General features: G+C 44.8%; 4 protein-coding genes and 1 long non-coding RNA gene across 8 annotated transcripts; 3 read left to right on the top strand and 2 right to left on the bottom strand.

Annotated features, from left to right (window-relative positions):
* Positions 1–15,421: 15,421 nt before the first annotated feature.
* LOC136521757 (uncharacterized) lies at positions 15,422–18,846 on the top strand. 4 transcript variants are annotated; one of them, XR_010775660.1, is made up of 6 exons: positions 15,422–15,827; positions 16,340–16,535; positions 16,922–16,952; positions 17,567–17,666; positions 17,872–18,072; positions 18,240–18,846. It is a non-coding gene; the product is annotated as an uncharacterized lncRNA (long non-coding RNA). The 4 variants fall into 4 exon arrangements; XR_010775662.1 differs by having other exon boundaries at positions 16,424–16,535; positions 17,872–17,979; positions 18,240–18,635; XR_010775659.1 differs by having other exon boundaries at positions 17,872–17,979; positions 18,240–18,634.
* A 625-nt stretch (positions 18,847–19,471) lies between these two features.
* LOC136522597 (pentatricopeptide repeat-containing protein At1g62260, mitochondrial-like) lies at positions 19,472–21,806 on the top strand. The gene has a single exon (XM_066516401.1). The coding sequence runs from the start codon at positions 19,627–19,629 to the stop codon at positions 21,676–21,678; it is 2,052 nt and encodes a 683-aa protein (XP_066372498.1). The 5' UTR covers positions 19,472–19,626; the 3' UTR covers positions 21,679–21,806.
* A 3,349-nt stretch (positions 21,807–25,155) lies between these two features.
* LOC136520718 (ATP-dependent zinc metalloprotease FTSH 6, chloroplastic-like) lies at positions 25,156–27,638 on the bottom strand. The gene is made up of 2 exons (XM_066514363.1): positions 25,970–27,638; positions 25,156–25,886 (listed from the first exon to the last, which is right to left on the bottom strand). Exons 1-2 carry the CDS (start codon positions 27,454–27,456, stop codon positions 25,304–25,306), a joined length of 2,070 nt encoding a protein of 689 aa, XP_066370460.1. The 5' UTR covers positions 27,457–27,638; the 3' UTR covers positions 25,156–25,303.
* A 5,959-nt stretch (positions 27,639–33,597) lies between these two features.
* LOC136520103 (beta-1,3-galactosyltransferase GALT1-like) lies at positions 33,598–45,841 on the top strand. The gene is made up of 8 exons (XM_066513504.1): positions 33,598–34,281; positions 35,582–36,593; positions 36,941–37,176; positions 37,398–37,679; positions 38,141–38,269; positions 38,358–38,537; positions 44,829–44,936; positions 45,180–45,841. The coding sequence occupies exons 2-8, from the start codon at positions 35,828–35,830 to the stop codon at positions 45,387–45,389; spliced, it is 1,911 nt and encodes a 636-aa protein (XP_066369601.1). The 5' UTR covers positions 33,598–34,281; positions 35,582–35,827; the 3' UTR covers positions 45,390–45,841.
* Positions 45,842–46,060: 219 nt separating this feature from the next.
* On the bottom strand, positions 46,061–49,755 carry LOC136522036 (protein DMP8-like). Its single transcript, XM_066515817.1, has 2 exons — positions 49,608–49,755; positions 46,061–47,790 (listed from the first exon to the last, which is right to left on the bottom strand). The coding sequence occupies exon 2, from the start codon at positions 46,802–46,804 to the stop codon at positions 46,181–46,183; it is 624 nt and encodes a 207-aa protein (XP_066371914.1). The 5' UTR covers positions 46,805–47,790; positions 49,608–49,755; the 3' UTR covers positions 46,061–46,180.
* Positions 49,756–71,404: the final 21,649 nt, after the last annotated feature.

Here is a 71,404-nt window from a genome sequence, read left to right as displayed (position 1 = left end):
GACCGGACTCACCGGCTCATCGGATCATGCATGACCTAATGCCTTCGATCGAGAAAAATCGGCTCTGGATGCTTACTAGAAGTGACCGGACTCCAGGCGAGGTGCGTCCGATCATCTCTAGAGTGTGTCCGATCATAACTTAAACCACGAGGGCACTGTGAATTGACCATTGATATCACATAGTGGAAAATCAAAGGAGGGGACACATGGTAGACATCTAGACATTGGGTCCTACGTCCGGTCAATCCAACCGGCGCGTTCGGTCACCCTGATTTTTAGGGAACAGAGGAGACAATGACTCTATTCATGGGGGCTCTCTATTTAAGCCACATGGCCGGCTCAAGCTCACTCTCTTGGCCATTTGCATTGATATGGCAACCTTATGAGCTTAGCCAAAGCCCTCCCACTCATCTCCATCATTGATTCATCATCTTTGTGAGATTGGGAGAGAATCCAAGTGCATTGCTTGAGTGTTTGCATCTAGAGGCACTTGGTGTTTGTGTTTTGTTATGAGATTCGCTTGTTACTCTTGGTGGTTGCTGCCACCTAGACGGCTTGGAGCAGCGAGGATAATCACGCGGAGGTTAGTGATTGTCTCCAGCTCCGATCGTGGTGATTGTTAGGGGTTCTTGACCTTTCCCTGGCGGAGAGCCAAAAGGTACTCTAGTGGATTGCTCGTGGCTTGTGTGATCTTCATCTTGTATTGGCTGTGCGTCACCCTATTGAGGGTTTGGTGTGTGATGCTAATTAGCACGTGAACCTCTAAGTGAGTGAATCGCCACAACGAGGACTAGCTTGCCGACAAGCAAGTGAACCTTGGTAAAAAATCATTGTGTCATTATTTGATTCTAAGGTGATTGGTCTTCATTGGTATTCATTCTTGTGATTGATTGGTTCATTCCTCGACTCGGTGGTATAATCATCTTGCTCTCTCTCTCTCTCTCTTTACATTACTGCAAACTAGTTGTCAAGCTCTTTAGTGTAGCTAGTTGTGAGAGCTTGTTAGTTTGGTTAGTGTGGCTCTTTAGTTAGCCTTTGAGAGCACACTAACTTAGTGTAGTGGCATAGCCATTGTGTAGATATAGACTATAGAAACTAGAATTGTGGTAGGTGGTTTGCATTTTTAGTAGGATAGCGCAACACTCGCTTTGCCTCATATTTATCTAACCGGTTTGCTAAGTGTTGTTGTAGAAATTTTTAATAGGCTATTCACCCCCCCCCTCTAGCCATTAGGACCCTTCAAGTGGTATCAGAGCCGTGATCACCATGATTTGAGGCTTAACAACCTTCGGTGTAAAAATGGCTCAAATCAACAACACCAAGAAGCCACCCCAATTTGATGGCTCAAACTATCCCTATTGGAAGGCTAAGATGACAACATATATCAAGTTAATCAATAGAAAAGTTTGGAAGGTGATGAAGACCAAGATTAAGATAGAGGATCCGGAGAACCCCACTGCCATCGAAGTGCTTCTCCAAACAATGACATTGCTCTTAGTGTCATTTATGATGCTATTGATAAGAGAACATTCGAGCAAATCAAGAACATTGAGATGGCTCATGAAGCATGGAAGAAGTTGAAGGAATCATTTGAGGGCACTCAAGCCGTGAAGGGTGCCAAGGCATATATCCTCAAGGAGAAGTTTACTAGTTTCAAGATGAAGGAGGATGAGAGTGTGCTAGAGATGTTCCATAGGTTACATGTTCTTGTCAATGATCTCAAAACACTTGGTGAGAAGGTGGATGATAAGGACTTCTCCCATAAGTTCTTGAGATGCTTACACTCAAGATTTGGCACATTGGTCACTATTCTAGTGAGGAGTGGTTTGGACACCATGACACCAAACCAAGTATTGGGAGATATAATGACTGATGATACATATAGAGATGATGATGAGAAGGAAGAAAAGAAGGAGAAGAAAGATGAGAAGAAGGATGAGAAGAAGAAGAGTGTGGCGTTCAATGCCACATCATCAAAGGGCAAGGCAAAGCAAGAATCATCAAGTGAAGATGAAGACTTGAGCTTTGATGAGATGGATGATGAGAAGATGGCTCTCTTTGTCAATAGATTTGGCAAGTTCATGATGAAGAAGGGCTACCGTGCTAGAAGAAAGAAATCTTCATCCAAGAACAAGGAAGAGTCAAGAATGTGCTTCAATTATGGAAGCATGGATCATCTTATTGCTCAATGCCCATATAATAGTAACAATAATGATGACAACAAGAATAACAAGAAGGACAAGATGATCTTTAAGAAGAAGAAGAAGGGTGGTTCATATGTGGTCACTTGGGATAGTGATGCTTCCTCAAGTGATGATGATGATAGTGATGATGACAAGACCACCAAAAAAGGCACTTGCAAGCATTGCTATCAATGAGAAGTCTTCTCTCTTCAACACTCCATCATGCTTCATGGCTAAGGCCACTAAGGTATAAACTTGTGATGATGGAAGTGATGAGGAACATGATAATGAAAATGAAAATGAAAATGAAAGTGAAAGTGATAGTGAAAGTGATAGTGATGATGATGAACCAACTAAGGATGAACTACTTGACATGCTAGATGATGCTAAAGAACACTTTGATATTAAGAGAAGGGAATGCAAAAGCTTGCATAAGGAACTAAAAGCCCTTAAGCAAGCCTTTGATGAGCTCAATGCATCTCATGAGAGGCTAGAGGAAGCCCATGAGAAGCTTGGCAAGGCTCACAAGAAGCTTGAAAAAGCTCATTCCTCTTTGCTTGATGAGCAAAATAAGAAGAAACATGTTGAGACATGTAATGTAGGCTTAACTTTGACTTAATTGATGAATCATTGTATAAGCTTATCATTGTTGCTCCCACTAACCTTTCTTGTAGCACTTCTACTTCCACCTCATCTAGTAGTGATGGTTTCACTTGTGATGCCTCACTAATATTTGAGAATGAGACCCTCAAGAAGGAGGTCAATCAGTTCATTCACACCTTAGCTAAGGCCTATGGTGGTGAGGACCGCTTGCTTATATGCTTGGGTAGCCAAAGAGCTTCTCTCTACAAAGAGGGATTGTGCTATATCCCCAAGAAAGGTAAGGTGGCCTTTGCTCCTCACAAGACTAGCTTTGTGAAGAATAATGGTTGGTTTTGCACTAGTTGCAAGCAAGTTGGTCATGTAGAGCAAAAGTGCATGAACAAGAAGTCATGTATCCTCAATTAAGATTAATTCTTTCTATGTGTTTACTAAGGGTACAAATGGTGTGAAAGCTAAGTTCAATGGTACATCATGGATGGGCCCAAAGAAGAAAGCTATTTGGGTGCTAAAGAGCTTGGTCACTAACTTTCAAGGACCCAAGCAAGTTTGGGTACCTAAAAAGAATTGATCTTTTTTTTGTAGGTCAATTATAAAACCAGGGGAAGACATTGGGTTCTTGATAGTGGGTGCACTCAACATATGACCGGTGATGCAAGAATGTTCAACTCAATCAACATCAATGGAAATGATGGTTATGATAGTATAACATTTGGTGATAATGACAAAGGCAAGGTCAAGGGGCTTGGTAAGATTACAATATCCAAGGATGAGCATTTTCAATGTGTTGCTTGTTGAGATCTTGAACTTCAATTTGCTATCCGTGGCTCAGTTGTGTGATCTTGGATTCAAATACATATTTATGGTAGATGATGTAGAGATCATAAGTATAGATGGCTCTAACTTGATCTTCAAAGGCTTTAGATATGAGAATCTATACTTGGTTGATTTCAATGCTAGTGAAGCTCAATTATCTACATATTTGTTCACTAAGTCTAGCATGGATAGGTTATGGCATAGAAGGCTTGGTCATGTTGGAATAAAACAATTGAATAGATTGGTTAAGCATGACTTGGTTAGAGGCTTGAAAGATGTTGTGTTTGAGAAGGATAAGCTTTGTAACTCTTGTCAAGCCAGCAAACAAGTTGGAAATACCCATCCTAAGAAAAGCACGATGAGCACTAGTAAAGCATTTGAGTTATTGCACATGGATTTATTTGGACCAACACAAGACACTAGCATTGGTAGAAATAAATATGGCTTTGTGATAGTAGATGATTATACTAGATACACTTGGGTATTCTTTCTAGTGGACAAAAGTGATGTGTTTGCAATATTCAATTCATTTATCAAGGGCATTCACAATGAGTTTGAAACAACCATCAAGAGAGTTAGAAGTGACAATTGTAGTGAGTTCAAGAACACTAGATGTCGATAGAATATGCTCGGTAGTCTACCGAGGGGTATCCCGTGATGGTAGATTTGTTGGTGGGGATGCGCGTAATCAGGAACCGGATGGTGACATAAGGCGCAGAGACAGCGATTTAGATAGGTTCGGGCCGTCTGATCAACGTAATACCCTATGTCCTGTGTCTTTGGTGTATTATATTGAATACATGATGTCGAGTAGAGGACCCCTGCCTCTCCTTATATACTCTGGAGGGGCAGGGTTACAAGTAAAGTATCCTATTTGGTACTATACAATGTCTTGTGGTGCACGCCGAGCAGCGCCGTGCACGCCTTGATCTTGTGGACCGGGCCACCTCTGATGGTGCGGCCCACGTCTTGGGGGCCATACCCCCACACTAGAATTGATGAGTTGTGTGATGAATTTGGAATTAGACATCAATTCTTGACCAAGTACACTCCATAATCAAATGGCCTTAATGAGAGTAAGAATAGAACACTCATTGATATGTCAAGGTCTATGCTTAGTGAGTACAATGTGAGTCAATCTTTTTGGGCTTTTTGGGCCAAAGCTATCAACACGGCTTGCTATTGTAGCAACCGCCTCTATTGTCACCCATTGAAAGAGAAGACACCATATGAGCTCTTTAATGGTAGAAAGCCCAACATTATATATTTTTAGATCTTTAGTTGTAAATGCTATATCTTGAAGAAAGGTACTAGATTGGGCAAATTTGATAAGAAATGTGATAAAGGATTCCTACTTGGATACTCAACTACTAGCAAAGCATATAGAGTTTGGAATTTAGAGTGGTACTCTTGAGGAAGTTCATGATGTTGAATTTGATGAAACCAAGGGTTCCCAAGATGAGAATGAGAACTTAGAAGATGTTAGAGGCATTCAACTTTCAAATGCCATGAAGAACATGGATGTTGGTTAATTGAGGCCCAGACAAGTGAACGATGATGAAGATGATCAAGTGCAAGTGCAAGTACTCTCTAACACAAATTTGCAAGATGATACAAATCAAGCTATTACAAATGGCTCTCATGATAATGAACAAGATCAAGTGGCTAGTGCATCATCTCAACCCAATGATTAAGTAAGTGCAAGCAATCAAGTTTCAATACTCCAACCAACCAATATTGTAAGGGATCATCCATTGGACACTATCATTGGTGATATTTCAAGAGGTGTACAAACAAGATCAAGATTGGCTTCATTTTGTGAGTATTTCCCATTTGTGTCATCCATTGAACCCAAAGAATATAAATGAAGCATTGAAGGATGTTGATTGGGTGAATATTATGCATAAAGAATTGAATAACTTCACAAGAAATCAAATATGTGAATTGGTAGAGATACCAAAGGGGCACAATGTGATTGGAACCAAATGGGCCTTTAGAAACAAGCAAGATTAAGATGTGATAGTAGTAAGGAACAAAGCAAGATTGGTAGCAAAAGGCTATACACAAGTTGAAGATCTTGACTTTGGAGAAACATATGCCTCAGTTGCTAGATTGGAAGCAATTAGAATCTTATTAACCTATGCTTGTGCCCACAACATCAAGCTCTATCAAATGGATGTCAAAAGTGCATTTCTCAATGGTTACATAAATGAAGAAGTCTATGTTGAGCAACCTTCCAGTTTTGAAGATGACAAGAAGCCCGACCATGTGTACAAGTTGAAGAAGGCATTATATGGCTTGAAGGAAGCACCTAGCACATGGTATGAGAGATTGAGGGATTTCCTACTCTCTAAGGGGTTCATGATGGGCAAGATTGACACCACTCTTTTCACCAAGAAGATTGGCAAAGGCTTATTTGTGTTGTAAATCTATGTTGATGATATCATATTTGGATCAACCAATCAAGATTTTTGTGAAGAGTTTGGAAAGATGATGGCTAATGAGTTTGAAATATCCATGATTGGAGAGTTAAGTTACTTCTTTGGTCTTCAAATCAAGCAATTGAAGAATGGTACATTTGTGAGTCAAGGCAAGTACATCAAAGACATGCTCAAGAAACTTGGCATGAGTGATAGCAAAGCCATTAGCACACCAATGGAGATAAATGATAACTTGGATAGTGATGCAAGTGACAATATGGTAGATCAAAAATTGTATCGGTCTATGATTGGAAGCCTACTCTATATGACCGCATCAAGGCCAGATGTCATGTTTAGTGTATGTATGTGTGCAAGATTTCAAGCCTCACCAAGAGAAAGTCATTTGAAGACTACAAAGAGAATATTGAGATACATAAAGCATACACAAAATATTGGTTTATGGTATCCCAAAGGAGCAAAGTTTGAGCTTGTTGGTTACTCCGACTCGGATTATGTGGGATACAAGGTTGAAAGGAAGAGCACCTCAGGCACATGTCAATTGTTGGGAAGATCACTTGTTTCATGGTCATCAACGAAGAAAATTAGTGTTGCATTATCAACCGCCGAAGCCGAATACATATTCGCTGGTAGTTGTTGTGCACAAATACTTTGGATGAAGGCCACCTTGAATGACTTTAGAATCAAGTTCAAGAAACTGCCATTGCTATGTGACAATAAGAGTGTAATCAAGTTAACCAACAACCCGATTTAACATGCAAGAACAAAGCACATTGATGTCCGCCATTATTTCATAAGAGATCACCAACAAAAAGGGAACACTTGCATTGAGAGTGTGGGCACCAAAGATCAACTTGTCGATATATTCACCAAGCCATTAGATGAGAAAAGGTTTTGCAAGCTAAGGAATGAGTTGAACATATTGGATTTCTCAAATATGTGTTGATGCACCCCCCCCCACTTATATGACATGCCTCTCCTTCGAGCAATCTAAGGTAAAAGTTGATTGGCATGGCATACATCCTTGCTAAGGACATATTTAGTGCATCTAGTCGTCTTTCACATTTAATAGGCTCATTCATGAAAATCAAATGATTTTGATGTTTGTATGGTACCACTATTACTTCTTTGCTTAATTTGGTCTAGTGGTAGCATATGACATGTTTGTGGGCTTGTAAACCTAGTGTTTGATCTAGAAAATGTGTTGTAAGTATTTAACTCAACATGGTACAAGATAACCCTTATTTGAAGGTGTGAAGAAGCTTGTCCTTGGCTCAAACCGAGTTAAATATCTTTGGCAAATGTTCTAGATTGAACCAAATTTGGGAAAATAGTCCTCACCCTATTGATTGACATTGATAATCTCAACCTATCTACATTTTGAACCTTTATGGTCATTAATGACAAAGGGGAGAAATAGTGAACAAAGATAGTGAAAAGACAACAAAGGGGGAGAGAAACAAAGATGTAAGTGATAGGGGAAGAATTTGACATAGGGGGAGAGATATGACAAAGGAAGGGGATCAATTAAAAATTTAAGCACACAAGTAGGGGGAGCAAGCTCATGAACTTGTATGGTGCATTTGAATGTGCATTTCATATATTTGCTTGTATGGCACAAGTTTTAAATTTCAATATCCATGCTTATGTGGTGTATGCTAATTGTAGGTTTGATTGATGAAATGAAAAACTAGCATGCATAGGTTAAGAAACTAGACTTATGTTCATTTTATGGAAACTAGACCCTTGCTTCTAATGTTGATCTCATGGGGTATTCTAATTTTTATGTATATCTAGTTACTAATGGTGCTAAGGATGGTATATTGGTGCACTCCGATTGGTATCATGCTTCAAATGTCCATATTTTATACCTTAGCATAATTTGGTAGACATTGTCTCATATATTTCCTATCTAAGCATATGTGCAAGCCATAATCCAAACTCTTAGAACATATGTAGGGGAGCAATTGCTACCATATGGGGTTTATGAAACTTATCCATATCCTTTTACATAGGGTAAATATGCTTGAACAAGCAACATGGATTCAATTAAATTTCAATTCATATCTTTGTGTAAGGGTTGTCATCAATTACCAAAAAGGGAGAGATTGAAAGCTCTAGTTTGGTTTTGGTAAATTGATGAAACCTTAAGTGCTAACCTAGTACATCTAAGTGATCATGAGATAGATAGCATTATTCCAAGTGGTAAAGCAACGGTGAAGATCATGATGATGATGATGCCATGGTGATGATCAAGTGCTTGGACTTGGAAAAGAAGAAGAGAAAAACAAAAAGCTCAAGGCAAAGGTGAAATTAATAGAAGCTTTTCAGTTTAGTGATCGAGACACTTAGCGAGTGTGATCATATTTAGGATCGATAGCCATACTATTAAGAGAGATGAAACTCGTATCGAAATGTGGTTATCAAAGTGCCACTAGATGCTCTAACTAATTGCATATGCATTTAGGATCTAGTGGAGTGCTAACATCCTTGAAAATATTTGTGAAAATATGCTAACATATGTACACAAGGTGACACACTTGGTGGTTGGCATATTTGAGCAAGGGTGGACAAGTTGGTGAAGTGAAGTAGGTTATAGTCATTGAAAAACAGTGATCGGACGCCGGTCATGTGATGACCGAACTCGAGGCAGCAGCATCCGGTCAATTATAAACTTGTTGGCGCGCTCGGCCGCTGTCTGGTGCTTGACCGGACGCTGAGAAGAAAGAGGGATAGGACGACGTCCGGCCAGGCTATGATGAACATTGACGCAAGCAATAGAGCAAGGCACAAGTGACCGGACTCACCGGCTCATCTGAACATGCGTGACCTGACGCGTCCGATCGAGAAAAATCGGCTCTAGATGCTTACTGAAAGTGACCGGACTCTAGGCGGGGTGCGTCTGGTCATCTCTGGAGTGTATCCGGTCATCACTTAAACTACAAGGGCACTATGAATTGACCGTTGAGATGATCACGCAGTGGAAAATCAAAGGAGGGGACATGTGGTAGACATCCACGGACTGGACACTGGGGTCCTACGTCCGCTCAATCCGACCAGCGCGTCCGATCAATCCGACCGGCACGTCCGATCGCCCTGATTTTTCAGGGAACAGAGGAAACAATGGCTCTATTCATGTGGGCTCTCTATTTAAGCCCCATGGCCAACTCAAGCTCACTCTCTTGACTATTTGCATTGATATAGCAACCTTGTGAGCTTAGCCAAAGCCCTCCTACTCATCTCCATCATTGATTCATCATCTTTGTGAGATTGGGAGAGAATCCAAGTACATTGCTTGAGTATTTGCATCTAGAGGCACTTGGTGTTTGTGTTTCACTGCGGGATTCACTTATTACTCTTGGTGGTTGCCACCACTTAGATGGCTTGGAGCAGCGAGGATCGTCGAGCGGAGGTTGGTGATTGTCTCCGGCTCCGATCGTGGTGATTGTGAGGGTTTCTTGACCTTTTCCCGACGGAGAGCAAAAAGGTACTCTAGTGGATTGCTTGTGGCTTGTGTGATTCTCATCTTGTGTTGGTTGTGTGGCACCGTATTGAGGGTTTGACATGTGATGCCAATTAGCGCGTGAACCTCCAAGTGAGTGAATCGCCACAATAAGGACTAACTTTGATTCCAAGGTGATTGGTCTTCATTGGTATTCATTTTTGTGATTGATTGGTTCATTCCTCGACTCGACGGTATAATCATCTTGCTCCCTCTCTTTATATTACCGCAAACTAGTTGTCAAGCTCTTTAGTGTAGCTAGTCGTGAGAGCTTATTAGTTTAGTTAGTGTGGCTCTTTAGTTAGCCTTTAAAAGCACACTTAGTGTAGTGACATAGCCATTGTATGGATAGAGACTATAAAAACTAGAATTGTGTTAGGTGGCTTGTATTTTTAGTAGGCTAGCACAACACTCGCTTCGCCTTATATTTGTCTAACCGGTTTGCTAAGTGTTGTTGTAGAATTTTTAATAGGCTATTCACCCCCCTCTAGCAATTTGGACCTTTCAGCGGGGCATGTGTTTCGGGGTACCCAGCTGGGCACATTGATTCGTGAATCGTCGGGTAATCCGGTGCAACTTGTCTATAATCTAGCGCCATAGTAAGAACTGACATATGAAAGATGATAAAACTGGTTCTGATTGCTTACCACCTGCTTGAAAGTAGCACAGGTGCTTACATAGAATTGTTAGTTAATGAATTAATGATTACTGCTAATGAAATTGAATATAAGGACGCACGCTTAGTAATGCTTCGTGTAGATACAATAACCCACAAGCCAGATAGCCTTGCATACCCTTGAAGTCTTTTCTTTTCTTCTGACGGGTAAGCCTTACAGAGTACAATTAAGTACTCAGGGTTTGTTCTACCCTGTTGCAGGTGACAGAAACATGTGGAGCTGACACTTGTGTGTGGAAATCTCCTGGTGGGCTCAGCGAGGATTTTCTTAACGTCGTGGACATAGAGTTTATTTGAAACTTTCATCCAAAATGTTTTACAATGAAAAACTTATAATCTGTTATGATGTATATAACGGATCATCATGTTATTGTTTAACTTATCGTTAAATGATTTTATTTCCATTGAAACTCTGATAGCATGGTTATATTTCGCTGTTATAAATAATAAATATTATATTCTGATGTTGTATGGAAAGTGATATAAGAAATGACTTAAGAATATTGTAAGCTTTATTCTCTTATTTGTGATCTTGATGGAAAAATATGGATTTTCGGGTTCTCTCTTGGGGTGTGCTCGACGGAATTGCATAATTTAGTGTCCTCCCTTGAGTACATAGTGTCTAATGAAAGATAAGTACTCCTAAGAGGCATTAGATTATACGGTTCTGCCACACCATCCTAAGAAGATACTGTAGCAAATGAATCATAGACAAGACGATCCTGTAATATGGAATTAGCTTCGAATAGTTTGCCCACATACACCTTGTATAACTAGTGCCGAAGGTAAAGATTCACCGGGCATTCATATCAATCAACATCCAAGTATTCAGCTCTGACCGTTCCAATGAACCTAGTATTTCCTGCTACCAATTCATATGGCAAATATAGGCCAATCCAGATTTGTCCTATTATTCAATTTTATCTTAATTTAACCATTAATATCGTGCAGTGCAGCGCGCACTGGTCAGGGAGTCCTGGAATTTTGGTCAGTCGTCATGGTCGTATTCTACGCCGGGTTCGTGCTTCTCCTGATTTGCTTCGTCTTTGTTTGCCACTTTGCATAATTCCCTGGCACTGCTAATCTGGTGGGTGGTGACACCCGCAACTTTTGCCTTTTTTTGTTATAAAAAAACTTGTCCAGCAGCCCCACTTTGTTTTATTTCTATGGTTATCAGTTAGATAGTGTGGTATTAGGCTATTAGCTACAGGGAACCGGCGCCAGTCTGGTTCTCAGTCTTCAACTAAATTGTGGGAATCCTTTTTCTTTTTTATTAAAGAATAGCCCTAAAATGTGGGTAGAATATCATATTGATTTAAAAGAACAGCAAATATTACTGAAATGAAATAATTGGCAATTTTTCTTTTTGTTGCTACTACTGGGTTATGTTCTTTTACAGACGCGGGCACTAGATTATGCCCCCTTCGACTTGTCAAAAAAGTAATTGTGCTCTCTTAAAGAAAAGGGAAATGAAAAGAGAAGTTCGTCATATTCGATCGCTGGTTGGTTTCTGGGCTGATAAGCACGACTAATGCTGGTTTGTTGTAAGAGAAAAACACTGTTGGCCAGCTAATAAGCCCTGGCTGAGACCCACATGTGAACGGTTAGTGCTGGACTGTACATTGCAACTGGGGTTCTTGATGTAAAATTCTTGTCAGGCCCAGCAAGAATCCTAGGCAGTAAAACAAGAGTTGTGGGACTAGTCAAATATTTCATCATAATTTTTTTTTACTGGCTTACCAATTCTTGCTGAGTAGTGAGTACTGTGTATTCTTCAATGGTTCTGTTCACATTGACTTCGCTCTCTCGGTGCCCTCTGGAGTCTGGATCATGTTACATAATTCACAGGCATTGTTCGTGACTGGTGAATGGCATTGACTGGTGAGGGTCTGCACTAGTGGATCTATTCGTCGCACAATTCACTGCCAAACTGTTGTAGTTATGCACGATGTGGGTGTGCTTCAGTATATATGCTTATAGTGGATTTCACAGTCCAGAGCATAATAATAATCTAGTTCTTCATCTATTTGCACTTCGCTTTTCTCCGGTGCGTCCTAGAGAGTAACATATGCAGTACTAGCCAACACGGGCATTAACCTAGCTATTTCCTGGAATAGTGCTCATAAGTACTCTTGAATATTTAGGCATAGTGTATCTTAATTATTGATGTTTGAGGGAGTTTGGGGAAAATTCTGGAAGAGTAAAATTATACTATAGCATCGAATACAACGCAACACTCCTCGAGATAGATGATAGATCTACCTCTAAAAACTCTTGTAACTTTAGATCCACTTAGGGGGTGTTTGGGACTGCTCCACAAACTCTGCTCTATAAACTTCACCGTGGAGCAGCTCTACAAAAAAACCAGAGTTTGTGGAGCATCTCTTTAGGTGCTCTCACAACTCCACCCTTTTTTCCTCGAACGGAGTGCGTAGAGCTGAAACCGTTTGACTAAAAAACGTAGAGCGAAGCTGAAAAACGTGGAGCGGAACAGACCCAAACATCCCCTAAATTATGCTCAAAGTGCCTTTTAATGGAAAAAAAAAACTCGGGTAAGACAACCCTCGTACATTGCATTAAAAAGAAGACCTTCTCACGTAAGTCGAGAAAAAACATCCGACTCTTGCTATAGCCATATACTGCGTTACTATAGCCCATGTAAAAAATGACCGTGATAGGAGCCTTTCAACTTACTTTAGTGTGACATAGACGAGAAGATTTTTTTGACTTTAACCTGAAAATTCGCTTCAGGAAGTTGAACGCATGACCTAAAAAGTGTTGTCTAAATATCATTATGCTAGAGTGAATAAAAATAGAGTAAAATGCATTGAAATATTTCTTTACAATTTGTGTCAAATATATCTTGGAAGCAAGGGAGCTACCAATGCTTAGTATGATTGAGAAGATTAGGTGTGAATTGATGAACAGGATATACACAAAGCAAAAGGAAGCACAAGAGAAGTGGAATGGCACCATATGTCCAAAGATAAAGAAAAAGGTTGCAGAAAAATACAGATTTATTGCCAATAAGTACTTTGAGATACTACGTGCTGGGAGAAGAATTTTCAGTGTTGGTGACAGGGAGGGAACAGACATACATTGTGGACATCAATGGAAGGATGTGTGGCTGTAGGCGATGGCAGCTATCTGGAATTCTTTGCGGTCACGCCATAGCTTGCTTTAGATCAGAGAGGATCCAACCTGAGTCAATGGTTGCCTCATGTTATCACCGTAACACATTTTTGGAGGCATATGGCAGCAATGTGATGCCTGTTAGGGACAAGACAAGATGAGAACCAGTACCTCGAGTTACCATATATATTGCCTCCTAAATATGAAAAAAAAAGGTGGGCAGACCACCAACAAGGAAAAGAAAGAAAGCATCTAATTGTGCTTGAAGGGGGGATCAAAGCTAAACAAACATGGCGTAACCATGCACTGTACGTATTGTGGTGGTCCAGATTACACTAAAAAGAGTTGCATTAGACAAAAGCTAGCTTGGAATCCCACCATCAGCTATGAAGAAAAGAAAAGGATCTGCTTTAGAACCTGAAGACGATGCCCACTACAGTGATCAGGATATTCTTAGGGTACTTACTTTTACTTACTCTTGTTCCTCCTCTTTGTAGATGTTAGTATTATTAATCTTGCTCTTATACGACTGTATTATTCTGTAGAAAATAATGCTAGAGGTACAACTATACAAGGATACAGTGATCCTACAAAAGATACTGAAAACCTGGTGAACATTGTGATGCAACAAACTTGCTAACTTTTCAAAGCCAACTGGTACTTGAAATAAGAACACAATATTTTTATTTTGTTTATTGATGTATTTGATTTTTTTAAGGAAATGGAGCACCAAGCTTATGTTTAGGAGAATATGCCATTACCAGATGAATCCGCATTTGTTGTTGCCCATTGAAAGGACATACCACCTCCCACAATGCATACAGCTGCAACTAGAGTTGGAAGGGCCACAACTAGAGGCAACAGGGGGAGAAAAGGCAGTAGAGGGCACGGTCGAGAGAACCAGGGATCAGGCTTTCCTTCCAATGCAGGGAGAAGGAAGGCAAGGTCAAGAGGAAGAGGTAGGAGAGGATGTGGAAGATCAAGGGGACTAGGTGGGCAGAGTGCATGAGGACCACATTAATTGATCTCAATTTAGTTCCTGACCAGATTAGTCTTACACAGACTGCACCAGAGGATAGCCAACAACATTACATTTAACTAGATATTTAAGCTATGCACATTCTTGTATAGCTTCTATTTTTTCCACAATTGTGTTCACAGGCAGCTATAAAAACTCACGCAGATTTGACCGGGAAGATAATTTCATTGCTTTCATAACATAGTATATTACATAGGCAATGTCGTATTACTGAACGTGTGGCCAATAAAATCAGTGTCAGTTCATTGATCATTCATATGCAAACAAATTTTACATGCGTCGCATTCCAAAACGGTCGACTGCACATAATTTAGGGAGTACTAAATTGCAAGATGTGAATGGAAATTTTCAAATAACGGCCCTGTTTGTTTCGTTGAAATTTTTGTTTGCTGCTGATATTAATTTATTGGGAGAGAAAAACAATATTCCCTCGCTAAAAAATAGTGCGTTAAAAAAACAAAGCAAACACCAAAATATGCCGCATCACACTAACCAGCATGGTGTTTTTTTTTTTTGGTCCATGTGTCACGTTTGTGAGCAGTTATGCATTGAATTTATCTATCTATGCCCGTGTGTAGTTCGTGAAATTTGGGATTTTGGGCTAGCATTTTCGTTTTTATTTGGCAATTAGTGTTCAATCATGGACTAATTAGACTCAAAACGTTCGTCTCGTGATTTCCAACCAAATTGTATAATTAGTTTTTTTTCGTTTATATTTAATGCTCCATGCACATATCGTAAGATTCGATGTAATGGATCCTGTAGCACTTTTTGGAAAAATTTTCAGGAACGGCTATATATGTATACGCAGAGATCTTTAATCCTGGCGATTGATACTGTTGATCAATAGTGTCCTACCGAGTTCTCCTCACATATCCTGTTCATTCCACAGTGCCTTCCCCCTGTCCGTCCGATCTCGGCTCCAGGCAACGGATGCCCGCCACGCACGCATCCGCACCGCACGGGCCCTGCTCCCACCTCTGCGCTCTATCCGCTCCTGCCCCCCACGGACTCACGGACATCGCGCACCACGCCTGGAGAAAAGAAAAAAAAAACGCGTCGGTCTCAGCCGCCGCCGATCCGCACGGCGCCGCCTACAGCCCGCCCCCGTCGGAGCGCCGCCCCGCCGACGCCCTCGCCGGACGCGCGGCGCGGCCGCCCCACCCCGCCGCCGGCCGGCTCCTCGGCAGCGCGCGCCCGCCTCCGCCCTTCTCGCCCGCTCCGCCCGTCTCGGCCGCGGCGGCGAGGCCCCGCGGCCCCGGCCCCTTCGTCCTCACGCGCTCCTGCAGCATCAGCCGCCGAGGCGCGGCGGCGCGGCGCGCCCACGCAGCAGCGCCGGCCCGCATCAGCCCATCTCGGTCGCCACGACACGGCCCCACAACAGCAGCGTTCCGGCACGGCGCTTCGCCCTAGCTCACTCCTGCAGCGGCGGTTTCACACGGTGTCCCCTTTTTCCCTGCCTATTCTCATTTTCCTATATTATGTGCAGATGCCAATTTAAAGGTTCATCATCTATTAGTAAGTGTCCTATTTTCATTACCAGTGAAGCAACATTATTTTTAATGCTCTTAACAAAATCCAAGAAGTAAGACCGTACGAACCTCTAACAGATATTTAGTGCAAACGATTCATGAATCTCAGTTTACAAATAATCAGGGCTCCTCTCCATGTTTTGATCTGCTAGATTATTTTGCTCTTACCTGTACAGTGCTAAGATCTGGGATCATTTCCTTTTATATATGTGGACATCGACTCTTCTTTTCTCCGGTCATATTGGAACAAAAAAATGTTCGGCAGCCATGGCCATAACATAGTAACAAGTCAACTCTACTTGATAATTTTATATGAGACGATTATATTTCCATATTTCTTATGGAATATTACATGCTCTGTTGTTTTCCTAACCTTCTGGAGAGTGGCTAACCTCCCACCTCAATTACATTGGGGTTTCAGGAATTTGCTGGATTATGTGTTGTCTTACAGGCAGCCCCTACCTATTGAATATTGATTGTTTGGTTCAAAAAATCATCATGGCAGTGGTTCCAAAACTCTCTAGCTGGTGTTTGGATTTTGTGACCTGCAGAGCCGCTGCATGCTCATAGACTGCAAGAGCTGAACAAGGAGTTACCTGATCTCTGAAAGAGCCAAGGTATTGTTGGTGTCAAATCATACACATAGTGTAGTTCACCCTATAATTGTATGATTGTTTTCTCAAGTCGGTTTCTTTATTACTAGACATAAGATTATGCTCCAAAATATTTTGTATTTTTTTTCCAAAAAGATTCAGTGTACTTCACCCTATTATTACTTCTATAAGTTATCCCGTTGGAATGCTTTTGCTATACAATTCCCACTATATCTATAAATTTTAAGGGTAATGATATCAAGACTTTTTTTAGAGGAATTCATATTGTGATTCACTTAACATGCCGCTTTTCAATGTGCCTGCGCACTTCTAGGTGATGAATGTTTTCTTCTTCCTCTAACAAATCATCTTTTCATGATCATGCTCATTCTGGTGGAACACATTCCCAGGCTTGGCAACTCCGAACATGTAATCCCCAAGGTAATTCTTTCTACTTCAGGTTTGATGCATGCTGTACAAAGCCCACATGTTCCTGTGCTCCATGCTCTATAATACACAGGATATCAGGATACACAATTTTTGTCATTGTATTTTCCTCATGAGAATTACACCCCATCTGCTCCTATTTGTAGAGGAAAAATCAGTGCAGACTCATGCCTTAAGCTTTCCTATCGTCCCCTAGCAACCACTGATAGTATTGTGCATACTTCTTTTTACATGTTATCTACAGTATCATTTCTATTGGGCCATGTAACCTCATGCAGACTCATGTACAATGGTTTTACATGAGCTGGCACCGTTTCCTTTTTTTTAAAAAAAATTCCCAGCTTCTGCTCATTCTACATGCTTAGTTTTACACCAACAACACCTGTTGTTCCTTGCACTATTGTATTTTAGTGGTTCGCGCCTGCTCATCACATCTCCAATTATGTTTGTTCATCTATTGTACCGTTGTTCCTTGGTCTGTATGTGTGTGGATATAAACAATAGGATTATCTTCCAGCAGCGGAGATCAGCTCCTGGTGTCCTCATTTTTTCTCTTTTCAGATTTCATCAGCTCCAATTCGATTTATTTTAGATTCTTTGAATTGCAGAATTCAACATGAAATTGATAGTGTGCTGCAAGTGAGCCATCCTGCCTACAATGCAATCCTTCCAGATATTATTGTATTACTGTATATTCCAAGCAAAAAGGTACCAAAGATTCCCCTATACTTTTAGGATTCTGATCTTTCCCTAAATTTTTCGAGTTTTTATTATTTTGCCAATTATTGCAGCAATACCACTCTCAATAGTGTACCTATTTAAGCATGTTTGTATAGCCAAATTCTTCATCTTTTATAAACAATGTTTCCATTCTCCATCTGCAAAGACCTATAATCCCAGCACATTTATGCAGATCAGTACGTGACTGACAACTTATTGGCTGGCACCGCACTACCCCAAACCTCCGGCCCAGCCGCTCTTCTCCACAGAACCATCTATCTTCATAGGCGCTGCTCGCAAGGTACCGCTCGCAAGGAAATAAATGAATCTCAGTTTACCTTGCTCGCAAGGAAATAAATGAATCTCAGTTTACAGATAATTACGGCTCCTCAAGGTACAGTGCTATGATGTGGGATCATTTCCATTTATATATATGCACACACATTCTTTTCTTCGGTCATATTGCAACGACAAAAATGTTCCACAGCCATAACCATAACATAATAACATGTCCACTCCCTACTTTGACCATCCTGTTTAAAACCTCCAATGTGTACACAGGTATCAGCTGCTTCAACCACAGAGACAACACACCTCTGGGCTTTTTCTCAACACATATGCAAGATCAGCATCTCTCCGCCACCACCAACTGCCATTGAAGCACAAAAACTTCTAACTTTCATAGTCCTGTTCTCCCTGTATAGAATATGCCATTACTTTAATCTGCTTATACATGCTACAATACTATGTCTGTTGAACACATCGTGCTCTGTTGCCCGCGCGAAGCGTGGGGTAACTTTCTAGTTCATATGTACGTTTAGAGAGATGATGTACCCAAGCGCACCCACGTGCCAAGTTTATGTACTAATTGTGCATTTTACTCATAAAAAAACCAAACACCAACAAGCATAATACAATATAGCATAATTTCTAGTACGGTAATGTTACGACATGACGTGGGCGTCCGTCCCATTCGGATGTCGCGCGCCCACTACGTGCCACATTCTGCGCTGCTTGCTCGCTCTTGTTTGTCACGCGTTGCTCGCTCAGCTGAGCCAAACCTAGTGTCGGTGGCGATGGTGGTGGTGGTGCTAGCGTGCCACCGCTGGTGTTGGTGATGGTGCTCGCGCACCGTCGCTTGCCACCGGCTTCCACCCCGACGCCTGGCATCGGCCGGCACCGACCTCCCGTATGTTGCAAAACGCATGTTTAAGTGTTTCAGATGTTTCATATATATGTTGTAAGTGTTTTATATGGATGTTGTAAAAGTAGATTGGGATATTGCATATATTGCAATGGTTGTACGTGTATGTTGCAAGCTTCTGTTTTCAATGCTTCATCTGTTTTTTTAGCCATATGTAAGTGTGTTTATCTGGATGTTACATATGTTTCACACGTATGTTGCAAGTGTTTTATCTAGATGTTTACGTATGTTTGCAATGGTTTTAAGTGTTTTTCAAGTGTTTCAGACACATGTTTCAAGTGTTTCATCTGTCTTGACGTATATTACAAGTGTTGCATCTAGATGTTTCAAAATTAGATTGGGCGTTGCAACTTCCTCCTCGTCTTTTACTGCCTCGCCTCGGTGTCTCCTCTTCCCGATGCCGGCTGGGCATCCGATACGACGCTGCGGCCGGGGCACACCGCAGGTCCTTCCGAACCAGAGCGAAGGCAGGCGCCGCCCCCTCCCACACCACGGCGCCCCCCACCCCAACACCCACCCACCCCCCTTCTCGATGTTGGTGACGTTCCGGAGGCACGCCCCCGCGTGAGGCGCGTGAAATAGAATGCAGGCACTGGCGTTCGTCCTTACCTCTACGCGCTAGCCCTGCAGTTTCTAGTATGATCGGTGAAACGAAAGAAAAGACAAAAATATCTCAGCATATGTGGGCCGCTTGGGCCGAAGTGTGGTTGCCGCGTTGCGCCACACCCGAACGGTCTATACCTGATGCGAAGATGGCCGCCGCGGCTCCCGGCGGCCGTCGCTCACCGCCATGCCGGCGCCCCGGCCACACCGGAAGTAACCGTGGCAATGGACCACGGCGACGGCCTTGTCCGCCAGCACAACCGCTCTCTTGTGGGGCTCCTCCGCAGCGGCCGCTTCTCTGCCGCCCGCCGCCTTTTCGACGCGCTTCCTGCCCGCTCCGTGGTCACATGGAACTCGCTCCTCGCGGCGCTCTCGCGCCGCAGCGACGTGAGAGCTGCGCGGTCCTTCTTCGACGCCATGCCGGTGCGAGACATCATCTCTTGGAACACGCTCCTTGCTGCGTACGCTCGATCGCTGCAACCCGATCACCTCGCCGCCGCGCGCCGTCTGTTCGACGAGATGCCTCAGCGCGATGCCGTCTCGTGGAGCACACTTCTCAGCGCCTACACGCGCCGCGGGCTCATGGAGGAAGCCCAGAGGCTCTTTGATGAGATTCCACATAGGAATCCGGCTTCTTGGAATACCATGGTCACGGGGTTCTTTGCTATTGGCCAAATGAGGAAGGCACTCAATGTGTTCGAGGCAATGCCTGACAAGGACTCTGCGTCACTCTCTGCAATGGTCTCTGGTTTTATCAGGAACGGTTGGTTGCACGAGGCTGATGAGCTGCTTACAAAGCGCTTGAGGGCGATGGACATGGACAAGGCTGTTGATGCTTTCAACACCCTTATTGCTGCATATGGACAATCTGGGAGGGTAACTGATGCAAGGAGGTTATTTTCTATGATTCCAAAAACACAGAGCCAGCACAAGGGGCATAAGAGGAGGGTGTTTGAGAGGAATGTTGTGTCATGGAACTCAATGATGATGTGCTATATCAGAACTGGAGATGTTTGCTCAGCTAGGACATTGTTTGATGAGATGCCATATAAGGACTTGGTGTCATGGAACACTATGATAGCAGGGTACACTCAAGTCTCAGACATGGAGGAGGCAGAGAAGCTGTTTTGGGAAGTGCCAGACCCTGATGCAGTGACCTGGAATTTGATGATACGAGGGTTTACACAAAAAGGGGATGTGGAACATGCTCGGGGATTCTTTGATAGGATGCCAGAGCGGAGCACCATCACGTGGAATACAATGATATCGGGTTATGAGCTAAATGAGGATTATGATGGTACAATCAAGCTATTCCAAAGGATGCTAGAAGTTGGTGAGAGGCCTGATCATCACACTTTCTCTTCAGTTCTAGCAGCATGTGCGTCACTTGCCATGTTGTGCCTTGGGGCTCAGCTCCACCAACTTATTGAAAAATCATTTCTGCCAGATACGGCAACCAACAATGCACTTATGACAATGTACTCCAGATGTGGTGAACTAACCAGTGCAAAGGCCATCTTCAGCCAAATGCATACACAAAAAGATTTAGTTTCTTGGAATGCACTGATAGGAGGTTACGAGCACCATGGTAGTGCTACAGAAGCGTTGCGCCTGTTTGAGGAGATGAGGAGTGCCAAGGTTATGCCAACTCACATAACTTTTATTTCTCTCCTGAGTGCATGTGGAAATGCTGGCCTTGTCTCCGAAGGCCGGGTGGTTTTTCATACCATGGTTCATGAGTACGGCCTTGCTCCTAGGGTTGAGCACTATGCTGCGCTTGTCAATCTCATAGGGCGACATGGCCAGCTTGAGGACGCATTGGAGGTGATCAAGAGCATGCCAATTGCTCCAGACCGAGCTGTGTGGGGGGCATTCCTGGGAGCCTGCACTGCTAAAAAGAATGAAGCGCTGGCTGAGGTGGCTGCCAATGCATTATCCAAGATTGATCCAGAGAGTTCTGCTCCATATGTTTTGATGCATAACTTACATGCCCATGAGGGGAGGTGGGGAAGTGCATCTGTGGTTAGAGAAGACATGGAACGGCTAGGGATTCACAAGCATCCAGGCTACAGTTGGATTGATCTGCACGACAAGGTGCATGTCTTCATCTCAGGGGATACCTCGCATCCCCTTACCCAGGAGATTTTTTCAGTGCTAGAATGTTTTTATAGGTCATGTAGAGATTGGAGCTAGACGGCTATGTGAAATTGTTGTATTTGGGGAAGAGAAGAGGTTTTGCGGTGTAGAAACAAGCTCTTTCTTCCGTTCTTCTTGGCCTGTACATGTGCTCTCTTGTGATGTTTGTACCTTTCTTTGGTAATGAAAACACAAATATTTTATTATTATATTTGATAAAAATTGAAGATCTATGAGGGCACTGCTGATTGTGCGAAAAACTAAAGTAAACTCATACAGATTTCCATAATAGTGATGTGGCTGTCAAGTATTTGCCTACAATTTGAAGAATTTAAAATCCAACGGATGAAATTACATGGAGATGAGGCCAGTCTCAGTGGAGAGTTTCATAGCATTGTTTCCAAGAATGCCCACATCAGATAGAATGCAATGAAACTTAAATGAAACAATCACTCTCAATGCATAGTTTCATTCTATAATTTATTGACATTTAATTCCATGACTCATTGCGAGTTGGTAACTGTGTCAGGAGAGTTTCATCCCTATGAAACTCATTTCTTCTCTTCCTTCATAAGAGCAAGTATAATAGCAGGCTGTAAGCAGGCTGAATGCTGATGTGGAGGAGATAGGAGAGGAGAAAGAGGAGAAGCGGGTTGTAAGCTTACAGCCGACTTAGACACAAGAACCGAGAGACTCTGTGAGAGAAACAAGAGGGCCATGTATTAATGCTGAAGAGCTAACTATTATATGGGTGGGCTAAGAGGTAGGTTGTAAGGATTCTTGGATCCAGCAGCTGGCTATATTATTAGCCTTGCTCTAAATAAGGTGACATATTATCAAAAATGCCTACATGGTAGCTCATTAAATACAAATGAAACTTCCACTAATACTGGCGTAAGCCAATTCAACTGCTCAACTAATCTCTCACCCCCTGCCTCTTGAATGGATACATAATTGCCTATGCTATGCATGATAATTATTGCTGTAATGGTCAGTTCATAAATTTATGACCAAAGTAAAAACCTTAGCCTCAACCCAAATCATATATGACATCGACGTCCAAAAAAGTAGGAGTAGCATTTTAATTGAGTAGCACTAATCCTTTGAAATTTGTAAAAGAAAAGTTCTATAATATTATTAGCTCAGGCAAAGAGTATAATGCTAGAACGGACGTGTTTGGTTGAACACCCTGGCTCTACTTTGCCTGGGCTGCAGGTCGCCTGGATGTTGCCTGGTACTCATTTGGTTACGAACCTGGACACATGCTTGTACCAGGCAACAACGCCAGGCCCAGGCGAGCAAAAACGAGCGCCTGGATGATCGTGAGGTTGCCTGAGCATTAATGATGTACTGTGCCGCTTTTGTTCTATTATTAACTATTGTTGTCCTATTCTTTTATTATTCACAAATGATACACAGGTTTGCTAAAAAAATTACATCCACATTATTATCAGAGGCATGGAAAGGATCTTTTACTGTTCATAACCATTAAAATTTTCCAGATCCTGATTATGATTTCTTATATTGATTACTTTTTTTATTTTTCCTCACATTATTTAATCAAAAGTGTTAGATCATATATATTATACTAAAAGATATAATTTATCCATATACTTCCTATTTAATCTTATTAAACGTGATTCTCTAATATTAAACACGTGACAATAATTTACTAAATTATATATTCTGGTCAATTAGATTATAAAAATACATGTTAATTATACAAAGATAAATAAAAAACACATTAATTTAAGCATAGTATAAATTAAGAAAAATCACTTATCTGTTTTTATTTTGTCACCGTATGTTTATTTGTGTATATTTGAGGTATTATTAATTAAGAAAATGAATTAATTACCTCTCCGGCGCAGAAGAAAACACATGATCTCTATTCATTAACTTTCTCAGGCCAGGCTTCTAACCAAATAACTCTCAACTTGACTGGCCAGGCAGATTCTCTCAGAATTCCAGACAACTCTCGGACAATACTTTTCTTCAAACAAGTTATCCAGGCTTTCAACAAAACAGGCCTGAAATTTCCCATTGAGTCACTACTCCATGCTACTTCTACTTCCCAACAAAAAAAATGCCATGGATAGATGGCTAGTAGCACTCCTACATTCCTTGGTGCAAGTAGAAACAAATCTTGAACTGATCGAATCTAGCCGAAAGGCTTTGACTGACCACTATGCATGCTCTCTAGTGCACGAGCCCCAATGGCATGCTCGGCAATTACCAAGAGCTAATTATATCTGTAACTCCCGATCCATTAGCCACCCTTTGCATTAATTCCTCGCGTGGTTTTTAATGGCCGTTTCCATTAACCCAATGATCCCAGGGGTTTAAAAGAGCCGCATTTGCCTTCCATCTTCTCCACTCCCTATATTGCTGGCCTCAACTCCGTTCCAGCATCTCCCGGAACCATGGAGGCCAAGATTGAAGAGAGGTAAACCGTAAACTCGTTGCTTCTTCGTACTCCTCAATTTTTTGCACAGAATGTCAGTGCGCTAATAGCAATTTTTTTCTTGTTTGCATTGGCAGCAGCTTGTGGCCTTACTGGACAGGTGCTTGGCCTGATAGCCACCTGCTTGAAGAGGAAGCGCTCCTCTCCGGCCTCTCCTTACCAAGCTTGCACTTCCACCCATCGTGCTCGACCATTACATCCAGCAACATTCTGCAAGGTATGCTTCTTTTTCCATGTATGGGATTCGGATTCAGGTGCAAGATGAGACCTTCTTACGAACTCGATGTCTTGTTCTTTGAGACGCATGCAGGTGAGCTCGACGCCATCTTTGAGGATGATGTGCTGAGGCATTGGGATGACATGGAGCAGCAGTCTGACAACAAGGTACAGATTGAAGGCAACGAGAGGCTGCCGCTGCTTTGCTACGCCGAGGAGGAGAAGGAAGTGTCCTCGAACACCAAGGTCGTCAGAGCAGCAGGCCAGCAAGTGAGGGCAGAGGAGCCGGTCCTCACGTTCGAGCTCGTGTCGCAGTACTTCTACATGCCGATCATGCAGGCGGCGCGGGAGCTCAACGTTGGCCTCACCCTCCTCAAGAAGAGGTGCAGGGAACTGGGCATCCCTAGGTGGCCACATCGCAAGATGAAGAGCCTGCAGTCCCTCATCAAGAATGTCCAGGTTTCCCTTCCCTATGTCTCTCCATCCCCCCAGTTTCACATTCACAATGCTCTGCGTCAGATAAATTCAACCAATCCGTGAGGGGAATTTGTGAGACTGGTCCGCTGCGGTGCAGGTCCTGCGGGAGGCGGGCAAGGCGACCGATGAGGAGCAGCTGAGGGCGGTGGTGGAGATGCTGCAGCAGGAGAAGCAGATCCTGGAGCAGAGGCCGTATGTGCAGCTGGATGAGAAGACCAAGAGGCTCAGGCAGGCCTGCTTCAAGGCCAACTACAAGAAGAGACGGCTCTTGTCTCTCAAAGGAGGGGAGGCAGCACCAAGAATCCACGAGTAGTGATGTGATCCAAATCAAGTTATCTCCTTTTATGCTCGATCGATTATGTAATCCGCGGTCCCTTTGGAACGCGAGAACCTCTTCCCGAATCATGCGGAAACTCATGTGTTTCGTTCTTGTTGCGTGAAAAGAGTTTACCATGTACAGTACTGATACTATTGCATATTTGCACCTATTTCGATAACCACAGTGTACAGTAGTCTTGTCAAGCTTCAAGCGGTGACCACCTCTGTCCGGGCCGCTGTTTCCCTCTGCTCCTTGCCAATGTCCACGTGCTCCGACAAGATGGCCCTGAACTCGTCGCCGGTGAGCGTCTCCTTCTCCATGAGCACGTCCACCAGCTGGTCGATGGCCGCGCGGTTTTTTCTGACATGCTCCTTGGCGACCTCGTACGCCTGGTCGATGATGTGCTTCACGGCGCTGTCGATGTCCGCGGCGAGCTTCTCGGACATGGAGTTCCGGGCCAGCATCCGCAGCACGACGTCGCCGCTCTGAGCGGCCGGCTCCATGAGCGCCCACGGCCCGATCTCCGACATCCCGAACGTGGTCACCATCTGCCGCGCCACCTGCGTCACCTGCTGCAGGTCGCCCGCCGCGCCCGTCGTCACCTCGGCCTCCCCGAAGATCACCTCCTCGGCGGCGCGCCCGCCGAGCCCGCCCACGATGCGCGCGAAGATCTGCTGCTTGGACACCATCGTCGGGTCCTCGCCCGGCAGGAACCACGTCAGCCCACGCACCTGCCCCCGTGGGATCAGCGTCACCTTCTGCACCGCGTCGTGCCCCGGCGTCAGCGTCCTGCATCAATCAGACGAAGGAAATGGAACATTAGCTTGGAACAAATTAAAGAGGAAGTAAGGTCGATTAGTAATAATACTTACGCGCAGATGGCGTGGCCGATCTCGTGGTAGGCGACAAGCAGCTTGCTCTTGCCGTCGGTCATGGTGGTGCCCTCAAGGCCGGCGACGATGCGGTCGATGGAGTCGTCGATCTCCTTGACACTGATGCGGTCCTTGCCGCGGCGGCCGGCAAGGATGGCAGCCTCATTCATAAGGTTGGCAAGGTCGGCGCCGCTGAACCCGGGCGTGCGCATGGCCACGACGCTGAGCGACACGTCGGGGTCCAGCTTCTTGTTGGAGCTGTGCACCCTGAGGATCTCCTCCCGCCCGCGGACGTCGGGCAGCCCGACGCTGACCTGTCGGTCGAAGCGGCCCGGGCGGAGCAGCGCGGCGTCGAGGATCTCCGGCCGGTTCGTGGCCGCGATGACGATGACACCGCTGTGTCCGCTGAAGCCGTCCATCTCCGTCAGCAGCTGGTTCAGCGTCTGCTCCCGCTCGTCGTTCCCGCCGCCGATGCCCGTGCCGCGCTGGCGGCCCACGGCGTTGATCTCGTCGATGAAGACGAGGCACGGCGCGTTGGCCTTGGCCTTGTGGAAGAGGTCCCGCACCCGCGACGCGCCCACGCCGACGAACATCTCGATGAACTCGGAGCCGGACAGCGAGAAGAAAGGCACCCCGGCCTCCCCCGCGATGGCCTTGGCCAGCAGCGTCTTCCCCGTGCCCGGCGGGCCCACCAGCAGCACGCCCTTGGGGATCCTGGCCCCCACCGCCGTGAACTTCTCCGGCGACTTGAGGAACTGCACGATCTCCTGGAAGTCCTGCTTGGCCTCGTCCACGCCGGCGACGTCGTCGAACGTGATCCCGGTGTTGGGCTCCATCTGGAACTTGGCCTTGGACCTGCCGAGCCCGAACGGGAGGCTGGGCCCCCCGCCGCCGGCGCCGGGGTTGTTCATGGTGACCGACCTCCAGATCAGCGAGGCGATGAAGAGGAGCGGGAAGCCAAAATTGAGGAGGAGGTCGAGGAACATGAGCCCGAGGTTGGGCTCCACGGGGTGCGCCGCGAAGTCGACGCCCCTGTCCCGCAGCTTACGCACCAGCTCGGCGGGGAGGCCCGGGAGCTGCACCCGCACCCGATGCACCCTCGACGCCGACGCCGAGTCGTCCAGCTCGACGATGGCTACCGTGCCGTTCTCGAAGAAGTCCACCTTCCGCACCGCGCCGGCGTTGAGGTAGTCCAGGAACCGCGAGTAGGACATCCGGTTCGACGTCACGTCCTCCGGCGTCGGCGCCGGCTCGGCACGCGCCCGCGCTGGGTCTCTCACGGCGAGACCGAGCCCGAGACCCAGCCCCGCGAACTGCAGCAGCCTCCTCCTGCTGAAACCGGCGGTGTCTGATGACGACGAAGAAGGAGGCGTGGCCTTGGCAGCTGGAGGCGCACGCTTCTGTACAGGCGCCTGCTTGGACACGTCCTGCGCCCGGCAGATGGGCAGGCGGGTCGTCGTGGTCAGGGACATGGTCGCCGGCGACATCGGCAACTAATCGGACTAGATCGACTAGTTACTGAGCGATGCAAAATTGCAATGCGCAGCGTCGTACGCGGATGCCGTGTCAAGTTTCAATCGTCCTTGCGGTTTTGGAGGGAACACGGGGGCAGCGAGCCCTGGTTTAAATAGCTTCATTCACGTCACGGCGATGGTCGAGCGGATGTTGTTGAGTTTGCTCGTGTATGATTGGCAGCGATTTGAGATGGTTTTCTCCCGTAGTTTCGTGAGTTGGTGGATGGGCTTGTCCGGTTGCGCTTCGCGTAACATCTAGAACCCGTCGGTGGATAATCCCTGTCGTCCCGTGGTGAAATCCAGGCAGCCAATTATTTCGTGTGGATCGCGTCCGCCGGCTCCACCGAACAGGCGAACAGTAGTAAGCTCTAGCGGCGTCCGGTGTTTTTCGTGTCGCCGCGGCCCGCGCAGCGCACGGCCGCACACCTGGGTTCGCCGCGCCCGCACGCGTAGCGGCGCCTGGCTCCCTGCTGTCGGCGTGTCCGGCTACCTCACGTGCAGAAGAGTTAGACCGTCGTGCTGTTTTTCTATCTATTATTTTCAGATTTCTCAAAATTATTGGAAACATGACAAGAAACAGGATGGAAATGTATAGGAACGAAATGGAAAACAGGGAGATGCTTTTTTATGGAATCTCATTTTCATATTTCTGTATTCTTCCTTTTTTTTAAAAAAAGGGTGCACAATAAGAATCCATTATGCATGAGGCCCGCTGTCCCAATGACCCATAGCCGTAATCGTAACCCTCACACACCGGAACGATCATCCGATGTCGTAGGCTCAGATGGGCCACCGTAACCCCACCCGTATGGCCTGCTATATGGGTTTTGCAAGCTTCACCGTGGGATTGTAACGGACGGCACATATACGGTGACCGCAGAGAAGAGTCGCTGTGCACGACTACAGAGGATCTCGTTCCCACACACCACGGTGGCACTTGGACATAGGAAGAGTCCTACGCCCGCAGAAAACCACAAGCGCATGACGCTATCAGCCTACGTGCAGCTTCCCCTATTGTCTACAGTGCCATCAACGGGAGATGCAACATGATGGTATTTGATTAGTTTATTATATAATAATACCCAAGTTAACACATGCAAGGTATGAGTGAGATCCTTGCAGGAACTAGCTTATAGTGCTCTATGCTAGGTCATACCGGATGTATACGGGACTAGTTCGATATGAGCAGAGGTTTAAGATTAGTTTGATCGTCTCATGGGTGTTTTAACTGAGCCTGTCAGGACCTGTATGGCCCCGTTCGCTTGTCTTAAAAATGGCTTGTTCGGCTTCTTTTTTCAGCCGGAACAGTGTTTTTCTCTCACAACAATTCAGCCAGAACAGTGTTTTTCAGCCAGTTTCAGACCAGCGAACGGGGCCTATGTGTTGACTCAACCCAAGTGCTAGTTTTTCTGTTCCAATGGCTAGTTCTTCAGAAGTTTCGATGATTTCTTCGGATGTTCTTCTAATAGCAGCTAGTTAACATCTAGTTTTTGTATTGGGGGTATTTAATGATGTTGTTCGGGAATAAATGGATTACCCATTATCCATATCCAAAAATTATCCACCCCAATTTATCCATCCCAAAACGAGTGGAAAATATCTCGGGCATGGATTACCCAATAGGTAGGCTCGGCGATCGCTGTCATCCCACGCTAACGAGAAAGAAGGTGGCTTGGAAAGACCCACCGACGGACTGCATCATCTACATTGCTTCGAAAGACCCATCGGCGGACTGCATCATCTACGGTTAGTGGATTAACGGGCAACGTGGTGGTGGCGTTATCGAGTGCCCTTGCTTGGACTCTGGATTCAAAAGGAAGAGATTAACAAGTATATTGACAACATTTTAATTATATTCTCCTTCTTACTACAAATAAAATTATAAATTTATACTAGTAAAAAAATTGTTGTGATATGTTAGGGGGGGGGGGGGGGGGGGGGGGCTATGGCCCCTGCCAGCCCCCTACCTCCGCGTTGCGGGAAGGTTGATCAAAGAAATTCAAGATGGTGCCTGTCTAAACTTCGCTTCATTTGAAATTAGCGTTGTTTGTAGATCATGTAATAGGACTGCCCATGTACTAGCAGCGTTGGGGTGTGAGTGTAGGGAGGACGACAATCCCGTAGTGGATCTTCTTCGTTCCAGTTTGTATTCGGACGATTGTGACTATCGATAGTGTGGCGTCTAAGTAATGGAGTCCATTTCTATTTTTTAAAAAAGAACCCGACGAAACTGTTGGCCTTTTATTTTGGCGTTTTAGATTACACATACAAGAAATCAATTCTATTTATTCTCACAATGACAACCTATAGCAGCTGCTATCAATTTTTAAAAAATAAAAAATAAAAACAGCGGACCAGATCGTTGCTGTGCACCAGGCCTACATCAGCCACCAAGCGTTAGCTGCGGCCCAAGCCCAGCCGCACCCACGCCAAGGTCACACACGCGTGCGTCCTCAATGTTGACGACACCTTCGACTTCAACCGCTCGTTGAGCTTCCCTTTCGAGCCTGCCATGCCACGCGTTCCATTCCATGCCTTCCACAGTCCGTGCTCGATGACGAGAGACGCTGCCATGGGCTTGCCGTCAAGGTCGGACTTGACGGGAATCGGTTTATCGAGAACGCGTTGCCATGGAATTGCTGTCCAGAATTTAGGAGTTTAGGTTACTTTGAAGAAAAAAAAATTCTGACATATTTTCACATTTTAAATATCCAAAATGAAAATCATGATCCTGCCACTGCACCTAGACAAGTGTAGGTAGAGCCGTAGAGGTGGAGGGAGAGGATCCCTGATGCGAGCTGCGGAAAAAACAGAGAAGACACGTGCAGTGAAGACTAGAACCTCGCGTTTCATGTATTGTAAATTTGTAAAAAAATTTAAATAGGAGAGAATTGAGAACTTGTGGTCTGTTACTTATTGGCTAATAACTTATCATTTATGATTATGCATATATATTGTTAATGTTAATTGTGTCGTGTGCTAGCCACAACATGGACTGCAGTGTAAGATTATTGTGAACTGCTTGCTAATGACACTTTTACTAAATTAATTCTTGATTAAACATATGATTTTATATGTATGTATATATTACTGACTATTTAAACCAGTCTTCGATCCGATTCCACTTCATCTCTATACTATTTCCAGCATTAAAAAAATCGAATCTACACCCGCTTCAATCCGAATCTGACAAAAAAGCAAATAAGGATATGAAAAAGACATTATCTGGTCGTTTTCATCTCTAATCTTATGCTAACAATTAGTCATTAGACTGTTTGAAAAATAGGGGAGATCACTAAATCCAGTTCTACAAAATCAACCCTCGTGATCCATTTACCAGTTGCCACGTACCCCTATTTTCGCCGCCCTGTTGCGTCAAAAACTGCTACGTGTAGGCACGTGTCCCTTCGCTTTGGCATTAGTACGTAATTTGGCAAAGGCGAAAAAGGCCTTGTGGAACGCCGTACAGTTGTACAGAAAACTTGCGCGGCGGACGCACAGGTTTTGGTACCATAGGCAGATGACCGTGACACCTGGCCGCCGGAGTCGTTAATCCACGTGGAGCCACGGGAGCACGGGACCTGCTGGTTGACAGAGCACGCACGGAGGTGTTAATCCCGGCCCGCGATCGATCGCTCTTCCATAACTAACGCCAGTGGCTCCGTGCTCTCCCGTGTACCGGCGGTACGATGGAAATGCGTGGACCGCGCTGCATGCGTCGTGTTGTGTTGTGTCCCTTTCGGGCTTGCCAAACTGACTGGGAAACAGAGAGCGAGATGCTGACGGTTCCAGCTTCCAGGTCCAGCAAGGCACCGCCGTGTAAACCTCGGCTCGGCGGCTCTGGTGTGCTGTGAGCAGCCGCTGGTCCATGCTAGATCACCGGACGTCCGGGCCGAACACATGCTCCCCAACCCCGACCAAATTAAGCGACGCTTGTTTTCCTTCTATAAAAAGTACATACATTTTATTTTATGAAGAAATATTCCTCGTTCTTTCTAACGAAGACAGCCCAACAGCATTTGGGCTCCTCAAGGGAAAGCACGCTTTCGGTTGTAACCTGAACATCAAATATGTACTCAATCCATTCCAAATTATAAGACGTTTGACTTTTTTGACACTAAGTTTGACCACTCGTCTTATTCAAATATTTGTGTAAAATATCATTTCTTTCGTCGTGGTTTGGTTTATTAATAAAAATTCTTCAAGAATAACTTAAATTTGACTATATTTGCACAAATTTTTTGAATAAGACGAGTGGTCAAACTTGAGATCAAAAAGTCAAACATCTTACAATTTGGGATTGAGGTAGTATTGCTGAAATCATTCCGCACTCAGTTAGTTATGCATGTTAGGCAGCCAGACTATTCAATCAGCGCCCATGTAAACAACCAAATCTTCAAACTTCAGCACGCAACAATCACATCACAAAATCAGGGTTTTTAACGAACTTTTCTTTACTATGGATTGTTTTGTTTTTAGTCTAAGGAAAGAAAATATTGGATATTCTATTTTAAACATAGGAAAATCCATATAATTTTTCTCTCGATAATTCATATATATTGAATTTTACTAATTCCATATCCTATATCTTGAATCTATACACAATAAAATTTGGAATGTCCGTATCTGCATGAATATTAAAAGCTCTTCTCGTATCTCGAATTCGGTTTCATATTGGAAGAATTACCCACGTCACTTTCACCTATACTCCTACATATATAACATGGTGACATGAGCTTATTATGGTTCTTGTCATCGAACATATATATGTTTAAGTTTGAGTTCCCAACATAGCACATGCAATGCTTGTCTTTATTTATGCTCATAGCATGAGCCCCTCTTGAGAGCATGTATTTTGCCTTAAGGTGACACGTCCACATGACCTGCAAGTTCAGAGTGCCACCGCTGAATACAAAAGGCAATAATTTATTAGGTTATTTTGATAGTTCTAATAAAAATCACAATGGCATTTATGTTTCTTGTCGTTAAACATACCTATTTTAGTTTGACTCCTCGGCGTAACACAGATAAGTAGTATTTACATCGTGTTTGGATCCACTAAATTAACAACGAGTTGACTAATTCTTAGTCCACAAGAATCCAAATAGGTAGTAAGTTAATGGGTGGACTAAACATTAGCTAAGGTCCCAACTAATTGTTTTTTTAACTAGGTCCCAACTAATTGCTAGCCCACTAGTTGACAAAACCCACCTAACTAGAACTAAATTGTAAAAAAAAAAACCTCTGTGGTCTCTGCAGAACAACAAGTAGGTAAAAGGTATAAAGGTCTTTGCATAGCAATAGTACTATCTATTACTTCTAGGATCTGAACAGCACATGACTAATTTTAAACCAGCTAACTATTAGCCAACTAACAACTAGTTTTATTCATAGTCCAGACTAACAACTAGTATTAGTCCACCCAAACATACCCTTATTTACGAACATAACCTGAGTGTCTTTATTTAGAGAGCTAAAACTTAGGTTATGTTTGGTTTAAATTCTAAAAAAATGTTTGTGCAACTAAAAAGCATAACACCCACTAGATGAATAATTTGAAGCCTTTTTCGAAGCCACTGCTTTTCACGCAATACAAGCAAACGTCTTAGACCATGTTGTTAGCTTTCTGTTTCTAAATGAGTGAAAATAAAGAGATGTTTTCTAGCTGTTTTAAGTGAGATAGAGAGGGGAACGATTTCATTGTTGTTTCAACTAACATCTTACCCGTCTTTCTACATGGTATAGATGACAATAATTTTTTTTACAAATATAGCTCATAGTAGCTTTTTTACGGTTCACAGCTAAATCAAACAGTATTTTAAATTTTTTAGTAAAATATTATAAGGAGGTTTTGGTGCTCATCGGACAAGCTCCCTCTAGTTCGCATGACTTTTTTTTTTTTGAGCGACACTGTGATTGCACATTTGTACACACCTCCCTACGGCAAAATCCGCATCGTTGGCAGCAAATCCGCCTGGCCGGGAGAGTAGGAACCGGATAGGAGGCTCTAGGACCATCGTAAAAAAAGAGCAGAGCGAGGCACGCGACGCGACAAAAAGCCACAGGTCCGGGACCTCGCACAGATGACTGCAGAAGGAGGCCTCGGTCCCGTAACCGCGTGTCTGTCCACCGGTGTGTGTGCTCGCACAAAGCCGCTCCTCTCCTCTCCTCTCCTCTCCTCTCCTCCGGCGCTGCTCCCCGACCGAGAAAGAGGCCAAGAACCCGCTCGTCGAGCCGCGCCGCGTCGACCGCCGAAGCAAGCGTGGCAACTGGCAAACGAGTGAGATCCCAGTCCGCATCGCGCGGCCGCAGCCTGGCCCCGGCCGACCCAACGGCACGCACCCACCCACCTACCCAGTACACCCATCCTCGCGCAGGCGCATCGCCGCCCGACCGCGACTCCTCTTCTCTTCTCCGCCACGGCAGGGCAAAGAGACTGACCGAGCGAGCCCCGCCGGCCCCGCGACACGCGACGGCGCTTATTCGCCCGCTCGCGGTCGGTCGGTCCGTGGCGTGGACCTGAAGCAGCCTCCTCACAGTCAAAGGCTCCCTCCCTCTGACACCGCCGTCGACTTCTCTTCTCCTGCGCTCTCCTGTCCTGCCTTCACCTGACTTGTTCGTCGCTCGCTCCCGGTCTCGGTGGCTTCCTCAGGAGGCCTTGCTGCTCGCTAGCTCCGTCGCTCAGGCGGCGCCTGCGCCAGCGGGGTTAGGCAGGACTCAGGAGTGCCCCGCCGAGCGCGCGCGAGGCTCTTCGGAGCGGCCCAGCGGCCGGGCGGCGGCGGCGGCGGAGGATTCCTGGTGAGTGATTCTGGCATTGGGCTTGTGCTTTGCGGGCTTGGAGCTACACATTGCGAGATGGGGGGGCGGTCGTGTGGAGGAGGATGACGCTGTCGTGTGGCGATTTTCCTCCGAAATTTGGGGTTCGCGTGCTCCGTGCTCGTGTGCTTTGAAGCCTGCTTGCTTCATTTCTGATTTCGCGTGTTGGCGTGCGCCAGATTTCGTTGGGACTCTGGTGATCTGCGTCCCCATTTCTAAAGGTGCAAGAGTATCTGAGTGATGCTCTTTCATTTTTTAAAAAAAAAATCTTCGAAAAGAAAATTGTCGGTGCGGTTTATGCGGTGACGCTAGATTCGCGCTGTCCATTTTATGACCTTTTTGTTCGAAGTAAAAAAAATTACTATGCTGCTCGTTTTTTTTCCCTCCTCTTACAAATATTTTGTAATTGGAATTTTTCGGTTATTAGTAGCCGCGATCCCGCCTTAGGATTTTGTGATAGTTTTGCTACTCTTGATTTTTTTTTCCCAAACAGTTTATCTGTTGTTTCTTGATGTGATTCGTAGCCAACCCTAACTCTTCCCCATTTAAAGCGAGAATTGGATTCGGCATGTATTGCCACAAGAGTTAGTGACGTTTGTTCTTAGTCGAATTGAAGTGCATGATTGCTGAGTGATGAGTCCCTAGCCGTGGGGTTTGAGAGTTCGTCGTTAGGCCAGTCTCAATAGGGATTTCATAGAGTTTTATGGGCATTAAATATGCTGACATGACACTGTCTTGATGAAGAGAGAAGATAAAAGTTTCACGAGAGTAGAGAGAGTTTCATAGAGACGAAACTCTTTTACACTGTTTTCAAAATATGGATGTGTTAAAAACTGAGAGATGAAACCCTGCTGAGACTGGCTGTTACAGATCGTGATATGCACAAAAGGCACAAAAGCAAGGCCGTGTTTAGTTGCACCGAAGCGCCGCCGAGGTCAATGTAGCTATAGTGACCTCTTGTTTTTATTTGGTAATAATTGTCCAATGACCTCTTGTAAGTACAACCAAATTGTGCAATTAGTTTTTGATTTCGTCAACATTGAGTACTCCATGCATGTACCACAAGTTTGATGTGACGGAGAATCTTCTTTTTATATAGTATCAAAGTTGGGAATTTGGTGGAACTAAACATGGATGCGTACAGGAGTATGTGACTGGAGCCTAACCTTTTGCCTTGTATACCCGAATTAATGCTTTTATGCAACCAACATCTCAAATGTGCAGTGTGAGAAAACATTAGGATAAAGTTGATTCTTGTCTGCTGTTTTCTTCTGGTTGGTAGGGCACTCCAACCTGACTCAAGCTTCGTTGGTACGCTTCCTTGTGGTTATAAAAGCTTTCTGGATACACCTGGGAATGTTTGGTTACGTTGAGGGAGTTGTTGAATACACCACATGAGGGTGACAGTTCAGCAGGAATTTGTTCAACTTTTCTGATTGGATGGTTTGGTTCTGAATTTATGTGATGCTTTAGATTGAAGATATAGTGAATGCAAACTCCGGACCAACTTGTCACAAGGTTTTGAGTGATGAAGAAATGGCATGGCGTTGTCATTGTATCTTTGTTCGTCATCTTGGTGTTAAGATATGTGATATTGGATAGCCCACTTGCAGACAAATCGCTTCAGTATGTTTTCCAGCAAAACAGGACGGCAGAATTACATTGGTTAGATGTTCCAAACCCACGTGCAATCCAGAATCCACAGAATTCTTCTGAAGTAATATCAACCAGACTCTTGGCATCCAACCTTTCCATTACCAGAAATCTCTCTGATAGAGAACTTCAATCTTTACATTCTTGGAATCATTTGAGACACCTATTATCTCATGCCCACATTCTACCAGATGGAGTAGAGGCAATCAAGGAAGCTGGAGTTGCATGGAGGGAACTCAATACAGCCCTTGCATATGACGATTCAGTTGTTTCTGTTAATGGCAGCATTCAGCAGAAGGACAAAGGAAAGCAATGCCCTTATTCTATCCGAAGGATGAATGCCACAAGATTAGGGGATAGGTTTGCTTTAAAACTTCCCTGTGGATTGATTCAGGGCTCTTCAATAACTATTATTGGCACTCCTGGTGGTCTTCTGGGCAATTTTAAGATAGAGTTAACTGGAGCTGCAGTTCCTGGTGAACCAGACCCTCCAATTGTTCTTCATTATAATGTCCGTCTTCTTGGTGATAAACTCACAGAAGATCCTGTAATAGTCCAAAATACATGGACAATAGCTGATGATTGGGGTTCTGAAAACCGTTGCCCATCTCCTGATTCAGATGCTAAGGACAGTGCAAAAGGTACTTTTCTTTCAGTGGTCCATATCTTATGCAGGCCATGCAAGAACCATGATATTTTGAGTAAATCTTTCTGTAATCTGGCTACTTTATCCACTTGTTAAAGTATTGAAGCTAGCCATGCACATACAAAATATAATGAAAAACTTTTTCAGTTGATGTTGCTGACATATATCTCCATAACTATGCACTTTACTAAGACAATGGAGCTGAAATGTGTTGATTGATCTAGATATGCATTTTGTTTGTTTGTTTTTATTTCTTATATGCTGTTAAACAAAATGATATGTCTTGGCGACAATCTTCTTCATAGGGTTGACATTGGTTCTTTGCTTTCTCTTGTTTCACAGTGGATGATCTAGAAAAATGTAGTAGCATGGTAGGTGAGGACCAGAAAGAAATCCTTCCCTCTAGGTTGCGTTCAAATGTTTCGACCATGACAGCTGCAAGGAAGAAGAAAGCGGAACCTAGAAAGTATTTTCCATTCAGACAGGGATATCTTGCTGTAACAATTCTTCGTATTGGAGCACATGGGATACATATGACTGTAGATGGCAAACATATCACTTCATTTGCATTCCGAGAGGTAAGTCTTGCATAAGTATAAATAACCCATCATTCCTTTGCATCCTACAGCAATTTATAGGCAAAATGATTTCCCCCTATGTGCTAAAGTATTTGTCATTTCATACATGCTAACATGAAACTATTTTCTTTAGTTATGCACTCTTTTTAGTGATATCACAGTATGTTATGTGCTGCTTTATTTTATTGTTATATTTACACTTTATATATTGATCTCTCCAGGATTTGGAACCAGGGTTTGTTGGTGAAGTAAGAATTGCAGGAGATATTAAATTGCTATCTGTGATAGCAAGTGGCCTGCCTACAACAGAGGACTTCGAGCATGTCACCGACTTAGAAACATTGAAGGCTCCACCTGTGCCCATGAATAAATCTGTTGATCTTTTCATTGGAGTCTTCTCTACAGCTAATAATTTCAAACGCCGAATGGCAGTTCGCAGAACTTGGATGCAGTATGATGATGTGCGCTCAGGAAAAGTTGCAGTTCGTTTCTTTGTTGGCCTGGTAAGAATAAAACTTTGAAAGTGGACAGCTATATTATGGTAATTTGACAATATAGTTGCTTTGGCTTTTAGTTTTTAGTATGGTTCTATGCTTAGAAGTATGTACAAGATAAATTATGACGTAGAAGGACAATAGCATACTAGAAGGCAGCGCTCATCTTAATTGATCCTAAACAATATGTCGAGTGCACTATTGTGGTCAATCGGATACAAATTATGCATGCAACTACCACTCCATTGAGGGTATTTCTGTCTCTGTTGATTGCTTTCTCTACATAACTGCTTGCAATTGCAACGTATCACACCATTTTTTTTGTTTATCAATACTATTGTTTGAACAGCCATTAAACATAATGGTTTTACCAGTCACTTTTCTATATGTTATAATTTTCTACCCTTACTAGTTTGAATTAAATCTCAATTTAGAGTCTATACTCATCTGGCCCTACCTTCCATTGTTAGCACAAAAATGAGGTGGTCAATGAGGAACTCTGGAATGAAGCGCGAACATATGGAGACATCCAGTTGATGCCATTTGTGGATTACTATAGCCTGATTCTTTGGAAGACCATAGCGATCTGCATCTATGGGGTATATCTGATTTATTGCATTATTTTTTATTTTATTTATACGGCACTTGATATTATGTTTGCATTTTCTAAGCAAGTATTCTTTGCAGACAAATGTCCTGTCAGCCAAGTATGTGATGAAAACTGATGACGATGCTTTTGTTCGAGTAGATGAAATACTTTCTTCCCTCGACCGAACCAATATCAGCCATGGACTGTTGTATGGTCGTGTCAATTCTGATTCCCAGCCTCATCGAGATCCATATAGCAAGTGGTACATAACCCCTGAGGTAACTTGTGTTAAATTATATATACTTGAGTAAAATACACCAATTGTCCTTAAACATGCTCTGTGGTGTCCTAAACTCTTAAATTGCACATATGGGTCCCTAAAATTGCTAAATGTGCTACTTGAGGTCCAAATCACTCCAATCAGCACAAGCTTAGTCTATGTGGCATATCAAATGGTACATGGTAATTTTATATGCACAATACATGGTAGTTGTGAGAGAGATAAACTCTGAATAGTATATATTGATTGATCACAGATTACAAGGGATTACAATATATAGGCAGGAGAACTCAAGGGTTCAAGGTGTGAACACAATCTAGGAACCTAATTAACTCATGCTAAATAGCACAAGTGCCTAGCCTGGCGCATGGCTGTATCTAGAGTCCAAGGCGCAGGCACAATAGACTAGGAGGCAAACATAACTTGCTAACATCCCCCCGCAGTCTGAGCATCAGTGCAGCAGACATTCAGACTGGTTCTAAACTCTGTGAAGAGCGAAGATGGCAATCCTTTGGTGAAGATGTCGGCATACTGAGAGGTGGTTGGAACATGAAGAACTCGAACAGCACCAAGAGCAACATGTTCCCGAACAAAATGGAGATCAATCTTGATGTGTTTAGTCCGCTGTTGCTGGACTGGGTTGGCGGACATGTAGACGGCGCTAATGTTATCACAGTAGACCAATGTAGCACGCTGCAAGGGGGACTGTAATTCACTGAGAAGTTGGCGCAGCCAGGAAGCTTCTGCAACAGTGTTGGCAACGGCGCGATATTCAGCTTCGGCACTGGATCGGGACACGGTGTTTTGGCGTTTGGAGGACCAGGAAATGAGGTTATCACCAAGGAAGACCACATATCCAGAAGTGGACTTGCGAGTATCCGGGCAGCCGGCCCAGTCAGCATCAGAGTAGGCGACCAGCTCATGTTGGGATGAGGGGCGGAGCACCAACCCCAAATGTAGAGTCCCGCGAACATACCGAAGGATCCGCTTGAGGGCAGCCAAGTGAGGTTCCCGTGGATCATGCATGTGGAGACACACTTGCTGAACAGCATAAGCAATGTCCGGACGAGTGAAAGTGAGGTACTGAAGAGCACCGGCTAGGCTGCGAAAATCAGAGGGATCCTGAACTGGGTCACCACTTACTGCAGATAGCTTTGGATTGGTGTCAACTGGAGTAGAGCAGGGTTTGCATTCAGTCATACCAGCCCGGTCAAGAATCTCCATCATGTATTGTTGCTGAGACAAAAGCAGACATCCATCCCGGTGCTGAACTTGCATTCCAAGAAAATGGTGTAACTTGCCAAGGTCCTTCATGTTGAACTCACGCTGTAGGGCAGATATGATGCGACGGAGGACAGCTGTGGAGGAGGCAGTGAGGATGATGTCATCTACGTACAGCAGCAAGTATGCTGTGTCGGCACCATGATGGTAGATAAATAGGGAGGTGTCTGTCTTGGCATTCACAAATCCAAGGGAGAGAATAAATGTAGCAAAGCGACTGTACCATGCCCGAGGAGCTTGCTTGAGACCATAGAGAGACTTGTTGAGTCGACAGACATCCGGGATGAGTGGGATCCTCAAAACCAGCAGGCTGTGCAGCAAAAACAGTTTCAGACAGGGTCCCGTGTAGAAAGGCATTCTTTACATCGAGCTGGTGAACTGGCCATTCGCGGGAGAGGGCGAGGGAGAGCACTGTCCGAACTGTGGCGGGCTTGACAACAGGACTGAATGTCTCGTCAAAGTCGATCCCCGGGCGCTGAGTAAAGCCTCGAAGGACCCAACGAGCCTTGTAGCGCTCTAGGGACCCGTCAGCCCTGAATTTGTGCTTGAAAATCCATTTACCAGTGACAATGTTGCCTTGAGACGGGCGAGGAACAAGCTCCCATGTGTTGTTCTGAAGGAGAGCAGAGAACTCTTCTTCCATGGCAGCCCTCCAATTGGGATCAGTAAGGGCAATACGGAAGCTGCGGGGCACCGGTGACAGTGTTGTGCTGTTGTAGACACTAGGAAGCTGGTGACCAGCTTTGGCGCGTGTTGTCATGCTGTGATTGTTGACGGTGGGCTGCACAGACACGGCGCCCTTGGGCAGAGCCGGCGGGCTGGAGGCAGCCGGTTGCGGAGGAGGAGCGACTGCCTGGCGCCGTGAATACACCAGCAGTGGTCGAGGCCTGACGGGGGCTGCTGCAGGAACGGAGGGACCTGGGGCGCTGGGGGCTGCAGCAGCGCCTGGAGCTGCAGCAGCAGCAGGCGTAGATGGAGCGGCTTGCCGGGCTGCAGCAGCGCCTGGAGCTGCAGCAGCAGCAGGTGTAGAGGGAGTGGCCTGTCGGGCGCCTGATATTGGTGAAAGAACCTTGCCCGGCACCGGAGTGGCAGCTGCTGTCTCGACGGCTGCACCGTCACTGAATGCCACACGAGGACAGTCCGTGCAGGGTGCTGATGGCGTGCCGACAGGGGGTGCTGCACGTGGCCGTGCAGGAACACCAACGGAGGTACCTGTAGGAAATAAAGGTAGTGGTGCACTGGGCATGGGATCAGCATCATCAGTTAGAAAATCGAAGTCCGCTGGATTGGGAGGAGTGGGCTGCTGGGAAAGGGGGAACGAGTTCTCATCAAACACGACATGTCGAGAGATGAGAACACGATTGGTTTGAAGGTCGAGGCAGCGGTATCCTTTATGGTTGGAGGAATAGCCAAGAAAGCTGCACAAGGAGGATCGAGGGGCAAGTTTGTGGGTGGCTGTGGCAGAAAGGTTAGGATAGCAAGCGCAGCCAAAGACGCGAAGATGGTCGTATTGGGGCTGAACACCAAACAGGACAGAGTGAGGTGTGGAGGAGTGAAGGGTTTTGGTGGGTAGGATGTTGAGAACATGTGTGGCGACGTGTAATGCTTCAACCCAGTATGAAGGAGGCATGCAAGCTTGAATAAGAAGGGAGCGAACCGCATTATTGATGGTGCGGATCATGCGCTCAGCCCGCCCATTCTGAGATGAAGTATATGGACAGGACATGCGAAGGTGGATGCCGTTGGTGAGGAAGAAGGAGCGGGAGATAGAGTTATCGAACTCCCGGCCATTGTCACACTGGATAGCTTTTACAGCAGTGCCATACTGAGTGCGAACATAGGCGAGAAAGTTAGTTAGAGTGGTAAACGTGTAAGATTTGAGACGAAGAGGAAACGCCCAAACATAGTGGGAATAATCATCGAGTATAATTAAGTAGTATTTGAAGCCAGAAACACTAACAACTGGGGAAGTCCATAAATCATAGTGAATGAGCTCAAATAAATTAGAGGCCCGAGAAGATGATGTTTGAAACGGAAGGCGTGTATGACGCCCTAACTGACACGCATGACAAATAGAACCAAGTTCTTTAGTACAGCCAGGAATAACAGAGGTGACTTTGGACAACGTGTCACGACCAGGATGGCCAAGCCGACGATGCCAAAGTGCAGGTGAGGAATCAGCAGCAAGGGCGGTGGCGCCGGGGAGATGTAATGGGTAGAGGGGCCTGGAGCTATTGCACCTGATGATCACCTTGTGAGACTCCAGATCCTTCACAGAACAACCAGCAGGGTCAAATTCAACAACACAATTATTGTCAGTGGTGAACTGACGTACTGAAATGAGGTTTTTAATGAGGCGTGGTGAAACAAGAACATTATTGAGGGACAGAGAATCGGTGAGAGTGGTGGTGCTAGTGGCGGTGACAGGAAGTAAGGAGCCATCACCGACAATGATAGAAGAAGGAGAAGGATACTGTGAAGAGTTAGGGTGTGAAAGAGTGCGAGAATCAGAAGTCATGTGGGAGGTGGCACCTGAGTCGAAGTACCAGTCGCTGTTCGGCGGCTGCTGTAGTGTCATGGTGCTGAAGGTGGAAGCAAGGGATTGCTGATCGAAGGCCGCCGGAAGACCGGTTGGAGAGGTGTAGAAGCCGGGAGGAGCCGAGGTGCCGAAGAAAGGCACAGGAGCACCCTGTTGACCGTAGAAGGCAGCAGGAGAGGCCTGCTGCAGGTACTGCTGCTGAAACGGTGCTGGAGGGTGCTGCTGCGAAGCCAGGAAGGCTCCCTGTTGTGCCAGCAACGCCTGCTGGTGTGGTGGCTGGGTGGGTGCACCGCGAAGCAGAGGACGCGACCCGGGGACAATGAGCCACGGGTTATAGTGGGTGGGCCAAGACCCACTCGCCCCTTGGTTGGATGGAGCAGACGTGCCTGAGCCGCCGCCTTTGCCGCCCCTGTGTCCACCGTTGTCGCCTTGGCCCCGAGCGCCGCGACGATTGTTTTTGCCACCAAAGCCGCCCCCTTTGCCACCCCCAGGCTCGGTGTTAGGATGCCCAGAAATCTGCTGGGAGGCGGGACGAGGGGACGAGGAGCCGCTGCCTGTGCTGGCGACGAGAGCCGTGGGAGGAGACAGAGTCGGGGCCCCCATGGTAAGCTCCTCGAGAGTGAGCTCGTCGCAGGCCTCCAAGAAGGAAGGGAAGGGACGGCTGCGTCGAAGATGGCGGCCAACGGAGACAAACCGCTCGTTCAAACCTCGGATGAGATTGAGGACGAGGGAGCGGTCGCTGACGGGTTCACCCAGATCAGTGAGGTTGTCGGCGGTGGTCTTGAGAAGCTTGCAGTAGTCGGTGACAGATAGGTCCCCCTGGACAAGCGTGCGAAGTTTGGCGTCAAGAATGAGAGCGTGCGCCTCCCGGTTGCCGAGAAATTGGCTCTCAATGGCAAGCCAGGTGGTACGGGCAGTGTCGCCTTGGTCGCCGCGATGCCGGACAATGTCGTGGAGATTGTCGGAGAGGGTGCCGTAGAGCCAGGAGCGGACGACGCAGTCCATGCGTTCCCAGTCTGACGAGTTCAGGGGACGATCGTCCTGAAGAACATGGCCCTGAAGGGAGTACTTGCCCAGGGCGAGCAGGAATTGCTCGCGCCACCGAGCGAAGCTGCCGGAGGTGACGTCGAGAACGACGTGGACAAGATGACGGATGTTCTGGACGGCCACAGCTTGGGCGTGTAGGTGAAGAACAGCAGTAGCCTCCTGAAGAGCTATGGCGGCCTGAACTGAGGTACGAGGGCCATCGAAGAGGGAGGACGCGTCCTCGTCGCGGTCCTCTGGCGGATCTTCAAGGGGAGGGTCGGCAGCGGCCCGCTCCTGGGCCGCGCGCTCCAGGGCGGCGCGGACGCGCGCAGCCGCAGCGTCGCGCTCGGTTGCCGCGGCGGCGGCCTCGGCTTCGGCCTCTTTGGCGCAAGCAAGAGCGGCGCGACGGGCGGCAGCCTGGGCGGCGCGGGCGTCCTCCTGGCGCTTGCGCTCGGCCTCGTTGTCAGCAGCAGAGGGGTGAAGGGAGCCGGCCATGGCGGAGAAGGGAGGGGCGGCGCAAGGGGCAGCATGCCGGAGGCGGCGGCGCTAGAAGCAGCACGCCAGAGAAGCGGAAGGGAAAACGGGTGTTACCCGGACTCGTGATACCATGTGAGAGAGATAAACTCTGAATAGTATATATTGATTGATCACAGATTACAAGGGATTACAATATATAGGCAGGAGAACTCAAGGGTTCAAGGTGTGAACACAATCTAGGAACCTAATTAACTCATGCTAAATAGCACAAGTGCCTAGCCTGGCGCATGGCTGTATCCAGAGTCCAAGGCGCAGGCACAATAGACTAGGAGGCAAACATAACTTGCTAACAGTAGTGACAATGGCCATGAGCATGTAGTAGAGAACGGGGATATCTAAGACTTCATGCAAGAGTGCCACTGCCACATACGTAATTACATGTTGATTAGGGTGATTTGGACCTCATGGGACACACTTAAACAAGATTATGAACCTAGATGTAGATTTTAAGAGTTTGTCTACCTAAATGACACCCCAGTACAAGTTTGAGGACCGCAAATGCTATATGTTTATATCAAGAGATTCTGCAAAATATCATTTCTATATATGATAAGGCTCTTCCTCTAGACCATTGCTCTGCCATGTGTTTTCTCTAATGTTCTATAAATGGTGGATTGAGACATTGCGTAAATGCTCACTTAAGCAGCTCAAGTTTTGTATAAAAGCAGCATTAGGGGGTTAGGGGCTCCTGCATGCATGTATGAGAAACATATAAAAGCTGGTTAAGCACCTGCATACTGTTGCAGTGTTGCAGCACTAACTAGTGGTTGGTTGTCACTCTGCTTATTAGCATATTGGTTTTTAAGCATATTTTGCTGCCTTATTTTCAATAATTTAGTTCTGGTTTTACCATTTTGTGCGGCGGATCAAGTGTGGTAACTGTAACTAATGTTTTGCTTGAATTAGGAATGGCCTGAGGAGAGTTATCCTCCATGGGCGCATGGACCAGGATATATTGTTTCAAAGGACATAGCTAAAGAAGTTTACAGGAAACACAAGAGTGGGGATTTAAAGGTACTGCCAAACTTCTGTGGAAATTTATTTTCGTGCTGTTATATGGAGTAATTGGAACGGTTTAGTTGCTTCAGTTTGGATAGCATTGAAGGCAATAAATATGACAAATACTGTGATGTATGATCTACTCAGTATCTTAAAAATAGACGCAACCTTAGTAGCTGCTGGTTTCTAACCGCTGTGGTCATGGTATTTCAAATTCTTTCTATACTGAATAGGATATTATCATCATCACTCTTACAGATGTTCAAGCTGGAGGATGTCGCGATGGGAATATGGATCAATGAGATGAAGAAGGATGGCTTGGATGTCAAGTATGAGAATGATGGGAGGATCTTGGTTGAAGGATGCGAGGATGGGTATGTGGTTGCTCACTACCAAGAACCAAGGGATATGATGTGCCTCTGGGATAAGGTTCAGAAAACAAAACGAGGAACATGTTGCAAAGAATAACAGAAATAATGCGAATGGTGCTTTATGTTATGGTGGTTGCTGTTGGCCGTTGCTTGAACAGACACCGTCACGCTAAAACGTTCTTGATATATACAGCCCCGCCTAAGAGGATTCTTGCAGAACTGGAAGGGAAACAAAGTTTTGGATATCTTCTAAGTTTGTTTCGTCCGCAGTTTGAAGAGTTTCAAGTCAAACTTGGGGATATGCATTGTAGACAGAATGTAGGTCACATCTGTTTTGGCGTAGGTAGGAGGGTACTGCTTTGCTTACTTTGTGGCTTGTAAAATACTCCCTAGTATCTTGCTAGAATGTAGGATACAGCGGCGGCAGTTTACGTTAGGATAGATAGATTGAGCCAGTCTTACCATTCTTTTGAAAGGAATGCATTTTGCATCTGGTGTAAAGCTATTTGGTGGCCATTCTCTTGTATAATCCATTCAATGTTCACTCCACGCCTGATTTTCCCCCCAGTCCCCTTCTGACTCATTCTGAAGTAATTTCAAATCATTACTGATTAAGGCTCTGTTCGGCTTACCCCATATTTGGCTCCTTTTTTCAGCCGGAACAGTGTTTTTCTCTCACAACAATTCAGCCGGAACCGTGTTTTTCAGCCAGTTTCAGTCAAGTTTCAGACCAGCGAAAGGGTAAGATAGGATCACATCACATCCAAGTTTTTACAGGTGCTAAGAAAACATGAAGCATAAAATGATCCAAGACACCGTTTGATCACAGATTCACAGGTACGGAAGAAAGTTACACTGCCATACTCTCTGTTCTGGTCTCTGCTGTTTCTACGCAGCCAAGCAACCGATGCCGTAGCGGGTGTTTGGGAACACCAGGAAGAGGCCGCTGCACACGGCGCCCACCATGAGCGGGAAGCTCTCCATCACCTCGTCCATCTCCTTGCGGTGGCCGGTGACGAGGCACCCGGAGACCCGGTAGTCCGCGAGCGCGACGGCCGCGAAGACCAGCACCGACATGACGGCGTGCACGACGTCGACGAAGGCGAGCCGGTACCTCTCCTCCCTGGGCACCTCGACGCCGTCGAGCCCGGTCCTGAACAGCGACAGGCCCCGCGGCGTGACGAAGCCGTAGTACACCTTCCCGTCCGGCGCGCGGAAGCTGTCGGTGAAGTGGAAGAGGAAGCATGAGGCGGCGCAGAGCGCGAGGAGCGCCCTGAGCATCGCGACGCTGACCGCCGAGCAGGTGCCGTCGCCCGAGGCGGCCGGGAGGAGCATCTCGAAGGTCAGCAGCGTGCCCGTGGGGAGGAAGTTGGCCAGCATGGACGTCTTGGAGAGCGTGCTCTGGACGCCCCTCGCCACCGCGCGGCGCTTCCTCCCCGCGCCCGCCGGCGGCGAGCCGCCGCGCACCTCGACAGACACCGCACCGGCCGCGGCGACGTTGCTGCGGTCCATGGGTGCGTTCTTGGTGAGAGAACGTACGTGGAAGTGGAACTGTTTTCGCGACGTTCCCAGAGACTGGAAAAAGCAAGCGGTTGGTTTGCTGCTCGGCTGTTCATGGGCGCGTTCTTATGTAGATGTACGTACGGCGCGCCTGGCGAACGTTGGGCAGTGCTTGAGTTCAAATGACGTGCAAACTGCTGGTACGCATAACTGTTCCCTCCGGCTCTGAATCTCTTCAAATCAAACTTCCAAATGCGTGACGAGTGCGTGCCGCGTGCGTCTACTGGCGAGATTGCTGGGCCGCGTCAACGTAAAAAAAAAAAAGATTGCTGGGCCGCCTGGCCGAGACCAACAATCGCTGCGTCTCTCTCGCCCAACTGCCCGAGCCGTGCGAGGTCATCCCACGTACTCCTAAACTAGGCCCACCGTCCGCGGGCTAGAACGAATGTGTCTTTCAGCCATACAGGGCCACATGTGTTTCATCATTGGTCCCAAAACCACCGCTCCAGCAAGCCCAGACTGATCATGGAATCTATAATAATCTCTATATATTTTATAGTTCCTACTCAACTCTAAAGCTGAGCTCTCATGCAGCCACGTCATCAGAAATCAAAGACCCTCAAATTTTCTCTCACCACATTTATCGGCAGTCACAGCAACGACCCCTTGAGTTCACGAAACGGCAGCCTCCTATAACTTTCGGGCATCCGAAGGGACCTTGCCTGCCTTGGCTTTTCAATCTTCCGTGATTCCTCTCCATCATATATATGCATCTAGCCAATGGCCTCATGGCACACTTGCAGGTGATCCTGGATTGGTTGCGAGCCGTCAAAAGACGGCCTTGACGGAATCGCCGGCCATCATTCAGTGCACAGGGACGATGTCTGACCGCCGGCTCCTCGATCGGAGTAGTAGGTGACCTCTTCGCCCACGCCGGCAGCTAGATTCGTTAGTTGTACTCCCATTAATCTCCATTCCACCCAAAAGTTTATCAATTTCTGTACAGAGGAAAATGAGGAGAGATTATGTTTGATTGAGTTGTGTTTTTGTCTTATCGTCATGCGTGAAGATCTTCTTTGGACTCACATAGGGTGTCAAAATCAAGTGTCCAGTCGAGTATTTCTTACGGGTTTGTTACGTGCATTAGACAACCAACTGCTGGCCGTTGCTTTATACTAAAAAAATCAAGAATGTCCCATAATTTAATCTTCATCACTGGCCAAGCGTAAGTCTCGATTTTTTATTGGTTAGTTCCAAAAATCAGGCTACGACTACCGTGGAAACACAAATAACTAGGTAACCTTCTTAAAATATCCCATCGTTCCCTTTTTTCAATCCCTGAAATATTTTTACACATAGTTTCCTTCAACTTTTAGCCATTATGGCAAAGAAAATTTTAAGTTCATGTTGATATTTGGTCATCCCATTGCACAAAATGGCAAACAAATCGTTGCACAAAACGACAAACAAAATTTTAAATTACATATATTATGACAATTCTCCATTCTATGCATTATATATCTTTTCCCACCATACTTCTATATCATACACATTATTCTCCTAACAAATGCCACGCAACTTTATTCTTTGTCCCTTTGGTTAGCTTCTTTCATCCAATGTTTTTATAAAATTGGTGTCCACAGATTTCAGCAACAACGCGCGGTGAATTCAACTAGTACTCTATATTTTTCAGCTCTATTATGTGTTTCTAAAAAAAAGCTCTATTCTATGTTTTTCAGCCAAGCAGGTGTAGCTTCACTCTAGAAAAAAGGTGAGAGCACCTAAAAGGGTGCTCTAGAAACTCCGCGCCTCGGCCTCACGTTCCGTCTACCAAGAGATCATCAAGGCCGAGGGTATGGGTAGTTAGAGCAAACCCAACACAACATTATTGATCGTTAGCCCTAACCAAAAGTTACAATCCACATAGACATCGATGAATGAGACCTCCAACTTTTCCATGCATGCATATTTTCCTTTAATTCTTAGACCAGAGCCGACGTACAAATATATAGAGGTGGCGGCTCTCGTCATAAAAGAAGAGGATGAACACTGAGGCATCAACGAGTGACTCCTTACTTGAGAGGGAAAATGTACTTGTGTCCGTGCCGACGAACGTATTCTATCCATATTGTAGAAGCGAGCCAAAGGTAGGATTTGAGGAGGATACTCATTAGATCTCTAAGTTGTATTTAGTACTAGTACATAAGTAGAGTTATTGGAGTCAGACTTTTGTAACTCAATATTCTCTTAAATATGAGAGGAATGATGTTGCTATAAGCCTATAGCTAACATAACAAGTTTGTGAGAGGGAGACGACGCCTTACTGGGACCCTGGAGCAATTGATGTTGTGGTATTGAGGAGGATGTCCGTAGTCATGTCCTGAGATATAGGCTTCTAAGATAACCATGAGGAAGAGAGAAGAGAAAGATAGATAGGTGAGTAGAGAGAGTACTTGAAGGATAACACTACTTATTTTAACGAACTAAGCATATAGAGTTTACTCATGTTGTTTACTTTGGGCACCGGAGACCATCCAACTCACAGAAAGGGATGAGAAGAAGAGCTACGAGTCCACCCCTAAAGTCATATAGAATAGAACTAACATGGTAGAATACATAGGCCCGATAGGGATGCCACCTGTCGGCTATCACTGCGATATGTTGAACTAAATACAAACCAAGGTAACCTCTAGTATAGGCACCACACTGCAACTATTGATACTACCTTACTCGACGCCAAAGCAGTGGAAGAGAAACTTGTAAACAACTTAAGTAATGACCGAATGCTCAATTAATCAGAAGGGAACAGAGTTACCTGACAATACCCAGACGTTACTCGAAGTTGAGCAACATCTTTTAAGGTACAAAGTGGTAGAGAAGCCGATAACTCTGGCTTCTCCCTGTCACTCACCATGGCTCTATCCCTTTTTCTAAGTAGTAGAAGAGCAGAGGAGAGCAGAGCTTTTAATCTTCTCATCTTGTGTTTCAAAAGAGAGGGAGTGAGGGCTCCATTTATAGTGATAGAAAGTGACTTGGAGGAATATATTGGAGATGCTTCGTTGATTCTATGGAACATTTCGAAGTGGAGTAGGAGTCCTTGAAGCCTCCCCATGATGCTCTCATGCCTCAACCTAGCCAAAACTGATCTTGGATGGTTGGTGGAAGTGTTCTCCACGTGCTAGAGTTGAACCAGGCAAGAACTAGATCCAAAGGTCCCAAGGGACAAATTTGAGCTTGATGATAAATTCAGTGACCCAAAACATCTATCGTGCAATAAAATAGAAATTTCATGATGATCTTCGCTAAGAGGTGATTGATATTCTGAACTACATGCAAAAATTAGTGCAATTTGTATCTAATGCCACGATTGATTTCCTTTAACACAAAAAATATGGTCGGATCTACCCACATATATTCAGTTTGCACATGCTCGGATTGTCGAATTTTTTGTTTTTTTGCCCTTTTTTTGAAAGTTTTTTTTACAAATCTGCCCTTGGAGGTATGCTTTCAAAATCTAGACCCTCACCTCGGCACCAGGGTTATTGGCGTTGAGCTAACACGTCTCGGCGCCAGTGTATTTGGCGCCTAGGTTTTGGGGCCATGTAGGCATTGATGAAAATGTGGCGTCGGCGGTGACCTGGCAGGCACCTTGGCGCCACAGATCTTGGCGCCGAGCTTGGCGCCATAGATCTTGGCGCCGGCCTTACAGGTGGGTCTGTTTTCTTTCTCTCTTCCTTTCTCTCCTCTCTTCCTTTTCCGTTCTCTCTCACGCCTCTGTCTCCCGCCCGCTCGACGCCGCCCGACGCTGGCGCTGCTCCCCGCCCCACCCCGCGCACCGTCCGGCAGCGCCTAGACCATCGATCCCCGCGTGTCGTGCCGCTCCGCGTCGGTAGCCATGCCCTACCCTCTTCGTCCTGCGCACTGGCCGGCCACGCCCCGCCTTGCCCATCCCCGCGTGCGCCCTAGGCTGCCGAGCCCCGCGCGTTGTGCTGCGCCGCGCCGGCCGAGAGTGCCCCGCCCATGACTGTTGCGCCGCCCTCCCCGTCATCAAACCCGAACGACCATGACCACACTGGCCCCTGCTGCGCCGCCCTCCCTTGCCCGCTTCACAAGGGCAGCGGGGCTGTAGGCCGGTAGTGGGGTGCCGTTTGCCGACCTCCTGTGGTTGCCTGCCCCCGCCCACTTGGCCGCTCTGGTTGCCGGCCGGGTGCACGTGTGGGCGCATGATAGCTTCCCCGCCAGCCGTCTTTGCCTCTTGTCGACCGGCTGTGCCTCCCCTGCACTCGAGGTACATTAGTTTTTAAATTTTGTTCTTATTTAACAGTGGTTATTAGTTCATTAGTGTGGCAGTGATTTAGATAGGTAGAAAGATATTTAGATTGATAGGTTGATTGATGGATACTTTACATAGTTAGATATATAGTTAGTTACATAGTTATATAGTTAGTTAAATAGTTATATAGTTAGTTACATAGTTAGTTAGATAGTTACTTGACATAGTTAGTTAGTAGTACTTAGTAGTTAGTAGTGAATTGATAGTATCTATTTAGTTAGTTATTACATACTAGAGACCTTGTACTTAGTATGCTTCATTTATATTGGACTAAAGGAAATGTGCTTCGTTATGTGTATGAACTAGATGGACAACCTAGTGAGCATATATCATGGAGGCACCGTGGAAAGAGATCGCTATGGATATGTTGAGTTTGTTGAGATACAAAGTGTGCCTGTGTTATTCAATGAGAAGCCTTCATTTAGTGAGTTGGTTGCAAGGGCTTGGGAGGAGCTACATTGCCATGGAGATGATGGCATCGCAGTTGAGGATGTACTTAACCTAGGTTCCCCTCCCAACATCCTAAGGAAGATGATCCAAATTGGGTGTGCGGATTAGTGGGAGAATAGTGTGAGATCGGCTATGAAGAGCTAGTTCCAAAGTTTGGATGTGGTTGTGCGTCGGGTGGTACTTGATCGCATCCCTCATGGGTTTTCCCCAAAAATGGGTCAGCAGGCACACTTTGACTCTCCCATCCCGGAACCTGATATGGATGTGGAGGTTGCACCTATAGTTCCCGATGCTCAATCTGCCCCCAATGAGGTAGTTGGAGATGCTTGTCGGACTCATGATGTTGTGGCAGATCCTCCTCATGAGATCCCTTTGACACAGAATCATCCGAGTAAGTGTCTTATCCGCATAGTTATTGGGAGCTTACACCCTTCCTTACATCCATTTTTCTTATTCTTTCCTCGTATTTATACTTATGTTGCAGGAGACAATCCTGACAATGTGGATGTGCCCCCCTATTGCTGCGCAAGTGCACTATGGAGATGGATTTCATGGCTCCAATAGTGTTAAAACTATGAATGATTCGGAGCCATATGAGATGGTAAGGGCTCTTGATTCTGATGATGATCGTCATGTTAGAGAGCTGACTGAGAGTGATGTTGAGATGCTGAGGCGTATCTTTCTCGACCGCCGTGATCTAAGAGTTCACGAGTTCAGCAATGAAAGGTCCTTGTGTGGTTTTGGTAATTGAGTGAAAACCCTAGGTGGACTAATTATGTTTATGTGAGATACACAGGTGATTAGTCCATAGGTACATGTGTGTGAGCAACATATGCCATGTAGGTGGAAATGGCTTGGAGATGTTGCAAAGCTCACACATGTAATGATGAAGGTGCTCATTGCACATGAGATATGACATCGAGTCATGTGATCAAGGTGGAGAAGATCAAGACAAGACTTGGCTTGATGGACTGGTTGCAAGAGTGAAAGGCAAGTCGGAGGCTTTGGAGCGATGGACCGTATGGCGGTGAAGCTTGAGCAAGACTTGTCGTCGATGGACGAAGGCAACGGTGAAAAGCAAGTGAAGTCAAGATCGATGAACCAATATGATCACGTGATGATATGAAGTGGATCATATCATTGTTGATCATGTTGGTGCATGTGTTGCATCGACATTTGAGGAGATGGAATGAAATGAGCAAGGCAAAGGTATAACCTAGGGCATTTCATTTCACCGGTCATAGGTGTGTAGAGAAGTTGATGACCGGGTTTAGGATAGATGCACTAGTACAGAAACAAGCTGTACTCCCGGTTGGGAAACCCCTTCAGTCCCGGTTTCCCAACCAGGAGCACGAATCCGGGACTAAAGAACCCCTCCTTTAGTCCCGGTTTCTCGCCTGGGACTAAAGGTCCACCTTTAGTCTCGGTTGGTAATACCAACCGGGGCTAAAGAGGCCTCCCGACCTAGCCACGTGGGCCGGCCCTTTAGTCCCGGTTGGTATTACCAACCGGGACTAAAGGTTTTTTTTCTTTTTTTTGTTTCTATTTTCAATTGATGATTCGTTTTGGTTTTCGAATACGCATTCTACGCTGCTAATAATATACGTATTCTACACGCTTATAATGTTTGAACATTTTGTACAAACTAAAGTATAAAACTAACGTATATATTACATGCATATATATATATATTGTACGTTATTTTATGTACATATAATATGTGTATATATATATATTACAAATAAAGCTTGCATTGTATATTCTATCATATCCTTGGGATAACAAATTCACTCCATCTGGTTTGGCTTCCATGTTTCGTTCATGTCATTGTAGAACTCGCCGGCGGGGTTTAAGACCTGGTCATTAAGAAATCCTGCTATGGTCTCTTGAATTGCTTTTAGTTGGTCATGTCGTATGACTTTTTCCTTCAACCATAGAGTCTTCAATAAAAGTTAAAGGAAAAGTATTAAAATATATATATATGTGTGTGTGTTGGTCACGTGATTACTTATATATATGAGCAATAAAAGAAATTGTGAATATATGAATATATTTATATAACGTACTTTGAGGATCTCTTCAGGAGTTCTTTTTGAGTACGCCATGATGAACTCACAAACATAATATCCGCAGTAGTTGGTCCCCTGTTCTTGCCTCAGAATCCACTTTTACGAGAAAAAAGATCCAGTGAATTAAAAGCATGCATGGTGTTAATTGAATTATATATATATATATATATATATATATATATATATATATATATATATATATATATATATATATATATATATATATAAATGTAGCTAGTACTTACTTTATGTGCGATTATATCTAGTGGCGCTTTGCAATGTTTTATGTAGTGTTCCTTAATGAAACTTTTCCAAACACTGCACCCAATAAAATAAAAAATTAATTTGGCCTTTAATAATTGTTGTAGTTAAGAGATCGAGGTATATATAGTTGCTAGAGAGACCAAATTACCCTTGGATAATATTTATCATGTCTTGGTACTCTGTTTGCTCTTTTCTTAATGAGTCTAAGATGCTCAACCGACTATTGGCCATATCGATGACCATCAATATCCAGTGATTGCTGCATATGTTTTTATACACAAATATGATCGACATTAACTAGAGTCAACATATATATATATATATATATATATATATATATATATATATATATATATATATATATATATATATATATATATATATGGGAGATAGCTTAGCTAGTAAGCAAATAATTGAACAAATGTCCATATGATCGACATTAATTATTTAACACTCACTTGAAGTTGTAGGGGAAGAGTATGTCCTTGTTTTGTTGGTTCACTAAGAACCTCATGAGATTTTTCTCGAGTTTAGCTTTCCATTCAGGCGGGGGATTAGGGTGTTTGAATATGATATTTGGATCAACGAAACCAACATCATTATCCTTTCTCTTTCTAAGTTCTGTCATCTCATATCTGTATATATAAAAATATAGTGTGAGGATATATAATTTATATATATACATGTAGCTTTATATATATACACTTTAATAGTAGAAAATAATCACACTTACAGATAATAGCAGCTAATGAGACTTTTGTCGAGAGAGTCCAGGTGGCATAGTTGGTGTAATTCTAAAAACTCAACATATATAACATCATCGCCACGGAAGTAATGTTGGTTTCTAACTCTGACAGAAACAAAGGTCGTCTCTTCCCGTTCACACGCCGCCATGTACCACTTGTTTAGCAGGTACATTTGCGTACCCAGTTTACCTAAGGCCTTAGGGTTGTATAGACTCTTTCCATATTCAAATTTCTTCCAAGGATCCACTTTCGGAGCAGATGGTCCTTCAGCGAGCACTTGGGCAAGGTCCAAACTAGTATCCTCGTAAAACCGAACCAGGTCCTCAAAATCGATGTCCAGTAAGTCTAAGTTTGAACCATATTCATTACGAATGACAAGAGGGGGGACTGATTATTGCGATTGTTGTCCGAGTTGTGCAACACCTTTCCCTGCTCTAGTCTTTTTCTATGCCGTCTCAAATGACTTGGTGAGAGAGCGGTCGTAGTCCGATTTTGGCAGGGTCTTTTGAGATTCTCGCTTTTTCTGGTCCACCTTCTTTCTTAGAAGATCTAGAGGTAGGTAGAAGTACGGTTTCTCCGGGTTCTCCCTCGCTTCTCGTTGCTTTCTTACTTTTTCGAAGAAACTGTTCACTTCTTTTTGTACTGCAGCATTTAATTCCTTTTTACTTTTCTCATAAGATAGTTTTTGGGGAATAACTAGATTAGAGGAGGCTTTCTTCTTTGCCAGCTGGTGGGCCAATGACTTTGTTTGCGGGGCGGACCTCTTAGGAGCTGGCTGCTTCTTGGTCATCAAGGGAGGCGGGGCAGCCGTTGGAGACCTCCTTGGAGGCGTTGGAGACCTCCTTGGAGGTGGCGGCGGTGGCGACGTTGCATAATCATTGTCCGGAGCACTATGATGATCTAGAGATTGAATAATTGGACTTAGGTTGGCGGAGGCCCTGCTGTGTGAGTATAAAAAAGAATAATTAGGTATAAGAAATTATTATTATTAATCATGCATGTCAATAGAAAATTAGTGAAAAAATTATTTCGTTCACTTTTGTCCGCACCTATTGTCTGGCAGTTGAGAAAGCGGCGGTGGACTAGAGACCCCGGGAATAATGATGTAGCACTTGCGCCATAGTATGAATGTCTTCTCTGCTTCTCCTAGAGTCTTCTCCCCATCACCTCCTAGAATGTCAATAGCCAGATCACTAAAACTTTTGTTAACTCTATCAACTAAGACGCTAACATATCCAGGTGGTATTATTGCCTCATGAATTCTTGGTGTCTTGGTAGGATCTAGAGGAGAAAAAACACCAAGAGCCACCATGATTGTGGCATTCCCTTTTGGAATATGTAGCTCACATGATGTAAACGGTGCAGTGATGTCATTCACGGGGAAACGTAGCATTGCGTCATCTTGATTTGGCAACTCCGTGAAAGCGCAACTGCTTTTCAACTGATCAGGGGAGCTAATATTAATGTTGATTCCTAGATCTGATGCCTGCCTTTGGGCACTCATTGCTATTTGCACTTGCTTTATGATTTCCTCCTGCATTCTAGCTTACATGTCTTTTTTGCGCTCCTGTGCTTAAAGCAACGCCTCCCGTGACTCACGAACATATTCCTCCAACCTGCTGATCCACGCTGCTTCCTCATACTTCCTTCTCTGCCGACTTCTATAGGTATCTCTGTCGTTAGGGAAACCATGCTCCCAAGAAATGTTCCGTCCTAAACCTCTCGTTCGGCTACTGTGTTCAGCAGTCCCGATGGCATACGTTAGTTCATCCTTCTCTCTATTGGGCCTGAACGCACCAATAGCTTTACCTTGTAGAGCATAAAAAAATCTTTGTGTTGCTCTTTCGAGTTTTGGGCCATGAACCAGCTTTCTGGTCTCTAGGTCCAGTCTTCCCCCATAAGCGAAAACCCAATTCTTCACGCATTTGGGCCAATTGAGTGATTCTGGTGTGATACCCTTGGCAAGAATGTCCGCTTCCATTTTTTCCCACTTGGGAATGGTAGTCGCGTAGCCACCTGATCCCATGCCATGGTGGTATACCTTCTGTCGAGCATTCTCTTGGTTCCTTCTCACTCGTTTCTCACCCTCTTTCGATGTCTTGTACTGTACAAAATCATTTCAGTAGGGCCTCAACTTCGCGAGCGGGCCCCTAGTATTGAAATTGGGCATTAGGTTCTTCTTGACGTATTTCATGTATAGGGATTTCTTCCAAGTCTGGAATTGTGTGGCCATCTTCTTCATAGCCCACTTTTGAACTAGCTCCTTCAATTCACATCGTTGATATCATCATAATCATCCGCTTGCAACGTGAAGTGTTGAAGGATATCATCCCAAATTAAATTCTTATCAAGATTAGAGATAAAACTAACATGAGGCTCGTTGATCTTTTGCTTCCAATCATGGGCACTGATCGGAAGTCTGTCCCTTACAAGGTACCCACAGTGTTGCACAAATTTTCTTGCATGTGGACCAAGTGGTTCGCCTGTCTCGATATTGAATTCCGATATTATGTAGCGCCCCTCCAATGGCTTTTTCGGGCCTCGAATATTTTTGCTTTTCGCCGTTGTGGTCGTTGATCCAGAGGGCTATGTATAAAAAAAGAATAAATAAATATCATGTGTACACATAATAGATGATAGATATTCAAATATATATATAATATTCAAATATATATATAAATATATATACCTTGCTAGTATTTTCTTACACAATATTTTCTTGCTTATTTTCAAGAGCCAGGTATTGACTCCCGTCATCTACATCCTGCTGGTCACCATCGGCAAATTGAGTGCCGGTGTTGATAATATCCATCATTTCTTCATCCATATTGTCTCTCGGGGTAGCCATCTAGCTTTTACACCACTAGATATATCTATAAAAAATAAAAACCATATATCTATAAAATGGATCGAGTCATGTGCTTAAAATTAATTAAATAACTACACTCGAAATTCAAGTCTCCAAAGCATAACTTTGATTTCTTATTTTCTAGAAATATTTATTGGCAAGTGATATATATAACAAATTTATATATATAACAATATAAATTTAAAACTCTCTAATATATATAACAAATATATATATAACAATACAAATTTATAACTCTCTAATATGTATGTATAACAAATTTATATATATAACAATATAAATTTATAACTCTAATATATATGTATAACAAATTTAGCTATATAACAATATAAATTTATAACTCTCTAATATAGATGTATAACAAATTTATATAAAAATACAAATTTATAACTCTCTAATATATATATATATATAACAAATTTATATATATAACAATATAAATTTATAACTCTCTAATATATATATATATATAACAAATTTATATATATCAATATACAGTACATTGGGGCCGGCGGCGTTGGTGGCACGTGGGGCGGCCGGCGTTGGGGCGGCCGGCGTTGGAGCGCGTCGGAGGTCGGGAAGGAAAAGATCGACGCCGGGTTCGGCGACGACGAGGTTAAGGACGATGAGGTGGCCACGGGCGACGGTGACAAGGGCGGCGGCGGCGGCAGTGGCGATGGGCGACGAAGACGAAGGGTGAGGAGGAAGAAGAAACGGCCGCCTTATATAGGGGAGGGACCTTTAGTCCCGGCTCCTGTAAACGCCCGGGACGAAAAGACCATTAGTCCTGGCTGTTAATACTAGCCGGGACTAAAGGTTACCTTTAGTCCCGGCTGGTATTACGAGCCGGGACTAAAGGTGTATTTTGGCGGGCCACAAAAAATGCAGCCCACCTTTAGTCCCGGGTGGTAGATCTATCCGGGACTAAAGTTGAGCTGCAGTTTCACTTCCCGCCCGTTTCAAGCTCCATTTATTTTTTTATATATTTCTTTCTATAAAATGTTAAAGTCTTGTTATTTGCACAGTAAATTAAATACAAGGCATAAAATTGTTTTAAAAGAATATGAATTTACTTTTGCTTTATTGCACACAGGAAAATTGTGTGACCTAAAGTTTTTTGTTTTTTCTTATAAATATTGAAACATAATGTCATCAATAATTACTATTTTGTTAATGCAAAAATGGAGTGTTTAATTTAAATCATTAAATTTTTTATTTTCGATTGGAAATTTGTTTTCATACCATTTTAACGTAAATCTTTTCATTTTTTCATCACTCATTGTCCAAAAGCGACATGGAAATCCCACCATCAAACACAAATTTAATCTGAACATAGAAAAAAAAGAAAACACCTAATAAACATCTCTGAATTCACAATTATTACATAATACCTCTAATACACACTATTAAACATCACTATATATATCAAGCGGGCACAGTAGTGAACTTCTTCTTAACGTATATCCCTTGGTTATGATCGTGCCGTAACCATGAAGTGTCCTCATCATTTAGCTGGATGCTTGGGTCTTTGTTCACTATGAAGGGTGGAATTCGGTCATCCTTTTCATAATCTTCTGATATGTCTGACTTGTCTTCAATTCCGACGATGTTTCTTTTCCCTGAAAGAACTATGTGGCGCTTTGGCTCATTGATTGGGTCGTTGTTGTTTTTCCCTCTCTTCGGTTTTGTAGACATGTCCTTGACATGGAACACCTGATTCACATCCTTGGCAAGGACGAACGGTTCATCTTTGTACCCAATATTGTTGAGGTCCATGATTGTCATTCCATACTGGTTGTCGACTGCTACCCCGCCTCCAGTCGCCTTTACCCATTAGCACTTGAACAAAGGTACCTAAAAAGTAGGTGCATAGTTTAGTTCCCATATCTCCTCTATGCGGCCATAATATGTTTGCTTATTTCCATTAGGGTCGGTGGCATCTATGCAGACACCACTGTTTTGGTTGGTGCTCCTTTTATCTTGGGCTACTGTGTAAAATGTATTCCCATTTATCTCGTACCCTTTGTATGTGAGGATATTCCACGATGGCTGCCTAGCCAACAAATACAGTTGCTCATCAATACTCTCATCACCCTGACATTCTTTTCGCAACCAGTCGCTGAAAGTTTCCATGTGCTGACGCGTAATCCAAGCTTCAGACTTCCCTAGAAACTTGGATCAGAGCAACTCTTTATGTGTCTCGATATACGGATCCACCAAGGAAGAGTTTTGCAGAACTGTGTAGTGTGCTTTATTAAAATAGTTGTCCTGCGTACCAATATATGGTTTCTTCCCTAGTGTCCCCTTTTCACTTAGTCTCCCCTCGTGTCGCGATTCAGGAACACCAATTAGGTCAAGGTTGGGAATAAAGTCAACACAAAACTCAATGACCTCCTCTGTTCCATAGCCCTTGGCGATGCTTCCTTCTGGCCGAGCACGGTTGTGAATATATTTTTTTAGGACTCCCATGAACCTCTCAAAGGGGAACATGTTGTGCAAGAACACAGGACCGAGAATGCTAATCTCCTTGACCAGGTGAACTAGGAGGTGTGTCATGATATTAAAGAAGGAAGGAGGGACACCAACTCAAAGCTGACAAGACATTGAACCACATCATTCTGTAGTTTAGCTAGATCCATTAGATCGATTGCCTTCTGAGAAATTACATTGAGGAATGCACATAGCTTCACAGTGGCTAGACGTACATTTAGAGGTAGAATTCCTCTTAATGCAACTGGAAGCAATTGCGTCATGAGCACGTGGCAGTCATGGGACTTTAAGTTTAGGAATTTCTTCTCTGGCACATTTATTATACCCTTTATATTCGAGGAGAATCCAGATGGTACCTTGATGCTTGCTAGGCATTCAAACATGCTTTCCTTCTCTTCTTTGCTAAGAGTGTAACTGGCAGGACTTAAGTAATGGCGTCCATCATCTGTCTTATCTGGATGCAGGTTGTCTTGTTCTTTCAAACACCACAGGTCCTATCGTGCTTCAAGTGTGTCCTTAGGCTTCCCATACACACCCATGAAGCCTAGCAGGTTCACACAAAGATTCTTCATTAGGTGCATCACGTCGATCGCGCTACGGACCTCTAGGACTTGCCAATAGGGTAGCTCCCAAAATATGGACTTCTTCCACATGGGTGCGTGACCGTCGGCGTCGCTCAGAATAGGTTTGCTGCCATGTGCCTTTCCAAATACTACTTTCACATCCTTGACCATATTGAGTACATCCTCACTAGTTCGGTTGCCCGGCTTGGTCTGGTGGTCTGCCTTATCTTTAAAATGCTTGCCTTTCTTTCTTAGGGGGTGATTCGCAGGAAGAAATTGATGATGGCCAAGGTACACAACCTTTTGACATTTTTTCAAGAATATACCTTTAATGTCATCGAAACAGTGCGTGCATGCATTATATCCCTTGTTTGATTGTCCTGAAAGATTACTTAGAGCAGGCCAATCATTGATTGTTACGAACAACAATGCTCGCAGGTCAAAGTGCTCATGTTTGTGCTCATCCCACACATGTACACCTAGTCTGTTCCACAAAAGTAGAAGTTCTTCAACTAGTGGCCTTAGGTACACATCGATGTCGTTGCCAGGTTGCCTTGGGCCTTGGGTGAGCACTGACATCATAATAAACTTACGCTTCATGCATAACCAGGGAGGAAGGTTGTAGATACATAGAGTAACAGGCCAAGTGCTATGACTACTGCTCTGCTCCCCGAAAGGATTCATACCATCCGTACTTAAAGCAAACCTTAAGTTTCTTGCTTCATTTATAAACTCTGGGAATTCTCTATCGATTGCTCTCCACTGGGACCCATCAGCAGGGTGTCTCAACATATTGTCTACCTTACGGTCTTCTTTGTGCCATCGCAACAACTTTGCATGGTCTTTGTTTCTGAACAGACGTTTCAAGCGTGGTATTATAGGAGCATACCACATAATCTTGGCAAGGATTTTCTTCGTGGGACGTTCGCCCTCAACATCACCAGGGTCATCTCGCCTAATCTTATACCGTGATGCATGACATACCGAGCATGCATCTAACTTCTCGTACTCCTCGCCATAGTAGATGATGCAGTCATTAGGACATGCATGTATCTTCTGGATTTCTAATCCCAAAGGGCAGACTACCTGTTTTTCTTCGTACGTAGTGGCAGGCAATTCGTTATCCTTCGGAAGCATCTTCTTTTGGATTTTTAGTAACTCCTCAAATCCCTTGTTAGATATACCATTCTTTGCCTTTCATTGCAGCAATTCTAGTGTGGTACCCAACTTTTTCTGCCCTGCATCACAAGTTAGGTATAGCAATTTCTTATGATCCTCTAGCATGCGCTCAAACTTGATCTTCTTCTTTTCACTTTCGCATTCTCTTTGTGCGTCACGAATGGCCTGACCAAGATCATCAGCGGGCTCATCTTCTGCCCCTACCTCTTCTTCAGCTTCCCCCATTATAGTATCATTGAAGGCACCATATTCAGCAATAATGTCATCATCGTCCCATTGTTCTTCTTCACCTTCTTCAATTACAACCCTGGTTTCTCCGTGCTTCGTCCAACAAATATAGTTTGGCATGAAACCCGACTTCAACAAGTGTGAATGAAGACTCCTTGAGCTAGCATATTCCTTCAAATTCTTACATATGGCACATGGGCAGCACATGAAACCATCGTGTTTGTTTGGCTCGACCACACGTAAGAAAGAATGTACGCCCTCAATGAACTCTTGGGAGCGACGATCAGCATTGTACATCCAATGCCGGCTCATCTGCATTACATGACATACATACCATATTAAAACCTAGAACATAATGAGTTAATTATATGACATGCATTCCACCACACAAGGTATTAATTTATGAAAGTCTCGCTACAATGTAGACAATCCCAACTACCACTAAAAAAACTAAAGCTAAAATGCACTTCAGCAGCATAAGGATTTCATGACCAATCCCAACTAAAACAGATAGATCATGCGTTTGTTCAACATCTATGGGCTTCTTCCGTAGGATCACTGCCTCATCAGCCGCTGTAGCCGCCTGTGCAAGAGAGTTTTGCTCGTGTTCAAAATACTCTTCCTCCCAGTACCAGCCTGAACATCCAATGCCATCCCATTGAAATTAAAACAAAAAATTAGAACTTTAATCACAATCATCATGAAAATAAGTATAAATTAACCATAATCATCAAATGCGACAAAATAACTCACATTGCGATCCAGACACTTGTAGAAGTTACAGCCCTTGTTGGGACACTCCTTCCTCACCCGGTACTCCATCACAATCTTCTCCTCACACTTGCCGCATGCAATGAGAGGAAGGTCCGGCCTTAGTCGCTTTGGAACCCGATGAGAGGCAGAGGACCCGGAAGCAGTTGCCATCTACTCTCTATACTCATTTTTAATATAATATAAATTTCTCATTTTATAAACAAATAAAATTAAAAAAACTCTAAAATTCTCTATATCTCTAAACCATGAAGTGTGTGCTATGCATGCTAGAAATGAAAGCTGAATACTAGTTTTAAATAACTACTTTAACCTTCCTTCATCCAAATATGCAAACTTTAAAGTGATTTTGAGCTTAAATGGCTTACAAATAAAAAAAATCCACCATAAAAAACCACATATATCTAGTCCACAAAATGAGATATGCTACTAATGAAACATGAGAGTATAAAGTTGGTAACCTTTAGAACCAAAGAATTGATGGAGAAATCAAAGAAATCTTGTGATTACCGGCGATGAGGAAGAAGAGAGGTTGGCGATGAAGCAACAACACTGAGCTCGAAGTGGCTCGGGCTCGGGGAGGAAGAAGGGGTATATAGGAGGGGATGTTTAGTCCCGGTTGGAGACATCAACAGGGACTAAAGGTCCCTTTCTAGTCTTGGACGGAGCCTCCGGTCGGGAGTAGACTTTTACTCCCGGTTGGAGGGACCAACCGGAAGTAAAAGTTAACCTTTAGTCCTGGTTGATAGCTCCAACCGGGACTAAAGGTCCCCTACAGCAAAAGCCTGCTGCAGTAGCCATTGGGCAGGGACCTTTAGTCCTAGTTGGAGCTACCAACCGGGACTAAAGGTTTCTCTAGTCCCGGGCGCGAAAAATACAAGGACTAAAGCCAAATTTTGAAGTGGATCAAAAGTCGTTTCTCTACTAGTGGATCATACTATCAAGAGGGGCAAACTTATTTGCATATTGGTCATCTAGTGCCACTTAAGTGATCTAACTTTGCATCATCGCTAGGATCGAGTTGCCTGACAAGTTGAGTGGCTAATCCTTTGAAAAATGATTATAAAAATGCTAACACACATACACATGGTGGTGTATATTTGGAGGTGTTGGCACATTTACAAAGGAGAAGAAGTTGGAGTTGGTGTGGATCAACTCGGTAAAGAAAAGGGTTCAAAACTTCACCGGCGCCTTATTTAGAAAAGACAGGGTTTCACAGAGTGCACCGGACGCTGGTCACGCAGTGACCAGATGTTGGGGTCCTACGTCTGGTCAGTGACAGCAGTGAAGGCGCAGGCGTTGGTCTTCGACCGGACGTTAGGTCACTTCGTGACCGGACGCTGGGTGGGTACGTCCGGTCCCGCTGACGTGGCGGCATAGAGAAGAGGAGAAGGGACCGAACACTGATGCTGCGTCCGATCATGACCGACCAAATGCGCCCGGACGCGGTTGAGTAGCTCTGGGAGCTTACTAGAAGTGACCGGACACTAGAGTCCTACGTCCGGTCGTGATCAAACTGACGCGTCTAGTTGTGAATGGAACCTCTCTAGAAACGACCGGACTTGGTAGAGGTGCGTTCGGTCATGGTACTGTGCTACGTACGGTCATCACTTGACCATTGAAATCAAGTGACTGAGGTTGAACGGAGGTGACACATAGCATGCATCCATTGACCGAATGCTGGCAGGGTGCGTCCGATCGATCTGACCAGAGCATCCGGTCACCCCGAGCTGTGCCCAGTAAAGGGGTACAACAACTCTATTTTCGTGGGGGCTATAAATAAAAGGGGGTCTTGGCCTTGTGCTATTTGCTGAGCACACTAGAGCCTTGGTGGCTTATGTGGTAGTGCTTGAGAGCCCTCTAACTCACTCTAGCTTGATAGTGTTCATCCGTTTGAGTTAATGAGCGATTCTAGTGCGATTGCATCGTGAGGTTGCATCGAGTGGCACTAGGTGATCGAGTTGCAAGCCGGTGGTGCTTGTTACTCTTGGAGGTTGCCACTTTCTAGATGGCTTAGTGGTGGTTTCTGTTGAAGCCCGCAAGAAGCTTGTGCGGTGCTTTGGAAAAGAGCTTTATGAGGGGCATTGTGCTCGCCCCGCGGGAGCCACGAAGAGCAACTCTAGTTGAGCGTGTCATTGAGCTATCCTCACTTTTAGGGTAGGTTCTTGCGGTGCTCGATGTGTGGGCTTTGCGGGTGATGCCAATTAGCCGTCGAACCACCAAGTGAGCGGTCGACACAACGGGAACGTAGCGTGTTGGTAAGCACATGAACCTCGGGAGAAAATCGCCGTGTCAACATTATTCTTCCCATTGGTTTGCAATCCCCTTACACAAGCTTGTGATTACTTTCATATACATTGTGCTTGTGTAGTTGCTCTTATAATTAGTTAGCTTGTGTAGCTCACTAGTTACCTTCTTGCTTGTGTAGCATAGAAGTAGCTCCCTTACGTGGCTAATTTGATTAGTTTATGTAGCTAAGTATTTGTGCTCTCTAATTTAGCATTAGTTGTCTTGTTATTGAGCATTGCTAGTGAGCTTTGGTGGCTTTGTGCTTTTGCTTACTAGCATGTGTAGGAGCTCTCTCATTGCTTGAAGTACTAGTGGCATAGGTTTGTGTGACCTTGCTTCTAGAATTGGTAAGGTGAGCTCTAGCTAGCCCGGCACCTTAGTTACTTAATTAGGATAGTTGCAAGGTGCTAGAGAACATAGATAGAGGGGTGTAGTCTTGGCTAGACCGATTGTTTTAATTCCGCACTTGTTTCATTTAGCCGACGCGATTAATTTTAGAAAGGACTATTTACCCCCCTCTAGTCCGCCATCTCGACCCTACAAGCGATCTTGCTCATTCTGATCAGGCATGTGTAGAAGGATGTGATGATGAGCTGCTAAAAGCTCCTGAGGCGGGCCCTAACATGGTAATTAAGAAGTAGGGTATTCAAGGACCTTCCTGCATTGAAGAGGTGGTTGCAGGCATTTATAGTGATATGAAAGAGACCTTACAAGGTCTTGCATTCATATGTGGAGCACTGTTACACAGTTGTGTGCGACAAGGAACGCTGCCCATGCAGGGTTTGTGTAAGGAAGCAAAAGGTCACCGAAAAGTGGAAGATCACAAAAGTTGTAGGGCCACACAATTGTGCTGACCATGTGCTCACACTGAAGCATCGACAGTTGACATCTACCCTCATTGCCAAGCGGTTGATGGGAATATTGTAGGGAGAGCCCAACATGAAGGTTAGGACAATTATCAGGACCGTTGAAGCATTGTATGGAGGTTATGTGATAACTTATGGTAAAGCTTGGAGGGCTAAGCAGCGAGTGTGGAAGATGATATATGGGGACTAGGAGGATGGGTATGAGCAGCTGCCAGTACTTTTCAATGTAATCAAAGCAGTGAATCCAGGCATGCATTATGAGTACATCCAAAACCAAATGCATGGAAGGATGGGAGGCAGATATTCTTCCATGCTTTTTGGTCCTTCCCTTAGTGTGTCGAGGCCTTTAGGCACTGTCGTTCCGTCTTGTCCATTGATGGTATGTTCTTGAATGGCAAATACCAGGGCACACTTCTTATAGCCATATCCTATGACGTGAGCAACAAGTTGGTTCCTTTGGCATTTGCTTTGGTTGAGAAGGAGAACAATGATAGTTAAGGATGGTTCTTGAGGCTAGTCCGGATACATGTGGTTGAGCCTAGCAGGGAGGTTGACGTCATATCTAATAGGCACCAGGGCATACTTAATGCCATGCGAGAGCAGATAGAGAGGCATGCACATTTGCACCATCGTTGGTGTACTCGATACCTTGCTAAGAATCTACTCGTGTAGGAAGGCAGGTGGAGGCAGGACCAATCTTGGATAGAGTGGTAAGTCAATTGTCTTATTTTTCTATGTTGAGTTGCACACCAATATAATCTTACTGAGAACTTTCTTGCAGGGCAACACACTCAAATGCTCGATTGAAGACATTGAGCGCTTTCGTCTAAGAGTCAGGGACGACGACACGCGTAGCTTCCTAGACGTAAGATTCTAAAAATTCTTTTAAGTATAATATTAATACATTAAATTATTTCAGTTAACATGATTTTGTACAACAGAGACTGTCACTTTGGCTACGCTGTGTGGCTACAGGACAGCCATGATGCAAGACGTGCACGTTCCTTCCACAGGCAGACAAGGCTTAGATTCGTCTAGCCAAGCACCTACATGGTCCATAGGCATTGCGTACGAGGATGAGGACGAGGACGACGAGGAGGTGGACCAGAGGCACGAGGAGCTTGGACCGTCTCAACAATAGGATGCTCCCTCAACTCAGCCTACACAGCCTGCAGGCACTAGGCAACACCGTCCACCTGACCCTTTCACTCCAGGCATCGACGCTCTTTGTCACAAGTGTAAGGGTAAGACTAGGAGGAAGTGAGGGCTTGTGGTAGAGTTTGTGGTAGATGTTATTATAGACTATTATGGACTTTCATTATGGACTATTGTGGACTATATGGACTATTATTATGGACTGTATGGACTATTATTACGGACTGTATAAACTACTATGGACTATTATGAACTCTATGAACTTTTAATATGCTCATGGATATGGTTTGAGATAAATGTGGTATATACTTGTGTATTTGTACATGTTGTATTGTGGTCATATATTGATATCATATTTGTGTAAGGATTGAATAAAAAAACAGGGGAAACTCTGCCAAAATTTTAAGGCCAAAGTAAATTTGTGCAGTACACCTATAGCATCTAACCTTTTCAGTGATTTCTCATGTCACCATCGTATCGTACACAGACTTTTACAGATGAATTGATTGATCGCTGGAATCTACCCTTTTCAGTTCAGTTTTCAAATAGGTTTTTTAGTTTTTAAATAGGCTTTTCAGTAATCGAATCTAGGCTTTTTCAATGGCATTCGAAATAGACTTTTCAATGATACCTAGTAGGATTTTTAGGAGCATTTATGCCACAATACAATGGCTACTAAATCTTGGGTTGTCTTTATATACGCAGTGCTGCATGCATTGCTACTCACTTCAAACAAGTATTTGGTTTCATTAGAGTAGGAATGTCTGGAGGGTTGTCTAGAGGAAAGGGTTTAGGTAGTGGTAGAGGAAAGGGGGGATGAAGGGAACTCCCATTGTGTGGGAGGGGTGTCTTAGCCTTGATTTCTTTGAGGAAGCAGTGTATCATTTTTCTCCCGAGAGCAAGAGTGATTTCACCAAAGAGTGTCCCCTTAGAGGATACGATAACCGAAAAGAAGACTGGCCAAAATGCATGCATGGTGATGACTGCTTAGTGCAAATGTTCATCGAGGGGATGGATGGAGGTCGTCGCTTCTTCAAATGCCCGTGAGCATGGGTAATTGCTATTACTATTCATTTGTTAAATATGTTTTTCGATTGCAGTACAACTTACAAGACATACTTATTGCAGTCTTCGGAGTCCAAAGAAAACTGTGGTTTCACTAGGTGGGTCGATCCTAGACCAATTTATCCGCATCAACAGTACATCTACTACCTATAGGACCGTATCTTCGATCTAGAAAGGGAAGTTAGCAGCGATTACAAGGAAGACGAAGATGACAACAACAACAATGGTGCAGGTTTATAGGAGGCACTCTGCAATAATCCATATTGCACCTGCCCTAGTCACAAGAACAAGGGGCCTCCGTCGCCACCCCTGCCACCACCACCACAAACAATGGGAGGCTACTGTGGAGAAGGTGCAACACAATTTACTATATGGCCATACTACTAGGATGAACATATCTTATTCACATGCGACATCCATGTGTTTGTTGTTTGCTTCAATTACCTAAGGCATGTTAGGCTTAGTCGAAGGACCTATGTACCCTTGTTTGGTACATGTTCTCACATGCCATTTCGTGTGCTTGTTGTTCGCTTCAATTGTCTAAGGCATGTTAGGTTTAGTCTAGAATCTCTGTATCCTAGTTTGGTACACGCTCTCACATGCCATTTCATATGTTTTGCGTGTTGAATTATATAATGCACTACTTCGTTATGTTTTATTTGCACTACGTGAACTCGTTTCACTACCTCAAACTCATTTCACTACCTACGTAATATTAAACTGAATATTATGACCACAAATAATTAAACCAACAACACTATGAAAAGTCCAATACTAGGGCACATTAAACAACAAAATAACAATATAAGTACATGTCGAAGAACTAAATAACGCAGAACATGCCCTAAGTACGTCCATACTTAAAGTACATTACATGACAACACAATGCAAAGTCTAAGACTAGACAACATTGTAAAATAAACCATAGAACTAGCAAATCATGCAGACTACTGAGTACAACGAGGCCACTTCCCCTTACTCAGGGCATCGGGATTCTCCTCGATCGCTGTCTTCTCTCGGCGTGCACGCTCAAGCTTCTTCTCCCTCTCCTCCTTGTACGCAGCAACATGCCTCCTTTCCTACTCTTCCTTGTGCTCCTTTTCTATAGCCTCCTCTCTGCGTCTCTTCTCCATCATCTCTTTGTCCTCTGCCTCCCACCGCAACAGTTTCTGCATCCACTCCTTGTCTTTTGGCTTGATCTCAGTGTCAATCCACTGCTCAAAATCATAGAGTGGTGGAGGGGTCTGCAACAAATGCAATTGTTACAAAACAAATAAATCATGCAAGACTTCATTTGACATAAAATAATTATTATACAACATTAATTTCTCACCATCTTGTTAATGCGGCGCTGACGAAGTGTAGGCTCAAACACAAAATTGACACACATCTAGTACCTCTGCCTACACGTGTTCTCTTCATTGGACTTGGCTACCTTGCAAGGATCACCACACCAGCACATGGGCACTAGAACACCACTAGGCAGAGACAATGGGTCGAAGGCATTTTCGATCATTCGACCATAACTAAAGTACAACCAATTTTGTTCTAAGAACTGGAAGCAAGAACATTAAACCTTAAACCTAGGGTTTCCCATTTGATGCACAGCAATGAAGTAATTATATCGCAAGAGGCTCCGAGGTTACCTTGGTTTGCTAGCTTTTCCACGCCTTGGCATCCTACGGTTGTATAATACATACAAATATTTAAAAGTGCATTAAACCCTAAGTAATGACTATTCTTAGGTTGAAAATATGACTAATATATACCGAATCGATGCGAAAAAAGTAGGAGGGGAGAGAGAATACCTTAGTCTCGAAGATCTACGGATCAAATCTAACTTTTCACGGTCTAATATGCTGATTCGTGAGGTAGGGTGAAGTGGGGAGAGAAAAAACCCGAGAGGAAGGAGGAAGAAAAGGAAGAATTCTCGGGTAGGAAGTGTGGAGGCTGGTTTAAAACACCACCACGGCGCCATAAATCTTGGCGCCAAGGTTGGCGCCAATGACCTTGGTGTCATGTTCAACGCAAAAAATTATGGTGCCACGGTGGTTGCCATGTAGACGTCACGTCTGCGTCGACGCCTACATCAGCCAAGGACCTTGGCGCCAAAGTTTCTGACGCCAAGATGTGTAATTTCGGTGTCAATTACAATAGTGTCAAGTTAAGGGTCTAGATTTTGAAAGCATACCTTCCGGGGCAGATTTGTGAAAATCTTTTAGAAATAGAGCAAAAAAAAAACAAAAAATTCGGCTCGTACTGCTACTTAGGGATTTTTCCTCGCCTAAATTAAATGAGAGCTCGGAGGAAGGATGAAAAAAAAAAGATGAAAATGAGTTTTACGGTGGTTGTGAAAAATACAAACCATCTAATAGGAGAGATCGATAAGTGAAAAAAGGGGTACTGAAAAATACTAAAAAGTACCAAATAGTTAAAAACAGCATCAAAATACGTGAGATCAGTACCTCAATTTTCACATTTTTTTTCTATTTTTCGTTTAAAAATAAAGGGTAACTAGGCACACCTTGGACCGTAAGATTCTAGTGCAGTGCAGTTGCAGGAACTCCTCCAGTGGCACAAACATGACGTGATCAAGCTCTCAACCTCTGCGGCCGCGTCTGTTTCGCTTTACGCGCAGGTGGCCGATGGGGACCCCCGGTGGTGACGCGAGGCGCCGGCCCACCGGCACGGCGCCGGCGAATTCCAGGTGGCCGGTGGGGCCCTCTGGTCACACACGCGAATCCCGGCCCAGGAGGCAGGAGCATAGCGCCGTGGTGGAGTTCGCCGGCACCCAGGACCCAGCGTGCAAGCGCACAGGACTACCGGAGCATGGACCGCGAGATGCCGCAAAGGCGAGAAGGGACGCTGTCGAGACTCGAGAGATACACGGGAGGCAGCGCGAGCACGGTGCACAGGAAGCAGCAACGCCGAGGCGTTAAAAGGGGACGAGGAAGAAGAAAGATACGAGCCAACGGACGAGGCGGGGGAACGCCGACGAGTGAGGGAGCCGGCGGTGCAGGAGCGCGGCGTGACTCGTGAGCATCGGCAAGCGTGAGCGTGACAGCCGAGGATTCGAGCGCTAGCAGTAGCAGGCTGGAGTGGAGTGGGGACTACCAGAAGGCGACGAGGGCGCGCTACTTGGCGGCTACCGGCTACGGGAGTGAAGGTTCGCGTTTACGTTTGACTCTGTTCCAACTGCAGCGCCGCCATTCACCACTGCTGCAGCGCCGCGCCGCTTGTGCACGTGAAATTTTTGTATTTTGGTCTCTTTTGAA

This window comes from Miscanthus floridulus, chromosome 18, assembly GCF_019320115.1.
Source record: "Miscanthus floridulus cultivar M001 chromosome 18, ASM1932011v1, whole genome shotgun sequence".
NCBI classification, from domain to species: domain Eukaryota; kingdom Viridiplantae; phylum Streptophyta; class Magnoliopsida; order Poales; family Poaceae; genus Miscanthus; species Miscanthus floridulus.
The sequence above is the reverse complement of the archived record's forward strand: the minus strand, read 5'-3'. Positions and strand labels throughout refer to the sequence as shown.

Excerpts from the sequence above, each read along its gene's own strand:
- LOC136522036 (XM_066515817.1), bottom strand. The coding sequence starts at position 46,804 with ATGGACCGCAGCAACGTCGCCGCGGCCGGTGCGGTGTCTGTCGAGGTG.
- LOC136522597 (XM_066516401.1), top strand. The coding sequence starts at position 19,627 with ATGCGAAGATGGCCGCCGCGGCTCCCGGCGGCCGTCGCTCACCGCCAT.
- LOC136520718 (XM_066514363.1), bottom strand. The coding sequence starts at position 27,456 with ATGTCGCCGGCGACCATGTCCCTGACCACGACGACCCGCCTGCCCATC. Across the intron at positions 25,887-25,969 it reads ATCGGCCACGCCATCTGCGC|GACGCTGACGCCGGGGCACG; the intron begins GTAAGTATTATT and ends TGATTGATGCAG.
- LOC136520103 (XM_066513504.1), top strand. The coding sequence starts at position 35,828 with ATGAAGAAATGGCATGGCGTTGTCATTGTATCTTTGTTCGTCATCTTG. Across the intron at positions 36,594-36,940 it reads TGCTAAGGACAGTGCAAAAG|TGGATGATCTAGAAAAATGT; the intron begins GTACTTTTCTTT and ends CTTGTTTCACAG. Across the intron at positions 37,177-37,397 it reads CTTCATTTGCATTCCGAGAG|GATTTGGAACCAGGGTTTGT; the intron begins GTAAGTCTTGCA and ends TGATCTCTCCAG.